At 41.9% G+C, this 72089-nt stretch overlaps 1 protein-coding gene across 3 annotated transcripts; it reads right to left on the bottom strand.

The window, feature by feature from the left end:
- Positions 1-35594: 35594 nt before the first annotated feature.
- LOC130040416 (E3 ubiquitin-protein ligase TRIM38-like) lies at positions 35595-70734 on the bottom strand. 3 transcript variants are annotated; one of them, XM_056132493.1, is made up of 8 exons: positions 70664-70734; positions 66482-66910; positions 47996-48419; positions 47275-47370; positions 46172-46402; positions 44846-44868; positions 44641-44753; positions 35595-37134 (listed from the first exon to the last, which is right to left on the bottom strand). In XM_056132493.1, exons 2-8 carry the CDS (start codon positions 66574-66576, stop codon positions 36632-36634), a joined length of 1485 nt encoding a protein of 494 aa, XP_055988468.1. In that variant the 5' UTR covers positions 66577-66910; positions 70664-70734; the 3' UTR covers positions 35595-36631. The 3 variants fall into 3 exon arrangements, with proteins under 3 accessions (XP_055988468.1, XP_055988470.1, XP_055988469.1); XM_056132495.1 differs by having other exon boundaries at positions 46172-46348; XM_056132494.1 differs by having other exon boundaries at positions 66482-66894; positions 70664-70718.
- Positions 70735-72089: the final 1355 nt, after the last annotated feature.

The raw sequence follows: 72089 nt of genomic DNA, 5'->3' as shown, positions 1-72089 counted from the left end.
TTAGAACAGACTGAAAGAAAACTAGTTTACCTACTCTTGTGAACCGACCCTCTCATTTCAATCCCTCATTTGTAATACATTCTTCGGAATTTTATATCCATTCATTCAAAGCAGTTTAATTCATTGTCTCCGTAAGTTCAGCAATAATAGCAGTGAGAAGAGACCAAATGTATGCCCTGACAGAATTTGAATTTTCTAACTAAACTGAAATAAAACAGATGGAATCACCTGGAAACTGCAAGTGTGTGTGAGTCTTCTGGAAATAGGATCATTCACCTCATCTCCATACAACATGCAAAGACACCAAATTGAACAAACTGCTCAGAAAATGTATTTTTTTTAACAATGTAATAAGGGTGGGCTGGAACGATAGCACAACGGGTAGGGTGGTTGCCTTGCATGAGGCCAACCCGGGTTCAATTCCTCTGCCCTTCTCAGAGAGTCTGGCAAACTACCTGTGACATTTGATATGCCAAAAACAGTAACAAGTCCTACAATTTGTTGTGAGAAGTTGCAGGTACTCGCTCAAGCAAATCAATGAACAATGGGAGGACAATGCTACAGTGCTACTAACTAAACTGAAGGAAGATATAAATGAGAACCTTTCCCAATACAAAAATAGTGTCTGGGGGGTCTCAGAGAAGGAGGCCTTTGGGAAGGTGCGTATATGGGAACCATTTTATATGTTGCAAAATTATATAAGTCCAGTAGCATAGTCCTGGAAAAAACCCACAAGCCAAGCTACTTCCATCACACAAAGTGGAGTGATGGGAGACCTAAGGGCATCATACTCATTCTGTTTGCACAGTCTGGTGGCCCATACCCAGACTCAGGATCCAGTGTCACTTCACTGTCCTTGTCACATTTTCCAGACAAACTTCTACATCCTACTCAGGTCCTGTTGGCATGGACACTTCAAAGTCATATCGCCCTGAAGTGAAGCTCTCTTGTTTCCCCTCCCCTTCCTTCCCTGCCTTACTCTGTTCCCAAAAGAAATACCTGTGTGCATACATCAACCAGTTCCTTCTTTCCTTCTCCCTAATTTCTGTTAAATTCAGCTAATGGGAGCCCTAGTAAAGATCATCTAACACAAAGCCACGGAGTTGGAGTAGTTACTGTGCATATATTTCCAAACATTGCTCTGATCAACAAGGCATTCATACCTCTCCTAGTGGCTTCCCTGTTCTACAGACTTCTGTCGATGTGCTTGAGGCACAAGCTGGAGAAGGGACCCTGATTATTCTAGATCTGGTAACTTCACTGTTCTTGTTCATCTCTCTAAGTCTCATCTTTCTTTAACGTTTTTAAAAATACCTTTCAATTAGTGCTTAAAATGATCTGATGAAAATATTTGTAGCTTCAAATTCTTTGAATAGTCAGTCAATCCCGATGGAAAAAGTAAGTATGTTTCAGGAGGTCTCAGAAGAAACATGCTTGAGCAGAATATATCAGTTGGAATTTTTAAAGTCCACGTGTATTTAAAACTCTTTTAATTAAAACAGAAAGGTTCAGTATCTTCAGGTGGATAATATCATTTAGCAATTGTGATAAGTGCTTGTGTAATAATGGCTTATAGACTCATGAGACAAAAAGTCTGAATACTGAAGATAGTAGTGCTGGCATTTAAAGAGAGTTCAGTCAATTATTTTATTCTCTAATCAACACCTTGGGCTGGAGTGATAGCACAGCTGTAGGGTGTTTGCCTTGCACGCAGCCAACGTGACCGACACAGGTTTGATTCCTCCACCCCTCTCGGAGAGCCTGTTAAGCTACAGAGAGTATCTAGCCCGCACGGTAGAGCCTGGCAGCTACCCATGCTGTATTCGATATGCCAAACACAGTAACAACAAAGTCTCCAATGGAGACGTTACTGGGCCCGCTCGAGCAAATCTATGAACAATCAACACCTAAATTTTTGGAAACACTGCCAAGAATTCTCATGTATTTGTGGACTTGCTTTGGGAATTGAATAGTATACAAACACAATCATTTTCCTGGACCCGGTTCTATACACATTAAACAAGTTGATGATTTCATTTCATTATGATTTCACTCAGGTTCAATATTGTAATTAATATTGATATTAAAATAGGTTAAATAGAGAGGTTATTTATCTTTGTGATAACAATAAGAAACTAGGTAGCAAACTTTTAAAGATTTCACATGCACAAAAATACTCTAAATCCTTGTAGACACTAGATTATTGAACAGGGAGAAAATGCAAATTATATTACAATGACTAAACATTCAGTCTGTGAGCCTGCCAATGTACACAAGTAAATTTTCTTGCCAAATATCATTTCCAACTTTATCATCTGGGGAAATCCTTTTTCCATTTTATTTCATTTTTAATGTTTATAAAGTTCTTTCTGATGATCTATTAAATTCTATATTCTAGCACACATCCCAAAATCTCAAGGCCGAACTAGGCTGCCAAAACCAAGAAGGACAAAACTGACTGTCTTTACTTTCAATGCACATATGTTGCCATCGAATGCATCCATTGAGGACTTGATGGTTAAGTCTGAAAGATCAAGTATGGCATCATTGGTCTAATCAAGATGAGAAGGCAACAATTACATCGTGCCATTTTTGACACTGGAGAAGAACTGTTCCTCGGAACTTGAGACAAAAAAGGTATCAGTGGTGTCGGTATCCTTGTCAATAAAAACTTGGCTATGAGCATTGACTCATTCAAATGCCTAATAACCTGAATCGGACGTTTATACTTGAGTAGATGTGGCTCACTTCCTGCAGTTTCTATCTTCGTTGCCTACACACCAACATCCAATTATGATAAAGGAGAAATTGAGAAGTTCTACATGGAGCTGGAGAAATTCTTTAAAGAAGATCACACCTTCTACAAGATCATTGTCGGTGATTTTAATGCCAAGATAGGGCCAAGAAGATCAGTCTAAGAACTCCACATCGGGACCCATGGCCTAGAATGGAACAAACGGGGTGACAGACTGTCTGAGTTCATTATGTCGACCAAGACCATCCATGGTAACTCACAGTTCCAGAAGGCCAAATCTAAACATTGGACATGGGAGTCTTCCAGTGGATGGCTCCACAATGAAATTGACCACATCATACTCAATCCACGGTTTTGCCTGGCCGATGTCACTGCTGTCACAAAATTTCAAATGGGATCAGACCACTGACCCTTTTGTGCAAAATTCTACTTCACGGAGCGGGGAGAAAGGGCCGCAAAGCTTAAGAAAGGAACTCCCAGAATGACCACAAACTGGGTGCTCTTTGGCCCCTTTGTGGCAACAGGGGAAAATGCTGTCATTGAAAACATTGACAAGGAATATGTTTGACTGGTTCTGCATCTCCATGATTGTGCAAGGAACGCAGAGAGAGAGAGAGAGAGAGAGAGAGAGAGAGAGAGAGAGAGAGAGAGCCACAAAAAGACACCTGTCTTCAAAAACTCTTGAGCTCATTCACCATGACTTGGCGTAAGCCTCAGGCAATCAAAAGCAAATGTCTGAGCTCCCAAAAAAGTGCAGAGAAGCAACCAAAGAAGACCTTAAAGACGGAAGAGCAGCAGAGCTGGCACATGAGGTAGAAGCCAGGAAAAGCATTAGCAATGCCTGCATGTCCTTCGCCAACTACAAGACCAAGATGACTGCCTCCAACATCCTGGTGGATCTATCACATCTTCTGGAAGGGCAGTGGAGAAGATTATCAATGACTTCTACTCGGATCTCTTTGATATCCATGTCCACCTGCACACATACCAAATTCTGCAGGATGGATATGTCATTCCCAACATTCTCCCTTCTGAAATCTGATACAGCATTTCATCGTTGAAGAAGTGAACAGCACCCGGCCCAAACAAGGTCAGACCCAAACACCTGAAGAACCTACCATCAGGACTCATCAATACATTGGCTTGGCTCTTCACACGTCTGAAAGCAAGGTTCTGTCCCACTGGAAAACCAGCAGGACTGTACTACTGTACAAGAAGGGAGACATCCATGACATTGGCAACTATTGCCTGATCTACCTGTTGTCTGTCATCTACAAGCTGTTCACTCAAGTCATCCTGAATAGGATTGGCAGAACATTAGATGAAGGACAAGCATGCTAGTAAGCCGGGTTCCAAAAAGGATTCATCATGATCGACCATATTCATATGGTAACCAAGATCATTGAGGTTTCTCGGGAGTTCAAGATGCCACTCTGTCCAATGTTCAGTGATTTAAACAAGGCCTTTGTTCCTGTTGAGACTGAAGCAGTCATCAAAGCCCTAGCCAAACAGGGCATTCAAACTCAATACATCATGATCCTCCATGAGCTGTATTACGGATTCACTACCAGGATCTCACCATTCTACAAGGAATAGATCATCCATGTCGGCAGGGTGATCCATTTCACCAAAACTCTTCACTGCCATGCTCGAGAACGTCATGCGATGACTGGAATAGGAAGGAATGGGAGTGAAGATAGATGAACAGCAACTACATCTCCTCCACTTCGCTGATGACATCATTCTAAGAACACAAAACATTAGCCAAGGGGCAGAAATGCTGGCCGACTTTGACCTTTGTGTGGAAAGGTTGAACTACAGCTGAATCTCACAAAGACAATGTGTATGAGAAACAGTCTTGTTCCTGACATTCATTCGCTTTCAATGGAACGAACATCTCCAAATGCAACAGTTATGTGTACCTAGGTCAAGAAGTCTACATGACAAATATCCTGGCACCTGAGTTGTGCAGGAGGAAGAGAGATGCTGGGAATGCCTTCAAGAGCGTCAAAGAAATAGATAAGAGGACAAAGAACCTCCAGCTCCTGGCACATCTCTTCAATTCCACTGTTCTTCCAGCATTAACATATGCCTCAGAGACCTGTGCCCTATGAAAACAGGATGAGAACACTATTCGGGTCTCCCAAAGTGGAATTGAAAGAGCTATGCTTGGAGTATCACATCTCACTCAAATGAGAGAAAGAATCGGAGTTCTGACCTCTGTCAATGATCAAGAATCAGGGATGCTATCTCGTTTGTCAAGGTGTAAAAAATCAGATGGGCCGGACACGTAATGAGATTTAGAGATGACCACTGGACTAGAGCCATTACCGACTGGATTCCCTGGGATGTCAAAAGATTGCATGGCTGCCCACCTACGAGATGGTCAGACTTCATCAAGACCCAAACGATCAGTTTGATGCTCTTCGTGTTCCTAGATTGAGCAGATGCCATTGGGATACACTAACATGCTACAGGGACGAATGGAGATGTTACTGTTGCTCACTCAACCAAATCGATGAATAACGGGATGTCAAGTTATGAAGTCATCCCAACTGCATTGAACCTTCCCACCACCATTATTTCTTATTTTCCCAATCACCACTTATCTGGTAAATTTTGATGTCACATATCTTGGTATCGTTCTACAATTATTTTAACTGTGAAAATAGAGCCCAGAAATACTGTTAATGATACCAATATTTTTCTAGAAAACCTTGGGCATATTGAATGCCATCGCCAACTTCCTGGAATAAGTGATTCCATGAGACTTTATTATTGGAAACTTCCATTACTCTTTATATACCCTGACTCCACTTCCCTCCTGAATTCATAGAGCACTTACATGTTCAAGGTGTCTGTCATATCCTACACAGAAAGAAACATAGGTGTTGCTATGGAACATAGCATTTATAACTCTATAAACAAGGCTCCCAAATAATAAATGCAACAACCTCAGACTCAAATAATGTTGACTTCTCAGGGAATGATCCTCAGTTCCCTAGGATACTAACGATATGAGTCTGTGCCACTAAAGTCAGAGTGCTTTTTTCCTAAAGAAGCTGAGCAGTTGTAGGAACAGCAATTACATTATTCTGTGAGCTTCTTGGGGAAATGGACAAGTAACTTGTCCAAGGGCACTCTGAAAGTTTTGAATCCAGCTACCTCTCTCTTGAGAGGATTCCATATTAGATATTGCTAACTGCAAAGATCCTCTTTGAGAATCTATGCCAAAGTCTCGAGACTAACTCACTGAAGTGGTGGCAGAGGTATAAGATAAAGGAATAAAATCATTTATACATTCTCAATCAGCAGTAGAACCTCCAGTGCACTTACAGAAATTAGATTACAGAGTGCAATGAAGGGGCCGCAGCCATAGCATAGAGGATAAAACATTTGGCTTGTTGTGGCCAACCTTGAGTTTGATCCCCAGCATCCCATATGACGATCCCCACATCAGTGCCAGGAAAATAACGGAGAACAGAGTGAGCATCACCAGGTATTACCCAAAAAGTCAAACAAAAAGAGTGCAAAGGTCATTTTTAAGGGACTAAACTCTTTTTTTTTTTTTGTTTCTGACTCATTTTTTATTTTATTTTTTTTCCCCTTTATTTTATTTTATTTTTTTTAAAGTTGTAGATTTACAATTTTTTGTGCTTTGGTTTCAATTATACAATGATCAGATACCCATCCCTCCACCAGTGCCCATTTTCCACCACCATGGATAATATCCCTCCCACCCCCATCCCCCCATCCCCCCTGTCTCTGTGGCAGGGCAATCCCCTGTGTTCTCTCTCTCCTTTTGGGTGTTGTGGTCTGCAAAAGAGGCATTGAGTGGCAAACATGTTCAGTCCATAGTCTACTTTCGACATGCATCTCCCCTCCTGGGAGGATCCTCCAAACATCCTTTATTTGGTGCTCCCTTATCTATCTGAACAGCCCTTTCCTCTAGGATACCCGGCTGGCCTCTAAGTTATGGAGTAATCCTCCTGGTGCTGATCTCAGCTATTCTTGGGTATTAATCTCATACTTTGTTACTTTATATCCCCCAGATGAATGCAATCTTTCTATGTCTATCCCTCTCTTTCTGACTCATTTCGCTTAGCATGATACTTTCCATATTGTACCACTTGTATGTAAATTTCATGACTTCTTCTTTTCTAACAGCTACATAGTACTCCATTGTGTAGATGTACCAAGGTTTCTTTAACCAGTCATCTGTTCTTGGGCATTCAGGTTTCTTCCAGTTTCTGGCTATTGTAAAGAGTGCTGCAATGAACAAACAAGTGCAGATGTCACTTCGACTATACATTTTTGCCTCTCTGGGATATATTCCCAGGAGTGGTATTGCTGGGTCAAATGGGAGCTCAATTTCTAATTTTTTGAGAATCGTCCATACTGTTTTCCAGAAGGGCTGAACCAGTGGACATTCCCACCAACAGTGAAGGAGTGTCCCTTTCTCGCCACATCCACGCCAGCATCGGTTGCTTTTGTTCTTTTGAATGTGGGCCAGTCTCTGAGGTGTGAGATGGTATCTCATTGTGGTTTTGATCTGCATCTCCCTGATGATTAATGATGTAGAGCATTTTCTCATGTGCTTTTTTGCCATTCGGATTTCTTCTTTGAGAAAGTTTCTGTTCATTTCATTGCCCCATTTTTGGATGGGGTTGGATGTTTTCTTCTTGTGGAGTTTAACCAGTATTTTGTATATCCTGGATATCAACCCCTTGTCAGATGTGTATTCAGTGAATATCCTTTCCCATTCTGTAGACTGTCTTTGTATTTTGGTCACTGTTTCTTTGGAGGTGCAGAAGCTTCTTAGTTTAAGATAGTCCCATTTATCTATCTCTGTTTTCACTTGCTCGGCCAGTGGCGTGGCATCTTTGAAGATACCATTAGCTTCAATGTCATGGAGGGTTTTGCCAACTTTATCTTCAATGTACCTTATGGTTTCTGGTCTGATGTTGAGGTCTTTAATCCATTTTGATCTTACTTTTGTACATGGTGTTAGGCAGAGTTCTGAGCCTATTTTTTTGCATGTAGCCGTCCAGTGATGCCAACACAATTTATTAAAGAGGCTTTCCTTACTCCACTTCACATTACTTGCACCTTTATCAAAGATTAGATGAGCATATGATTGAGGAGAGATGTCAGTGTATTCAACCCTGTTCCATTGGTCTGCAGTTCTGCCTTTGTTCCAGTACCATGCTGTTTTAATTATTACTGCTTTGTAGTACAGTTTGAAGTTCGGGAGGTTGATTCCTCCCATTTTCTTTTTCCCAAGAATTGCTTTAGCTATTCGTGGGGGCTTATTGTTCCATATAAATTTCAAGAGTGTTTGCTCCATTTCTTTGAAGAATGTCATGGGTATCCTTATAGGGATTGCATTGAATTTATACAATGCTTTCGGTAGTATTGCCATTTTGACAATGTTAAGTCTCCCAACCCATGAGCAGGGGATATCTTTCCATTTCCTCATGAAGGGACTAAACTCTTAATGTAGTTAAAAGAAGTCCTCCTACCTAACTTAGAAAAAGACATAATGAACAAATGGGAAGGTTATCAATCGTCTTGGCTGCCCAACTTTATCCACAAGTAGCCTTGTGAAATACATTTTCGAATAGAGGCTGACAGTTGGGGTCATGTGCAGGTGTCATATATGGTGCCGGGAATCAAACCTGAGTTGGTTGAGCAAGGTAAATGCCCTACATACTGTACTATCTCTCAAGTTCCAGAAGCATCACTTTAAATTCCCCACACTTATGTGCACTCTTCACCAAAAGCAGCAGTCACTAATGATCAGATCATATGCCTCACATTGTTCTTCTTACTAACTTAGGATCTGGCAAACATTCCTTTCCTCTACATTCAGAGCTTCACCTTCAGCAATTCATGTGCTGAGCCCTTCTGATTCCTCTCCAGCTCCAGGATGCACATCTTCAGTTCCTGGCTCTCCTCTTCTAGGGTGGCTTCTCTGTTCTCCAGGTCTGTCAAGATTTTCTCCTTTTCTCCCTCCAGTATCCATAGATAAGAATCTCCTCCTTGCACAGAAATGTATGGAGATTCTTAAAATAAGACTGGATCTTTTCTCTCCTATGCTCTATAACCCTCTAGAAATAAGAGATCATTTGATCACTTGACATCCCATTACTCATTGATTTGCTCGAGTAGGCACCAGTAACATCTCCATTCGTTCCTGTTTCATGCTAGTGTAGCCCAGTGGCATCTGCTCATTCTAGGAACATGAAGAGCCTCAAACAAATCGTTCAGAGTCTTGATGAAGAAGTCAGACCATAACTTCTTTCCAGGGAAACTCTGTACATGGAATAGCATAATCATCTAAAAGGAGATTTCAAATAATAATATTTTAAATCCCAATGACCAATACCATATTTTTACATATGTAGCAGTTTATATGTATTACCAATCAGAAAGTGTCGCTTGATAGCATTGACTTTAATAGAAAGTGGCAATAGAAGGACAGTCTGTGGTGTCTCGAAAGAAAGGGCTAAAAAAACTGATGCTTTTTGTGCAGAACTTGAACCATAGAACAAATTTGTTCCCCTAAGAAACATCTGATGTGGTGCTGGAACTGTGAACAGTGCCAGGTATAGCCTGGTGGCCTTTATGTTGAATCAAACCTCTGGATCTGTTATTGGCATTGTGATACGCAGACATGGCAGAATTCTGGGAAGACAACTCCAAGAAATGGAAGTGGTGGAGGACCATAGGTGCAATGTGTAAGGAATAATGTTATTGTGATTCGATTTTAAGTGTTTCAGTATCAAGCTGTTATAGTTTTCTTTATTGGTTTTGGGCCACACCTGGCTGCATTCAAGGTTTATCTTTAATGGATCTCAGAGGATTGTTTGAGTGTCAGTGATAGAAGCTGCTTTGGACATGTACTAGACAAGAATCTTCCTTGCTCTACTATCTCTTCAGCTTCACAGTAAAAGCCTTTACATAATTTTTCAAAAACTTTTCTCCCTTTATGAGGGATAATATTTTAAGGTGAACCCGTTGTCTCTTTTCACAATAGGGATCATTATCCTGCTATATATATCCAATATATTGTATATGCCTCTAGGAGTGTATAAGTATGCTCCTTAATCCTGCACTATTGTCAAAAAAGGGCTCTCTGAAACTTTCTCCAAAACAGTGTGTTGTTCTACTATAGGCCAAGCTCTTTACATAAACTAATGTCCTTAAAGATTACGACAACATCCTGGGTTGTTGTCATGTGGTTGCCATGAACCGCCACCGGTGTTTGGCGTTTCATGTGTTTGTGTGATGTGCTGCAATTCTTTTTTAATTCTACAAAATTTTATTTCATTTAATTTTTTTATTTTTTAATGAATCACAGTGAGGTACAGTTACAGACTTACCAACTTTTGTGCTTACGTTTCAACCACACAATGATAAAGTACTCATCACTCCATCAGTTCCCATTCTACACCACCAATGTTCCCAGTATCCCTCCCCCCATCCCAACCTCCGCCTCTGTGGCAGGCACAGTCCCTTTTACTCTCTCTCTCTCCTTTAGGGTGTTGTCATCTGTAATGCAGATATTAAGTGGCCATCATGTTTGGTCTATAGCCTACTTTCAGCAAGCATCTCCCATCCCTAGCAGACCCTCCAAGTATCCTTTACTTGATGGTCCCTTCACTGTCTGAGCTGCCTTTTCTCCCCAGCATGTGAGGCCGGGTGCCAACCCATGGATGAATCCTCCAGGTCCTTATCTCTACTAACCTTGGGTGTTAGTTTTCCATTCTCTTCCTTCACATTGCTCAAATGAGTGCAGTCCTATCTGTCTGTCCCTCTCTTTCTGACTCATTTCACTTAGCATGATACTCTCCATATTGACTCACTCATGTGCAAATTTCATGGCTTTGTCTTTTTAAAAAGCTTAATATATTCCATTGTATAGATGTAGCGAAGTTTCTTTAACCAGTCATCTGTTCTTGGGCAATCGTGTGTTTTCCAGATTCACACATAGGGATCAAGTACAGATTGTATGAAATCCCGGAAAAAGCAATATGTCACCCCCAAAAGAGTAAATTTTAAGTATGATATGACAGATTATGTCAGTGTTTCCGCAAAGTTCGGAGTATCTCTCCTGAGGACAGATCTACCCTGTAATTAATCAAGACTAACAGTCTGCGGTTCCAGGTATGTGTTCTTGAAATCTGTTCACCCTTAAGGGTCTCATGAGCCTGAGGGATATAAACCCATGGGACTATCCTGACTTTAGTGTGCACAAAGGTTAATTTACAAAAATGTAATTCTTAGGACAAATTCTAACTCTGAGAGTGGTGGTCTTAGGCTTCTAATAGAAATGTACTTTGAGATCATTAAAATTTGCAACCAGGTCAAGCATGACTGTAGGTAAGGAGGAGCCCTGTTCGCTCCAGCAGACAGAGGTATCAGGAACGCTACACAATAACTGCTGAACAGTGAAAGGAATCAGAGGAAAATTCTCTTAGATGTGGACAATAAGAAGCATAAAAAGAAATAATCTGTGATTCGCTTATTTCATCCAGTTTAATGATATTTAATACCATTTTGTTCCATGTAATTTAAATGATGTCCTCCCGTTGTTCATCAGTTTGCTCGAGCAGACCCAGTAACATCTCCATTTTGAGACTTGTTGTTACTGTGTTTGGCATATTGAATACGTCATGGGGAGCTTGCCAGGCTTTGCCTTGCAGGCGAGATACTCTTGGTAGCTTGCCGGGCTCTCCGAGAGCGGCGGAGGAATCGAACCTGGCTCGGCCAGGCTGGCTGTGTGCAAGGCAAACGTCCTACAGCTGTGCTATCAATTTAAATGATAAAAAAGAAATAATGAATTCCTATGTAGTAAGGAAAACATCATTATAATTTGCATGTTATTTCTATGTACCTAAGCTCTCTGATGAAACATATTTGAACAATAAAATCAAATTCTTAACTTTCATTTTAATTTGTCTCCTCTATGTACAATTTCAATGTCTTGTATTTGTCATTCACTTCCCTCAGTTTTGTCACAATTTCCTGAAACTTTCGTGAAGGAAAAATTGTTTGATTAGAGCCTATCAATTTGAAAATACTTATTATTATTTAAAAGACTACCCAAGTCCAGTAAAAAAAATAGACAAATATTTAATACATGTGGACTGCCTTCACCTTCAAAGTGCTCAAGCTGAAATCAAAATCTTTCTTTTTTTTTTTTGCTTTTTGGGTCACACCTGAAGATATACAGGAGTTACTCTGGTTCTGCACTCAGAAATCACCCCTGGCGGTGTTCAGGGGACCATATGGGATACTGCGAATCAAACCCAGGTCGGCCGCATGCAAGGCAAATACCCTACCCGCTGTGCTATTGCTCCAGCCCCTGAAATCAAAATCTTGATGTCCTAAATAAGTCTAAATATTTGGTAAGATTATTAACTTCATTATCTCCTTTAGCAACTGATGTTCATCTACTGACCATCACTGTATCACTGTATTGCTCTCATCCCGTTATTCCTCAATTTGCTCAAGTGGGCACCAGTAACGTATGCATTTGTCCTAGCCCAGAGATTTTATTTTATTTTATATTTTATTAGTGAAGCACCATGATGTACAGTTGTAGACTTACAAATTTTTGTGCTTGGGTTTCAGTTATACAATGATCAAATACCTATCCTTCCAACACCACTGATCCCAATATCCCTCCCACTCCCCAATCCCCCATCCCACCCTGCGTCTGTGGCAGGGCATTCCCTTTTGTTCTCTCTCTCTTTTTGGGTGCTGTGGCCTGAAAAAGAGGCATTGAGTGGCAATCATATTCGGGCTATAGTCTACTTTCAGCATGCATCTCCCATCCTGGGAGGAACCTCCCAACACCCTTTATTTGGTGATCCCTTCTAATCTGAGCTGCCTTTTCCCCTGCGTGTGCGGCTGGCCTCCAAGCCATGGAGTAAAACTTCTGGTACTTATCTAAGTTACTCTTGGGTGTTATTCTCCTATTTTGTTACTTTATGTTTCCCAAATGAATGCAATCTTTCTATGTCTGTCTCTCTCTTTCTGACTCATTTCGCTTAGCATGATACTTTCCATGTGGTACCACTTGTATGCAAATGTCATTACTTCAACTTTTCTAACAGCTACATAGTACTCCATTGTGTAGATGTACCAAAGTTTCTTTGACCAGTTATCTGTTGTCGGGCACTCAGGTTTTTTCAGATTCTAGCTATTGTAAAGAGTGCTGCAATGAACAAACAAGTGCAGATGTCACTTTGGCTATACTTTTTTGCCTCTCTGGGATATATTCCCAGGAATGGTATTGCTAGGTCACATGGAAGCTCAAATTCTAATTTTTTGAGAATCATCTATAATGTTTTCCAAAAGGGCTGAACCAGTCTGCGTTCCCACCAGCAGTGAAGGAGGGTCCCTTTCTCGCCATATCTGTGCCAACACCGGTTGCTTTTGTTCTTTTGGATGTGGGCCAGTCTCTGTGGTGTGAAATGATATCTCATTGTGGTTTTGATCTTCATCTCCCTGATGATTAATGATGTGGAGCATTTTCTCATGTGTTTTTAGCCATTCGGATTTCTTCTTTGAGAAAGTTTCTGTTCAATTTGTCCTCCCATTTATTGATGGGGTTGGGTGTTTTCTTCTTATGGAGTTCAACCAGTACTTTGTATATCCTTGGTATCAACCCCTTGTAGATGGGCATTGGGTGAATATTCTTTCCCATTCTGTAGGCTGTATTTGTATGTTGGTCACTGTTCCCTTTGAGGTACAGAAGCTTCTTAGTTTAAGATAGTCCCATTTGTCTATCTCTGTTTTCACTTGCTTGGCCAGTGGTGTGACATCTTTGAAGATACTATTAGCTTTAATGTCCTTGAGGGTTTTGCCTACTTTGTCTTCAATGTACCTTATGGATTCCAGGCTGATGTTGAGGTCTTTAATCCATTTTGATCTTACTTTTGTACATGGTGTTAGGCAGAGATCAGAGACCACTTTTTTGCATGTAACTGTCCAGTTTTGCCAGCACAATTTGTTAAAGAGGCTTTCCTTGCTCAACTTCACATTTCTTGCTCCCTTATCAAAGATTATGTGATGATATGTTTGGCGGGAGATGTCAGAATACTCAATCCTGTTCCATTGGTCTACAGCTCTGCCTTTGTTCCAGTAACATGCTGTTTTAATTATTACTGCTTTGTAGTAGAATTTGAATTTAGGGAGGTTGATTTCTCCCATTTTCTTTTTTCCAAGAATTTCTTTAGCTATTCGTGGAGGCTTATTGTTCCATATGAATTTTAGGAGTGTTTGCTTCATTTCTTTGAAGAATGTCATGGGTATCGTTATAGGGATCGAATTGAATTTGTACAATGCTTTGGGAAGTATTGCGATTTTGACAATGTTAATTCTCCCGATCCATGAGCAGGAGATATCTTTCCATTTTCTCATGTCCTCTTTTATTTCCTGAAGTAGTGCTTTGTAGTTTTCTTTGAAGAGGTACTTTACTTCTTTAATAAAGCTGATTTCTATGTAGTTGATTTTCTGTGGCACAATTGTAAACGGGATTGTTTTTTTCATGTCACTTTCTTCTCTCTCACTATTTGTGTATAGGAAAGCCATGGACTTTTGGGTATGGATTTTATAGCCTGCAACTTTACTGTACAAGTCTATTGTTTCTAGGAGTTTCTTGGTAGAGAATTTAGGATTCTCTAGATATAGTATCATGTCATCTGTGAATAGTGAGTTCTTGATTTCTTCCTTTCCTATATGGATGCCTTTAATGTCTTTTTCTTGAGTAATTGCTATTGCAAGTACTTCCAGTACTATATTGAACAACAGTGGAAAGAGAGTAGCTCTGAGGTTTTAGCAGCCTCTCCTTACTCGTCCTCCTAATGGTGCCGCATTGGAGGCTCTTTCAGGGTCAGGGGAATGAGACACATTTTTGCACGTTTTTGGCATATTGAATACAACATGGGAGCTTGCTAGGCTCTGCCATGCAGGCAGGATACTCTCGGTAGCTTGCCAGGTTCTCCAGGAAGAAGAACTAGACTATATTAAAGGTCGCATGGCCGCATATGTTTTATAGTCTCTGGTTCTTGGCCGTTGATGGGATTTCCTGGTATTGGTGGCAGTTTGTGAGTGTGACTGCCTAGCTACTGGAAAATGGGGGGTCTGTGTGGAGGAGGCCCAGTCCCCATCCGAGCAGGCTTGGAGATATCAGACCCGGAACCCATGCACCTGGGTTCCTCTTCCTGTTCCTTCATTTGCGAAGCTCATTCAAGTGTGTGGAGAGTGGCCTTGAGTATGGCTGTGGCTGGGTACCGGGGGTCTTCAGCTTCTGGGTCTCTGCTCAGGGTGGGGAGGGAAACTCAACTTGTCCCCTCTGAGGGGCCCCAGTGAAGACAGCCTAGTGTGCAAGCAAGAGACCTTCTCGTGGGGGGCCCAAATCTTATGACCATAGCCTCAGCTATTTACACCACTGGCTTCTTTCCAGAGAAACACTGTACATGGAACAAGATAATCATCTAATAGGATATTTCAAATAATATGTTAAATCTGAGCCCCCAATATGTCATAGGGCTACATGAGTACATGATAGGGACGAATGGAGACGTTACTGGGCCTGCTCGAGCAAATCAATGAACAAGGGGGTGATAGTGATAGTGAATATGTTAAATTCAATGACAAATGCCGTATTTTTTAAACATATGTAGCAGTTTTTTTTGTATTACTAATCAGCTAGTGTTGTTTAATACAATTAACTTTCATAAAAAATGGCAATAGAAAGCCAGTCCGTGGTATTTCAAAAGAAAGGACAGGAAAACTGATGGTTTTTGTGTAGACTCTGAACCACAAACAAAGTTATTCCCCTAAGAACCATCTTATGTAGTACTGAGACTGTGAACACTGCCAGGTATAGCTCTGGTAGATATTTCTGATGAATCAGACCTCCGGACCTGTTATTGGCAGAGTCACATGAAGACCATGGCAGAATTCTGGGAAGACAAGTCCAAAATATGGAAGTGGTGGAGGAGCATAAATGCAATGTGTAAGGAATAATGTTATTATGATTCAATTTTAATTGTTTCAATATCAAGCTGTGGTAGTATTCTTTTTTGGTTTTGGACCATACCTGGTTGCATTCAAGATTTTCCTCTCCTAGTTCTCAGAGGACTGTATCGGTGTCAGGAATAAAACCAGATTTGCACCTGTACTAGACAAGCACCTTCCTTGTTTTACTATCACTCCAGCCTCACAGTACAACCTTAAATTAATTTCTCATAAACATTTTCTCCCTTTATCATGGAGAATAATTTAAGGTGAACTGATTTTCCATTTTCTCAATAGGGATCATTATCCTGGTCTATAAACTCAATGTAATGTATATACTCCTCGATGAGTATATAAGTATGCTTTTTAGTTCTGCACTACTGTAAAAAAGTGCTCTCTGAAACTTTGTCCAAAGCATTGTGTTGTTTTACTATAGGCCAAGTGCTTTACATAAACTAATGTCCTTAAGAATTATGACAGCATTCTGGGTTGATGTCATGGGGTTGCCAGAACTTCCTCTGGTGTTTGGAATTTCATGTGTTTGTTTATATACTCTAATTCTTGAGCTTACCTTGAATTTATAACCCTAGGTACAAGAATTCATCATTTGTGTCCCGGGGCTCAGGAGTCCCCTCTTCACTCTAGGATCCAGCAGGAACATCTGTTATGCAAGGCAAGTGAGACATCTGCCCTTTTTGGAATGTGCAATTCCTTTCTTGTACTTTACAGGGTACCCTCAGCTCTCTCCTCTCTGAAAAACAAAACTTTGATTGAGAAAAATAAATGCTCTCTTGAATGCCTGTTTCTCTCCCCTACGCAATATCCTACCATTATGGGGAAGGTAAACGGAGAAATAGAGGGGCACCAGGACATCTAGTTCATTTAGCTGATTATTTTAAAACTTGCGAACACGAGGGGCAGACAAATACTGGAGATAGCTAAGGGGTAGAGATACAAAACATACAGAAGGGGTGCAGGAGAGGAACTTTCTCTTCTACTCTTCAGCTAGGCCTGACAAAGAGCAGGAAATGCACTCTACCTTCTTCCTTTAGGCAGCCCTAAAAAAAATCTAAAAAATATTCCAGTTTATTATTTTATGTCATGTGCAGAAGAGCTTTATATAAATTGACAGAGTAATCTGGGAAGAGACAAACAGGTGTCTGTCTTTGGTGGATCCCCTGCAATTCCTAGCATCTTGGCTGAGAAAAGGCTAAGTTTACACTTCCATATGAGACCAATAGCCTCAGCTATTTTCTCGGCCAATCACTGGGATCCTTGAGACCAAAACAACGTTGAGGATTGAAGAGACATTACTACAAGTCAGTGTGCTTCTCCTTAGGTTGACCAGCAGTTTGACTCCCACTTCCACATATGTGTGCCCAATCAATGACAGGTTGATCCCTGATGCAATCCAGGAACACAGATGCATTTGGGCCTACCCCTACCACCATACACCCCAACACCAAGAGAAAAAAATATTCTGCATCTGTATCTCTTTCTCTTATTAACTCATTCTATTTCTATAACTGTTGGGTTTTAACTCTGTGTTTTTGGCTTCATCAGTGATTTGCCATATTTCCTCCCCCAGAGAAGCTTGCAGTGCTCTTGTGAACAACCCTAATCCCCTGAGAATCTTTAAACGTTCCTTTGTCTTAGTGACTAAGTGAAAACTTCTGATGATTCTGGACTTTGTATGGGAAGTGAATCACTTGCTTTTCTGTTTCCCCTGTAACTTTTTATTTAATATAGAGTAATGTTCTTTGCTTAAACACAGGAAGTGTGTTAATGCCATGCTCATGAAGTAGGGGAGTTGAATGACTCAAATATCTACTCCTGGTCAGCTGTCATAATTAATTGACTCAGATGTTGGTTACTATAGTTCCTAACACCCCACAAAGGGAGGTCCCTCTAAGGAACTTGGATGAACCCAGGAAGAGCGTAAAGTTTTATTGACATTGAAATGGGACAGTCGAGAAAGCTTCAAGCACAGTCTTGGTGCTGGCCATTATGAATTAAGAACCAGGACCCTTAACAGGAAGGACAAGCTGAACTGGCCTGAATCTTGGATTTATGTAAAGCCCAGAGGGCTTGTTATCAGAGTTCAGAGAACTAAACTTTAAAAAATATATATATATATATAATATATCTTATGTTGCTTATCTAAATAGATGCAAGTATTAATAAGTAAATAAAATTATTTAATATGTATATTTAATATGTACAGGAAAAGGAAAAGGGAAAAGCAATATAGGTGTCTCTTGGAGACAGAGTGGCTTCTTGAGTTAATCCCCTCACCAAAAATTGCCTCACTGAAACACTTTTCATTTGTAAATGATAAATCAAACTTATGTGCTTTCCTATTTCTCAATCACCCTTCAGATGTTCTATTTGTATGCTAACAGCTCTGCATTAAACAGGCCATTTTGACCATCAGTCCATGGTCCCCTATCTCTTTGTTTCTCTTTGTTGGGAGCTCTGGGAGGAGGCTTTTGGCCACCAAAATAGTGAACTCACAGCTGTATTAACTGGAAATTGACTACATATAGTTCTTCTTTGTCTGTTTATGCTCCACTTTGACTCAGAGTGTGCACAGTTCCTTTGAACTTACTTACTGTCTTACTTAAGAACAATGCTTCTCATTCTCAGCATATATGTACACTTTGATTATTTTCTTTTTAACTGAATTACTTTAAGATAAACAGTTACAAAGTTGCTTATGATTGGGATTCAGTCATTCAATGTTCCAACACCCTTCCCTTCAGGAATGTACGTTTCTTACCTCCAGTGTCCCTGGTTTTCATCCTGCCATACCCCGCCACCCCCACCCCCAGTCAGCCTCTACAGAGGGCACTTTTTCCCCCCCTTTTCTTTGCTTTTTCGCACCTGGCGATGCACAGGGGTTACTCCTGGCTCTGCACTCAGGAATTACTTATGCATGTCAGTACTCAGGGGACCATATGGGATGCTGGGAACTGAACCCGGGTTGGCCATGTGCAAGGCAAACACCCTACCTGCTTTGCTATTGCTCCAGCCCCTACAGCAGGCACTTTTACTGTTCTCTCTCTCTCCTTCTCTCACTCTTACTCTCTCCCTCTATCACTCCCCCTCTCTCTCTCTCTCTCTCTTACGCTCTCTGTCCCTACCACACCCTCTGTCCCTCCCTTTCTCTTTCTCTCTCTCTCTCTCTCTCTCTCTCTCTCTCTCCCCTTTGCTTTTGGGCATTATGGTGTGCAATACAGATACTGAAAGGTTATTAGCACTTGTTTGTGTCCAGAGTGATCATCTCTAACTATCATCGTCACGGTGGTCTCCTCTCTGTTCTAACATCCCCCCACCCCCTACTCCCACACACACTTATGGAAAACTTTCAACATTAGATCAAGACTGATCTATTAAGGGTCTGCCTGGCCCTCTTTTACCCTGTCCTTGGGTTTTTAGTCTCATACTATGCTTTTGCTATATCCCACAAGTAACTGCAATCTGTACACTTTGTTTCTTAAGTAGATACTGTTCTCTAATAAAACTCTATATTCTTTATTTTTTGACCTGATTTTGTATTTACTCTTGGGGGACATATAAACCTCTCCTAGGTTTGGGATTAACTGCTTTAGTCCTGACTGTATTTTCCCATATTAGCACAAGACACTGCAAGGGAGATTGAATGGGGATTGTTTCAGCACTTTAATGCTCAAAGAAAAGGCTTTTATTAACCAAAAAAAAATCACTGGTGGGAATTTACCTAGGCTGAGTATTTATTTCATAAATATGTATCTACTGAAAAGAGAAAAAAAGGAGAGTGTATGGTCTTTGAAATGAAGGAAATGAAGTAACTTCCCTCTAAAGCATTTGTGCTTTACATGGAAGTATCATTTGTGCTACTTGTTTGGAGTTGTATAATCATTCATTTAATAACACTCTATTATGTATGCACTAAGCTTAGTATCTTTCTTGGTTATGGGAAACATTGAAGAACGCAACCAAAATTTCTAATGTCACAGAATTTGAATCTTATTCTTTTGAACTCTAAACAAGTGTAAGGACAATGTGCTCTTTTTCTTACAAGTTTCAAAAATTTTTTACAATATTTTTTTAATCTTGGTGATCATTGAAGATTCTGCACAGACCAGAATCTTCGCCAATATAGAAATACGGTCTGATAGGCTGAGAGAAAGAGTCCTTTGGAAAATTGAAGATGTGGGATCAAGTTTTCATGTCATAAAAAGGGACAAGCCAGGCCTCATAGTCCACAAAAACGTTAACATAGTCAACATTCTGCAAAGAAAGAGTTAGGGGGAGACATAAGAGCTACATAGTCATCAACTTTGCATTGTCTGATGGCCCAGAATCCAGACGAAAGGTCCTGTTTCATGTAATTGTCTCTTGACACATTTTTCAGACTAACTCCGACATCCCATGCAGATTCTTTTAAAAATATGTTATAAAGTGATGTTTTCCTGAGGTGATGACCTCACATCCCAGGACACAGGGTAAGTCTTTAAACCTAGTAGGACTGTCAGGCTTCACTTGGGGCAATCCATGAGTCACCCATTTATTTTTCTCATTCACAAGTTGATGGGCCATTGATGGGATTTGACTTGTGAATGAGGAAAATAAAAGGCCAAAAGCCAGAGACTATAAAACCCAATTCCCGGAAGAGAACAGCACAGAGTCTCCTGCCCCCGCACCTGGAGTTACTCAAGGGCTCCTTGGAGGGGGGCAGGTTGAGTTTCCTCCCTGCCCCAAGCAGAGCCCCGGCAGCCAAAGACCTCCAGAACCAGCCATAGCCATGCTGAGACTACTCTCCACACATTCAGACAAGCCTCACACACGAAGGAACTGGCAGAGGAATCCAGGCATGTGGGTCCCGGGACTGAGATCTCCAAGCCTGCTCAGATCAGGACTGGGCCTCGTCCACCCAGATCCACCATTTTCTAGTAGGTAGGTATCACACTCACCAACTGCCCCTGGCGCCAGGTAATCCCATTAATGGACAAGAGCCAGAGACTATAAAACCCAGCTCCCAGAAGCGACATTTTATTATCTCATTCTTATTTTGGAAACCCAGCAAGCTACCAAATGTATCCTGCCCGCACGGCAGAGTCTGGCAAACTGCCCGTGGCATACCCAATATGCCAAATACCAGTAACAGTGATGGGTCTCATTCTCCTAACCCTGAAAGAGCCTTGAATATGGCACTTTTTAAAATCTCAGGGCTAGGACAAAGGAGACGTTACTGGTGCCTGCTCGAGGCAATTGACAAACAAACAACAGGATGATTGTGATCGTGATCATGTGGAGTTGAAATATTGTATGCTTGCAATACTAATATTGACAGCAAAAAAATGACAATGAGTAAAATGAAACTTAAAAATAAGTAAAATGTACAGAACAAATGTGTGTGCATGATAATTGAAGTATTATATCAAATAAGTTACTTCAATACATTCTATATAAATATTTATACCAGGGATGAAGTGATAATATAATGGTCAGGATGCTTTTTGCAAATGGCTAACCTGGGTTTAATCCCCAGCCTCTCAAAAGTTTTCCTGAACTCCTCAAGGAGTGATCATTGAGTGCAGAGCAAGAAGTGAAAAAACTAACTTTTGTTTAGAAAATAAAAAGTTAAATATTAAAAACAAATGTTTTTAGTATGAAATATGCTGAAATGGTAATGAAAATGCTTGTTGGTTTCATTTCAGCTAGAGAAAGGGGGCAATATTGTTGTTGGAAAACTGATTGAACTCTGGTTATAGTAAAGGAGAAAAAGGATGTCTGCAGAGACACACTTAACAGGATACAACTCATTTTGTAAGTGAGGAGGTCTGAATTATAAGAAGCTTTTCCCTCACCTAAATAGCAACTGCATGCATCATCACCCCAGTTATGGCATAATGCTCCCACAGTATAGAAGCATTAAATTTTCTTGTGTGAAACATGTGCATCAAAGCATGTCTTTGAATTCAGAACTTTCTCTTCTCATAAATTCAAAGCAATGACTCTATCACTAAGCATGTGGACACAACCAGTGCTAAATAAGTGCTCATCTCAGTAGCACTCCTACTCTAAACTAAGGATTAAATATAGACAAAATACTGTCCAAATAGAACAATTTATTTTGGTCACTGAGGCTCCCAGACTAACAATGACTGTAATAATCCCCCCTCTGTTGACAACTTTGTATAAGTACTTTCAGGACCAGAGACAAATCATTTTATACTGGACTTAGACAATAAAAATAATGGGACTTCATGTCCATTATTATAGTTTATTGTGGCATGGTAAATAATGCCATCAGTTCTGTCAGAAGCCTTTCGGTTTCGAGATTTGTTTCTGAGTCTCTGGGATCATGGCCATTAAGCAGTTCAAACAGGAACCAGAGAGGCCATGCCTCCAATTATATAGCTGAGCCGGAGGTGGTTTGTTGGTGTGTCTCCCATACACCTAAATTTTGGCCGTTTACTTTCTTGGTAAACTTTGCCCCAAGTTTTTGGGGTCTGGCCAAATGCACAGCAGCAGTTTTGTGGTATCTGAAAGTCTGACGTTGCCATCAGGCTGCTGATGCACTCACCTCACAGGTATGTATAGATTGACCTGCTGGTGACACCATACTCCCATCAGTATTGATTTTTAGTTAACAAACAGATTGTCTTGTTTTTCTTCCAATATTTTATAATCTATGAAGTGCTATAGAACAAAGCACCTGGAAGAGAGTAACGCAGAATCTCCTGCCCCGAGTCAGGCTGTCTTCACCGGGGCCCCTCAGAGGAGGGCAGATTGAGTTTCCCTCCCCGCCCCAAGCAGAAACTGGCAGCTGAAAACCTCTAAAACCCATCCACAGCCATGCTCAAGACCACTCTCCACAGGAGTCAAACACATGAAGAAACCGGCAGAGGATCCCAGGTATGTGGGACCCGGACCTGAGATCTCCAAGCCTGCCTGGATCGGGACTGTGCCTCCTCCACCCAGATCCCCCATTTTCCAGTAGCTTGGCAGTCAAACCCATAAACTGCCCCCGGCGCCATGTAATCTCATCAATGGCCAAGACCAGAGGCAAAAGGACTTAATCCAGAGCCCAGAAACTTGTGGCATTAAACTACGGCACCATGCTTCCCCGGAAGGGAAAGGGTATTGCTCCCTTCCACCTCCCTCCACCCCCTCCCCGGCAGCAAGGTGACTGCCACCTCAGAACTTATTGGACACCAGGTGTGAGCTGGCAATGACAGGGAAACTGCAGTCTCATGGGAAGGAGAGCGGTACCGGCTCGTCCTTCCCGTCCTACCGAGGTCACAAATTGCCCCCCACAAGTGGCTCTCTGGCATGGTCATGGCTCCAGAGGCAAAAGGAACCCGGAAGCATGCAGCAAAAAAAGTGAATAGACCATGCATTAAACTAAGGCATCATGCCTCCCCAGGAGGGAAAGGGTGTTGCTCCCTTCTGCCTTTTTCCCTCCTGGCAGCAAGGTGGCCGCCACCTCAGAGCTTATAGGAAAGCCAGGTACAAGCCGGCAGTGACAGGGCAACTGCAGTTCATGGGAAGGAGGGCGGTACCGGCTTGTCCTTCAGACCCTACCGAGATCACGAGTTGCCCCCCACAAGCAGCTCTCTGGCATGGCCATGGCTCTAGAGGCAAAAGGACTTAATCCAGAACCCAGCAGCATGTGGCAGAAAAATGAATGGACCATGCGTTAAACTATGGCGCCATGCCTCCCTGGGAGGGAAAGGGTGTTGCTCCCTTCCACCGTTTTCCCCCCTGGCAGCAAGGTGGCCACCACTCAGAACTTATTGGAAAGCCAGGTGTGAACCGGCAGTGATGGGACAACTGCAGTCTCGTAGGAAGGGGACGGTACTGGCTCATCCTTCATGCCCTACCGAGGTCATGATTTGCCCCCCACAAGTGGCTCTCTGGCATGTCCATGGCTCCAGAGGCAAAAGGATTTAGTCCAGAGCCCAGCAGCTTGCTGCAGAAAAGTGAATGGACCATGCGTTAAACTACGGTGCCATGCCTCCCCGGGAGGGAAAGGGTGTTGCTCCCTTCCACCGTTTTCCCCCATGGCAGCAAGGTGGCTGCCCCCTCAGAGCTTATTGGAAAGCCAGGTATGAACCGGTGGTGATCGGGCAACAGCAGTCTCATGGGAAGGGGACGGTACCGGCTTGTCCTTCACGCCCTATCGAGGTCATGATTTGCCCCCCACAAGTGGCTCTCTGGCATGTCCATGGCTCCAGAGGCAAAAGGACTTAGTCCAGAGCCCAGCAGCTTGCAGCAGAAAAGTGAATGGACCATGCGTTAAACTACAGCGCCATGCCTCCCCAGGAGGGAAGGGGTGTTGCTCCCTTCCGCCTTTTCCCCCCCTGGCAGCAAGGTAGCCACCGCCTCAGAGCTTATAGGAAAGCCAGGTACAAGCCAGCATTGACGGGGCAACTGCAGTCTCATGGGAAGAGTGGCGGTACTGGCACATCCTTCATGCCCTACGGAGGTCACGAGTTACCCCAACACGAGCGGCTCTCTGCTATGGCCATAACACCAGACACACAGAAACCAATCTCGTAATTATCTGGCTCTTTGCAGAAATCCAAAATCGTGGCCACATGACATTATATGATTCTCATAACCAGCTATAGAAAACAAAATATTTCACAATGCCTTTTCAGCAATTCTGATTGTTTGGGGGGAAATTCTAAACAGTAATGCACATCTTTTGTCAAAATAATGAATGTAATCAATGTAGAGAAGAGTTAAGTGGAAATTATCTGCCTTACAGGCATTGGGAGGGGGAGGAGGAGGTATATTGGAGTACTTGGTGGGGAAAAATGAGTACTGGTGAAGGGAAAGGTGTTTGATCGTTGCATGACCTAGACTTGAACCTGAAGGCTTGGTAACTTTTACCACAGTGATTCAATAAATAAATATAAAAAGAAAAAAATTAAATAAAAAAAATTAAGGTGGAGTTCATGCCCAATTCAATCAGCTAATCAGTGGCTTAATAAATAGCAGTACTCCTACAAAAAAATCAATACTGAGGAATGGAAAAAAACACTAATTTCCTAACTGGTTATTAAAGATTAAGGATGTTATCAAAGTCTCAGACCATAGGCCGAGTGTCATGAATTTTAAGTTTAAACTCTTTGTTCCTTCATAATGCATCCTCATGCTAAATAAGGGTAATACTCTAAGAATCAGTAAGCAAGGAAAAGTAAGAAAAATCAGAAAGACAAAGATATGTTGAAGTTAATCATACTCACGGGTGCTCCTCCCCAACGAGAGTATAAAAAGAGTCTCCCAGAACCATGCCAATGGACTCCGCGCCAGGCTGTGGGTCGGGTGAGAGCCCTCCCCACCCCAAGGGACCCAGCCCCGGCAGCCTACCTTCACTGCCACACCACCGCCACACTCCAGGCCACTTTCTGGACATAATAAGACACTTCCTACCTATTTATGCCTCTTGGTGAACACGGCAAGCTACCAAGAGTATCCCGCTAGCACGGGCAGAGCCTAGCAAGCTCCCCGTGGCATATCTGGTATGCCAGATACAGTAACGACAATAGGTCTCATCCCCTGACCCTGAAAGAGCCACCAATCATTGGGAAAGGATGAGTAAGAAATGGTTGCTAAAATCTCAGGGCTGGGAGGAATAGAGATGTTACTGTCACCCGCTTGAGTAATTCTATGACCAACAGGATGACATTGATACAGTGATGCAGTGAATGCTTATATAATGAGACAGTGGGACCCAGGAAAATTACTTGTGAAGATACACTATTTAGCTAGAAGCTCTCTTGTTTCCCTCCCCATCCGTTCCTGCCTTACTCTATTCCCAGAAGAAAGACCTGTGTGGTTACAACAACCAGTTCCTTTCCCTCTACCTAACTTCTGTTTCTTTCAATCAAGGTAGACTCAGACAAGGTTACGGGAAAACAAAGAAACAGAGTTGGACAAGTTACTGTGCACATTTTTTCCCGACTAGAGCTGTGATCGAGAAGGTCTTCATTCCTCTCCTTCTGGTCATTCTCCTGTTCTAAAGAGTACTCTTCCTGTACTTCAGCCCCATGCTTATTAGGGTTCCCTCACTATCCTAGATCGGGTTACTTCACTGTTCTTGATCATCTCCCTAAATTTTATCTTTGTTTAACCTTTTTATTCAATCCCTTTCATTAATTCTTACAATGATCTGAAGGAAATATTTGTAGTTTCACATTCTTGAATAATCAATCAATTCTGTTTGAAAATGTTTAAAGCCTAATAAGAAACGTACTTGAAACAGGTATATCAGTTGGAATTTTTTAAATCCAAATGTATATAAAACTTCTTAAATAAAAACAGAAATGTTGAGTGTTTGCAGATGGATAATATAGTTTTGCAATTGTGAGTAGGTGATTGTGTAGTCATTGCTTTTCTCCTTCTCTTATGTCACATTGCATAGTTTATTTCAGAGTAATGTAATTTTGTATAGACACAGGAAGGCAGTTAATGCTATGCATTTGTAACTAGGAAGTTAATTGACTTGAATAATATTGACTCTTGGGCATCTGTTTTCTGAACTTAAGCCTCGGTTGCCCTTAGTTCTTAGCACCCTAAACACAGGGTCCTGAAGAGGGACTGGATGGATCCAGGGCAAGCTGTGAGCTACCCTGACATTGGCATGGACCAAGGCAAATACCATAAATCTTCATTCTAAGTTAAGAGCATGGTCATGGACAAGTTCTGTCCTGATCCAAAGTATAACCAGTGAATTAGGACCCTGCTTGGGTTAGGAAAGACTAAGCTGGCCTGAATACTGTAGTCTGGGATTTAAAGTGAAATGTCCCAAGGAGAGGCACCTACAGGCTTAATATATCTCTTAATGTGCCCACACAAATGATTAATATTATTAAGTAGAATTAAAAGATGAATGTTTAAATGGTTGTTGAACCAAGGAAAGGAGAAACACACCCCTAGATGGTATTTTCTCTTGAGCAAATCTCCTAGCTTCAGGAGATCTTTGTCTTATCAGAAGGAAGGCCTTGCAACTGTTGACTGTTCTCCCTTACCTAGGTATAGTTGCTACCCAAAATGCTTGGAGGTTGTGTGCGAGACTAAGGCTGTGAGAAGGAGCCCAGAGAGACAAGCATGGGGAACAGAAGGAAATGGGAATGAGCGGTGTTGAGAGACAGGAATGGGGCACTTAGACTGGAGCAGGTGCTCCAACTGATGACCAGCCAACCTGACCCTTGGTACCTCCTTTGTCCGCCTACTGCCATCAGCAGTCCAGCATGTGGGAAGTGGCCCCGAGACCACTGAACACAGGCGGTGATAGACCGACATGGTTTTGAATTTATGTTTTGAATACACAGTTGAATGACATGCAAACACAATCATTATGTCTTGGACTCTGTTCTATATACTTTAAACAAGTTGATGATTTCATTTCATGATCATTCCATTCACGTTCAAATTGTGAGATTTCAACTAATATTGATTGTAAAATGGCACAACTAAAGTGGTTATTTACCATCCAGATGATGGCAATAAACCAGAGAGTCCATTTAAAGAATTTGCATACAAAACAAATACTCCAGTTCCTATTTAGATACCAGACTTTCTAACTGGGAAAATATAAAAATTAATTAAAGTAACTAAACACTCTGCCTATGAGCCTTCCTACCACCACTAATTCCAGATTTTCAATCACTAGTCATCTGGGAGATTCTTGATGTTACATTCCTTGATATCTCTCTAAAATGTTCTTTCTATCAAAGTAGAGCTGAGAACATTGCACACAGTAACAATATTCTTTTATAAAGCCTTTGGAGTCTGAAATAAATAAAAGGTGACTAGAAAACTGTGCTAGTAGGTAAATATTAGATAACTGTGCTGATACCTAGCTGAGTCTATAAACAAAAGTCAGTAATAGCTTTTGAGCTTTAGGAGAAAATAGAACTCTCATAGGAGACAGTAAAATTTAACTTTAGTATTGATAGGATTCCTCCATATGTTACATAGAATATTTCTTCCCACTGTCCAAGGTGCCTGAGATAAGGGAAGAAGAGTTTCCTCTGTGAGTTCAAATTGAACATCCATATATAGAGATCCACACGCATGAAGGTACTGGCAGAGGAACAAAGGCATGCGGGTCCTGGGGCTGGGATCTTCAAGCCTGCTCGAATTGATGCTGAGCATCCTCCACCCAGATCCTCCACCTTCCAGTAGGCAGGGATCACACCCACCAACTGGTCCCCTGGCACCGTGTAATCCTATCAACGACCAAGACCCAGAGACTATAAAACCCAGCTCCCGGAAGCGCGTGGCCGCAACATCTTATTATCTCATTCTTACTTTGGACAAAATGGCAGGCTACCGAATGTAACCTGCCCACACGGCAGAGTCTGGCAAACTCCCCGTGGTGTACCCAACATGCCAAATACCAGTAACAATTATGGGTCTCATTCTCCTAACCCTGAGAGAGCCTTTAATATGGCACTTTAAAAAAATTATCTCAGGGCTAGGACAAAGGAGACAGTACTGGGGCCTGCTCGAGGCAATCAATCAACAAACAACAGGATGCTTGTGGTCATGGTCATATAGAGATCAGTATAGATTGGTTTTTGTTTTTGTTTTGCTTTTTTGGGTCACACCCGACTATACACAGGGGGTCCTGGCTCTGCACTCATGAATTACCCCTGGCACGGCTCAGGGGAGCATATGGGATGCTGGAAATTGAACCCAGGTCGGCTGCATGCAAGACAAATGCCCTACTCGTTGTGCTATTGCTCCAGCCCCAAGATCAGTACAGATTGGAAGAGAACCCTGGAAACGGGAATATGACCTCCCAAAATGGGTCAAATTTAAGTAAAATATGATAGATTATTTCCATGTTTCCAAAAAGGTCTAACTATATCCAAGTACAGGTCAGCACTGTAAATAGTTAAGACGGATAGTCTGTGGTTTCAGATACTTGTTCTTGCACAATTTCTGCTCACCTTTGTGAGTCCCATGATTCTGAGGGATATATATCTCTCTAGAGTGATCCTACCCTTAGTGGTAACAAAAGTTACTTTACAAAAATGGAAATTTGAGGACAAATTCTATTTTGGAGTAAATGGTTAGGAAGAACACTGTTTGGCTGTACCAGGCTGAGATATCAAGAATCCTAGACATTCACTGTTTAACTCTGAGAGGAATTGGAGGCAAATTCTCATAGATGTAGATAACCAGAATCCATACAACAAATGACCTATTTTTCATATAGGAGATCTTGTTTAATGATATTAAAAACCATTTTCTTCCATAAAATTTAATATTGAAAAAAGAAATGATGAATTCCTATGTGGCAAGGAAAACCATCTTTGTAATTCTAATGTTATTTTTATTTGCCTAAGCTCTACGATTGAATATATTCAAACAATAAAATCAAATTCTTACCTTCCATTTTATTTTTTGCTTTTCTATGTACAACTTCAAGGTCTTCATTATTCACTTTACTTAATTTTGTCACTAATTTCTGAATTTTTTCAAAAGAAAAAATTTTTGATTAAAGTCTATCATTTTGACAGAGAATGCAGTCCAGTACAATGAAAAAAATAAAATTATTTAATACTTCCTACAACTTCAGAGTACTCCAGCTGAAATCAAAATCTTTAGCTTCTAAACAAACCTGATTAAGTGGTAAAATTGGTAATTTCATTTCTATCCTTTAGAAACTGAGATTCACGTACTGACCATGGTCTAAACTATTTACACCACTATCTTTTTTCCAGGGAAATACTGTACATGGAGCAAATGGATGCTGTAAGCAGAATTTTCAGAAAATAATGTGTTAAATTCAGTGACCAATACCATATTTTTTTCCCCTTTATTTTATTTTATTTTTTTTACAGTTGTAGATTTACAATTTTTTGTGCTTTGGTTTCAATTATACAATGATCAGATACCCATCCCTCCACCATGCCCATTTTCCACCACCATGGATAATATCCCTCCCACCCCCATCCCCCCATCCCCCCTGTCTCTGTGGCAGGGCAATCCCCTGTGTTCTCTCTCTCCTTTTGGGTGTTGTGGTCTGCAAAAGAGGCATTGAGTGGCAAACATGTTCAGTCCATAGTCTACTTTCGACATGCATCTCCCCTCCTGGGAGGATCCTCCAAACATCCTTTATTTGGTGCTCCCTTCTCTATCTGAACTGCCCTTTCCTCTAGGATACCCGGCTGGCCTCTAAGTTATGGAGTAATCCTCCTGGTGCTGATCTCAGCTATTCTTGGGTATTAATCTCATACTTTGTTACTTTATATCCTCCAGATGAATGCAATCTTTCTATGTCTATCCCTCTCTTTCTGACTCATTTCGCTTAGCATGATACTTTCCATATTGTACCACTTGTATGTAAATTTTATGACTTCATCTTTTCTAAGAGCTACATAGTACTCCATTGTGTAGATGTACCAAAGTTTCTTTAACCAGTCATCTGTTCTTGGGTATTCAGGTTTCTTCCAGTTTCTGGCTATTGTAAAGAGTGCTGCAATGAACAAACAAGTGCAGATGTCACTTCGACTATACATTTTTGCCTCTCTGGGATATATTCCCAGGAGTGGCCAATACCATATTTTTGACATATGTGGCAGTTCGTATATACTACTGATCAGGAAGTGTTGTTTAAGACCATGAACTTTATTAGATAGTGTCAATAAATGACCAAGTGTGGTATCTCTAAAGAAAGGGCTAGAGCTAATGCTTTCAGTGCGAAGTCCCTACATTTGACCCACAGAACAAAATGGTTCCCCTAATCACCAACTGATGTTGTACTGGGGCTGTGATCATTGCCAGATAGCTCTGATGGGTCTTCCTGTTGAATCAGACTTCTGTGCCCATTATTGGCAGAGTGACACCCAGACCATGGCTGAATTCTGGGAAGACAACTCCAAGAAAAATGGAAGTGGTTGACGAACATAAATGGAATCACTTGATCACTTGACTTCCCGTTAAACTGAAACAGAGATTCAGTTTTGAATGTTTCAATATCATGCAGTATATTTTTTCTATTTGGTTTTGGGCCACACCTGACTACTCGAGGATCACATCAGTTGGTGCTCAGGGTACATTATGGGGTGTCAGGGATAGAATCTGGGTTGTACATGCACTAGACAACCATCTTCTTAGCTCTACTATCTCTCCAGGCTCACAGGAAAAGTCTTTATGTCACATTTCAAAATAAAATTTCTCCCTTCTTCATGAAGAATATTTTAAGGTGAACCAATTTCCTATTTTCTCAATAGAAATCAATTTTATCATGTTCTATAAACCCAATATAATGTATATGCTCCTGTGTGAGCATATAAATATGCTCTTTAATTCTTTAGTACTGGCAAAAAAAGGGCTCTGTGAAACTTTCTCCAAGGCATCGTGTTGTTCTACTATAGAGCAAATGCTTTACATAAATGAATGTTCTAAAGATTATGACAAAATCCTGGGTTCTAGTCATATGGTGTGCAGAACTGCCTCTGGTGTTTGGCATTTCATGTGTTTGTGTGATGTTCCCCAATAGTTGAGCTTACCTTGAATTTCTCAGCTAGGTACAAAAGTTCATCATTTGTATCCTAGTCCCCTCTTCACTCCAGGATTCAGTAGGAGCATCCACTAAGCAAAGGCAAGTGAGACGGCTGCCCTTCTTGGAATGTGCAATTCCTTTCTTTTACTTTACAGGTTCCTCTGAGTTCTCTCCCCTCTAGAGAAATCCAAGTCTTCTCTCGAATACCTGTTTCTCTCCCCTACTGAATATCCTACTGTTATGGGGAAGGTGGAGGGCGAAAAAGAGGGGCAATGGCACGTCTACTTCATTTAGGTAATAATTTTAAAACTTTCCAACACAAGGGGCAGACAAATAATAAAAATTGGGTAAGGGGTAGAGATAAAAACATTTAAAAGGGTTTCAGGATAGAACCTTTCTCTTTGATCCTTCAGCTAGGCCTGAAAATTCTACAATAATTCCAGTTTTTTCTTTTATATCAAGTGCAAAAGAGCTTTCTTTGAGTTGACAGAGTAAGCTAGGAAGAGATAAAGAAGGTCGGTATCCTTGATGGATTCCCAACATCTTGGCTGAGGAAAAAATGCTCAGATTACACTTCCATTTGAGACAGGAAGTTCTCCAGGTGAGCCAATGTGATTCTTGAGGCCAAAGCTCCATTGAGGGTTGAAGACCGGGTACAGCAGGTTAGCAGACTGCCATTTACTCAGTCCAGCAACATGTGGAGCACAGCCCCACCACATATGTGCACCCAATCAATGACAGGTTGATTCCTGAGGGAAAACCAGAAGCACAGCTGCTTGTGTGTCCAAGCCTACCCCAACCCGCACCAAAAGAAAACATATTCTGCATCCCTATACATGAACCTTATTAATTCACCCAATTTATATAACTGTTGGATTTTAACCCTCAGTGTTTTAGGCTTCATCAATGAATTGCCACATTTCCTCCTCCAGATAAGTAGACAGTGCTCTTATGACACCCCTAGTGCCTGAGTTCTTTTTAATATTTCCTTTGTGTTAATAACTAAGCACAAACTTGTGGTGATTCTGGACTTTGTATTGGAAGTGAATTACTTACTTTCCTTTTCTATTTTTTTTTTAATTTTGGATGTCAGCTCTTTATTTTTTACATATATATCTATTTATTGAATCACTTTGGGAAAAGTAACAAAGCTTTCAGGTTTAGGTCTCAGTCATGCAATGATCAAACACATTTTTCTTCACAAGTACTTATTTTTCACCACCAAGAACCCCAATATACCCCCCCTTCCAACCCTCCCTATGCCTGTGTTGCAGATGAACTCTACTTAATACTCAAATCTACTTTGATCACATTCATTACTTTGACAAAAGATGCACCATTATTGCTTAGAGTTTACACTCAACAATCAGAACTGATGAAAAGGCATTGTGAAAAAATCTGTTTTCTGCAGTTAGTTATGAGAACCATATGATGTTGCGTAGCTGCTATTGCAGCCACGCGATTTTGAATTTCTGATATTTTCTTTATTAAGCCTGGAGGTTCGAGACTACAAAAACCAGATCCCGGAGGGAGAACAGTGGAGTCTTCTGCCCCTGCGCCTGGCTATTCCTCACCGGGGCCCCTTGGAGGGAGCGGATTGAGCTTTCCTCCTCGCCCTGACCAGGGCTCCAGCAGCCGAAGACCTCCAGGACCAGCCACCACCATGCTGAGACCACTCTCCGCACACCTGAAGGTACCGGCAGAGGGACAAAGCCACGTGGGTTCCGGGGCCAAGATCTCCAAGCCTACTCGAATTGGAGTCAAGCATCCTCCACCCAGATCCTCCAAATTCCAGTAGGCGGGGGTCACACCCACCACCTGGCCCCCTGGCGCCATGTAATCCCATCAACGGCTAAGACTCAGAGACTATAAAATCCAGTCCCGGATGAAAACACTGCAGTCTGCCCCAGCACCTGGCTGTTCCTCACCGGGGCCTGTTGGAGGGGAGCGGGTTGAGCTTTCCTCCCCGCCCCGACCAGGGCTCCGGCAGCCGAAGACCTCCAGGACCAGACACCACCATGCTGAGACCACTCTTCACACACCTGAAAGTACCGGCAGAGGGACAAAGCCATGTGGGTTCCGGGGCCGAGATCTCCAAGCCTACTTGAATTGGAGTCAAGCATCCTCCACCCAGATCCTCCAAATTCCAGTAGGCGGGGGTCATACCCACCAACTGGCCCCCTGGCACCATGTAATCCCATCAGCAGCCAAGACTCAGAGACTATAAAAACCAGATCCCCGGACCGCGTGGCCGCATTTGCGGCCGCATGACATCTTATTATGACATCTCATTCCCACTTTGACAAACTGGCAGGCTACCGAATGTAACCTGCCCACACGGCAGAGTCTGGCAAACTCCCTGTGTCATACCCAATATACCAAATACCAGTAACAATGATGGGTCTCATTCTCCTAAAGAGCCTTGAATATAATCTCAGGGCTAGGATGAAGGAGACGTTACTGGGGCCTGCTCGAGGCAATCAACGAAGCCTGGAGGTATTTCTGGCAAGAGCCAGATAATTACAAGATTGCTTTCTGTGGCTCTGGAGCCATAGCTTTGCCAAAGACCCGCTATTGGGGGGCAACTCGTGACCTCGGTAGGGCATGAAGGATGAGCTGGGAATGCCCCCCCCCCTTCCCATGAGGTTTCAGCTGCCCCGTCACCGCTGGCTCATACCTGGCTTTACAAAAAGCTCCAAGGAGGCTGCCATCTTGCTGCCCAGGGGGAAGAAGGATTAAGGAGACGACACCCCTTCCCTCCCTGGCAGGCATGCTACTGTGGATTAATGCATAGTCCAGTCACTTTTCTGCCGCAAGTTGCCAGGCTCTGCATTAAGTCCTTGTGCTTCTGGAGCCATGGCTGTGCCAGAGAGCTACTCGTGGGGGGCAACTCGTGACCTCGGTAGGCTGTGAAGCGAATTACTTATTTTTCTATTTCCCCTATAAATTTTATTTTTTCTTTAGAGTATTATTCTTCCCTTTGACACAGAAATATGATTATGCTCTGCTCGTAGTATAGGGGAGTTGATTGACTCAAATATCTACTCCTATGTATCCATCATAATTACTTGACTCAGATTCGGTTACCATAGTACCTAACACCCCACAAATGGAAGTTCCTCTGAATTACGTGGAACAACTTAGGGGAAGCGAAAATTTGTCGTGACATTAAAATGGAACAATCTAGAAAACATAAGGGCACAGTCTTGATGAAAGCCATTATGACTTTAGAATCAAGACCCTCAAGGAGAAGGACAAGCTAAACCAGCACATGGACCTTGTTTGGGATTTATTGTTAAGCCCAGTGGACTTTCCCTCGGAGCCCAGAGGACTAGGTTTTTGAATCTATATCTCTCACTATGATTATCTAAATAACTATAAGTATTAAAATTAAATAAACTTAATTTTTAATATGAACAATGAAAGGGAAAAGCAATATAGATGCTCCTTGGAGACAGAGTGTCTTCTTGAGTTAATCCCCCCCCCCCAAAATTGCCTCACTGAAACGCTTTCTCTCTGTAATTGATCAATCACACCTACGTGCAATCCTTTACCTCAAGTTCCCTCAAATGTTCTATAAGTATGCTCACAGCTCTGCATTAAATGGGCCATTTTGAACATCAGTCTGTGGTCCCCTGTCTCTTTATTCTTTTCATTGCTCTGCTGTGGAGACCTAGGAGGTCACTCTTGGCACTGAGTCACCCACCCACATCTTGAATACATGGCTATATAAATTAGAAAACGACTACAAATAGTTCTCCTTTAATGTTCCACTTTGACGCAGAGTGTGTACAGTTACTTTGAGCAAGTTGTCTCATTTAGGAACAGTGATAGTCATCCTTAGTATACGTGTACACTTTGACTCATTTTTATTGAATTACCTTAAGATATATGGTTACAAAATTTTTCATGAATTAGTTTCAGTCAAACAATGTCCCAATGCCTGTCCCTTCATCAGTGTACATTTCTACCTTTAGTGTCCCCAGTTTTCTTACTGCCATACTGCCATCACCCCCTCCACACAGCTTGCCTCTAGCAAGCACTTTTCTTTTCTTCTTCTTCTTCTTCTTCTTCTTCTTCTTCTTCTTCTTCTTCTTCTTCTTCTTCTTCTTCTTCTTCTTCTTCTTCTTCTTCTTCTTCTTCTTCTTCTTCTTCTCCTCCTCCTCCTCCTCCTCCTCCTCCTCCTCCTCCTCCTCTTCTTCTCCTCCTCCTCCTCCACCTCCTCCTTCTTCTTCTCCTTCTCCCCCTGCTTCTCCCTCTCCCTCTTCCTCTCCCTCTCTCTCTCCCTCTCCCTCTCCTTCACCTTCTCCTTCTCCTTCTTTTCTTCTTCTTCTTCTTCCTCTTCCTATGTTCCTCCTCTTCCTCCTCCTCTTCCTTTTCTTTCTCCTCCTCTTCCTCTTCCTCTTCCTCCTCGTCTTTCTCCTCCTCCTCCTTCTCCTTCTCTCTGGCTTTCCCTCACTTTTCTTTTGGGTATTATGGTTTGCAATACAGATAGTGAAAGGTTATCGGAACTTTCTGGCATCCAGACTAATCATCTCCAACTATTATTGTCACAGTGGTCTCTTCTCTGTCCTACAATCCCCACTCATACCCACAATTCCCACAAACTTGTGACAAGCTTCCAATCATATATTAGTCTGCCTGATCCTCATTTCTCCTGTCTTGAGTATTAGTCGCCTACTACCTGATTTTTTGTATCCCAGAAATGTGTGCAATCTGTATACTTGGATCTTAAGTAAATACTGTTCTCTAAGAAACTCTATATTTTTTATTTTTTGACTTAAGTTTGTATTTACTCTTGTGGACATATACACCTCTCCTAGAATCTGGGATTAACTACTTTAGTCCTGACAATACTCTCCCAACATTTGCAAAAGACACTGCAAGGAACATTGAATGGGGATTGTTTCAGCACACTCACACTCGAAGGAAAGAATTTTATTAACTTAGAAGAAATCAGTGATGGGAACTTAGGTAGGCTATAGATTATTTTCATAAAAATATATTGACTGAAGATTGGTAAGCAGGACAGTGTATGGTCTTTGCAACTAAGTAACTTCCCTCTAAAGCATTTCTGATTTAGAGGAAATTATCACTTGCTTAGAGTCTTTATAATCACTCATTTAATGAAAATCTACTAGGTAAGTACTAAGCTTAGCATCTTTCTGGGTTATGGGAACAGTGAAGAAAACAACCAAGATTTCTACAGTCACAGAATTTGAATCATATTTCTTTAAACTGGATACAAGCATAAGGATATTGTGCTATTTTTCTTACAAATCTCAAAAATCTTTTTCTTACGATTTTTCTTCAACTTATGGTACTCATGTGCACAGAGTAGAATCTTTACCAATACTGAAATAAGGCCTGATAGGCTCAGAGAAAGAGGCCTTTGGGAAAGTGAAGATGTGGGATTTAGTTGGCACATCATAAAAGGAGACAAATCCGTCCTCATAGTCCACAAAAACCCCTATGTTAAAAACATCCACCAAAGAAAGAGGAGTTAGGGGATGTGTAAGAGCTACAAAGCTACCACCTTTGGTATGTCTGATGGCCCAGAATCCAGACTCAGGATCCCGTTTCATGTCATTGTCTCTTGACACATTTTCCCGACAAACTCCAACATCCCACTCAGGTCCTTCTACATCATATAGTACAAAGAATTTTTTTCCTGAGGTGATGGTCTCACATCCCAGGACACATGGTAAGTCTTTAAACCTAGCAGGAGTCTCATGCTTCACTTGAGGTGATCCACTAGTCACCTTGTTCTTTTTCTTGTTCACAAGTAGGTTATTGTGAGCTGTATCTGGATCAAGAGTTACTTTAACTGCAAAAAATAAATTAAAAAAAAAAACAGAAAAAAATGACATGGTCACTTCATACTTAGTACTCAGTATCTTCTAAATATTATCAGCCCATGGTCAAAAAGAAAAATTATTTCCGACAGCCTTTCTAGGCATTTTATCAAAATTCATTATAAAAAGTAAAATACAAATAATATCTGTCACAGGGAAAGGTGGGAGGATTGGAGAGTTAATATATGATTGATACTGGGCAGGGCTGTCATTATGTGGCATTGTGAAATATCCGGTAATAGCAGCAATATACTTCTAAGTAATAGACTTAGTAATATGCAAAGGGCTGGAGCGATAGCACAGTGGGAGGGCGTTTGCCTTGCATGCAGCCAACATGGCCAACCCGAGTTCGATTCCTCCGCCCCTCTCGGAGAGCCCGGCAAGCTACCAAGAGTATCTTGCCCGCACGGCAGAGCCTGGCAAGCTCCCCGTGACGTATTCGATATGCCAAACACAGTAACAACAAAGTCTCCTATGGAGACGTTACTGGGCCCGCTCGAGCAAATCGATGAACAACGGGAGGACTTTTACCTTTACCTTTAATATCCGAAGCAATATACTAAACAATATAGTAATATACTAAGCAATATACTTCTAAGTATGGGCTGGAGCAATAGTACAGTGGGTTGGGTGTTTGCCTTGCATGCAGCCGACCCAGGTTCGATTCCTCTGTTCCTCTTGAAGAGCCCGGCAAACTACCGAGAGTATCCCGCCTGCACGGCAAAGGCTGGCAAGCTCCCTCTGGCATATTCGATATGCTAAAAACAGTAACAACAAGTCTCACAATGGAGACACTACTGGTGCCTGCTCAAGCAAATTGATGAACAAAGGGACAACAGTGCTACAGTGCATGCTTCTAAGACTCTAAGTACTCTTCTGTTCTTAATCAATATTATTTCTATCTTTCCCACAGTAATATAGTGAAAGACCATATGAACGTATTTGGTATTTTTCCTTACTCTTTTCTCCTAAGCCCTCCCAATGTTTCCAAATGACACTGACACAGGACCAGAATGAGAAAAAAGTTAATTAAATACTTGGTTCTTGTCATACAGGATATTATTGGGGCCTTAGGACACATGGACACTCACCAACTTTAAGTATACACTCTTTGGTTTCTCATGAACCATAAGAATTAGTACAAGATGATGTACAAATATTCATTTCATTTCATTTCATCATCCTGTTAATCGTCAATTGCCTCGAGCAGGCCCCAGTAACGTCTCTTTCATCCTAGCCCTGAGATTATATTCACGGCTCTTTAGGAGAATGAGACCCATCATTGTTACTGGTATTTGGCATATTTGGTACGCCACGGGGAGTTTGCCAGACTCTGCCCTGTGGGCAGGCTACATTCGATAGCCTGCAAGTTTGTCCAAAGTAGGAATGAGATAATAAGATGTCATAAAGAAAAGTTCTGATAAGATGTCCAGGATCTGGAATTTATGGTCTCTGAGTCTTGGCTGCTGATGGGATTACACGGCGCCAGGGGGCCAGGTGGTGGGTGTGACCCCCGCCTACTGGAATTTGGAGGATCTGGGTGGAAGATGCTCGACTCCAATTCGAGTAGGCTCGGAGGTCTCGGCCCCGGAACCCGCGTGGCTTTGTCCCTCTGCCAGTACCTTCAAGGGTGCGGAGAGTGGTCTCAGCATGGTGGTGGCTGGTCCTGGAGGTCTTCGGCTGCCAGAGCCCTGGTTGGGGCGGGGAGGAAAGCTCGACCCGCTCCCCTCCAAGGGGTCCCGGCAAGGGACACCCAGGCGCGGGGGCAAAAGACTGCACAAAGCCACGCGGGTTCCGGGGCCGAGACCTCCAAGCCTACTCGAATTGGAGTCGAGCATCTTCCACCCAGATCCTCCAAATTCCAGTAGGCGGGGGTCACACCCACCACCTGGCCCCCTGGCGCCGTGTAATCCCATCAGCGGCCAAGACTCAGAGACCATAAAATCCAGATCCCGGACGAGAACAGTGCAGTCTTTTGCCCCCGCGCCTGGGTGTCCCTCGCCAGGACCCCTTGGAGGGGAGCGGGTCGAGCTTTCCTCCCCGCCCCGACCGGGGCTCCGGCAGCCGAAGACCTCCAGGACCAGCCACCACCATGTACAAATATACACAAGGACAAATATACACAAAAATGATGTGAGTAGAGTTAAGAGAGAAAACAATGGTCCTAATGGTATGAGGCTAAAGAAAATTAAAAAATAAAACATGATAACAGGTTGTAGCTGGTAATTTAATTACCTAGACAACAAATGTGACTAAACACCTTGATTAAACACCAAGCAGATGACCTGAAGCTAATGGGAAATAAAGAATGCAGAAACACTTCTTAGCTTTATTTTCACTTTTTTTTTTATCAAGACCAGTCCCATTATTTTAATACCTTGTCTTTCTGACCTGAAGACCTCTACGAAACCAACTTCCTTCTACCAGACTTCATTTTACTTAGCCAGTGAGAGTGCTGGGGATTACATGTAAAACTAAGAAGTGAAGTGGCAATCATTACTATGAAAGCTTCTCCCTGGTACCCCGAGAGTCTGCACTTCTCTCTCTCAGGTCACACTCTCTCCTTTTCTTCAGATCCCTCCACCTATATTTGAGCATTTGCATGGTGAGGACTCCCTGATTCTCTCTGCTCTGGTTGCTTCAGTGTTCCTTATTCATTGTCCAAATCTATTCAGCCACCACCATGCTGAGACCACTCTCCGCACACCTGAAGGTACCGGCAGAGCGACAAATCCACGTGGGTTCCAGGGCCGAGATCTCCAAGCCTATTCGGATTGGAGTCAAGCATCCTCCACCCAGATCCTCCAAATTCCAGTAGACGGGGGTCACACCCACCAACTGGCCCCCTGGCGCCGTGTAATCCCATCAGCGGCAAAGACTCAGAGACTATAAAAACCAGCTCCCGGACATCTTATTATGACATCTTATTCCTACTTTGACAAACTGGCAGGTTACCGAATGTAGCCTGCCCACACGGCAGAGTCTGGCAAACTCCCCGTGGCGTACCCAATATGCCAAATACCAGTAACAATGATGGGTCTCATTCTCCTAAAGAGACTTGAATATAATCTCAGGGCAAGGATGAAGGAGACGTTACTGGGGCCTGCTCGAGGCAATCAACGAATAACAGGATGATCTGTGATCTGATCTGTGATTCTTTGTTTTTGTTTGTTTGTTTGTTTTTGCTTTTGGGGTCACACTCAGGGATGCTCAGGGGTTTTTCCTGGCTCTGCACTCAGGAATTACTCCTAATGGTGCTTGGGGGACCATATGGGGTGCCGGGGATTGAACCCAGGTCGGCCGCGTGCAAGGCAAATGCCCTACCCGCTGTGCTATCCCTCCGGCCCCTGTTCTTTGTTTAACTCGCTTATTAAACTCTCCTCAGTGAGTTCTTAACAGGAGGTGATGAAATACATTTGGGATTTTATTTATATATTTTGAATAGCTAAATGGCTGGAGAGATAGCACAGTGGGTAAGGCGTTTGCCTTGCACGCGGCCAATATGGCCAACCCAAGTTCGATTCCTCCACCCCTCTCGGAAAGCCCGGCAAGCTACCAAGAGTACCTCGCCCACAGGGCAAAGCCTGGCAAGCTCCCTGTGACATATTCAATATGCCAAACACAGTAACAACAAGTCTCAGGATGGAGATGTTACTGGGACCTACGAGCAAATTGATGAATAACAGGAAGACTGTGACTGTGACCGTGAATAGTTAAAAAAAAAAAAAGACCTTATTTGAAAACAAACACTGTTCTCCAGTTGTTCATCGATTTGCTCAAGCGGGCCCAGTAACGTCTCCATTTTGAGACTTGTTACTGTGTTTGGCATATTGAATACGTCACAAGTAGCTTGCCAGGCTTCGCTGTGTGGACGAGATACTCTTGGAAGCTTGCCAGGCTCTCTGAGAGTGGTGGAGGAATCAAACCCGGCTCGCCAGAATGGCTGCACGCAAGGCAAAAGCCCTACTGGAAAATCCATTAAAATTTGGCAATGAAAAGAAAACCTAAAAGGGGGGGGGGGAATAGACGTACAGATTCGTTGTCAAAGAAGACATGCAGATGATCAATAAGGATATCCAAAATTTACTAGCAGGAAAATTCATATCAAAATTGTAATGAGATATCATCTCATACCAGTTAGAAAAATACACCATTATTGGGCAGATGTTGGAAAAGGAAGCTTCAATCATTGTGGCTGGGCAGTATGCTTGGTTCAACCTTTTTAGAAAATGGAGAAATATCAAAAAATAAGAATTGACTTCCAAATTAAAAAGCCTTTACATTTCTGGGCATCTATGCCAAAGACAAAAATTTCTATTGAAAAATATATTTGCACTTTTATGTTCATCACAGCACTGAACAGTATGTTTCAGTAGTGAACATCTGTCAGCAACCCATTTCCAAGATCAGATGTCTGAAAAAGCATTGTATATATCAACAAGTGAATTATACTCAGCTATAATATTTAATTGTGCGTTTTCATAGACTGGAGCAATAGCACAGCGGTAGTGCGTTTGCCTTACACGCAGCCGACATGGCTGACCCAAGTTCGATTCCTCCGCCCCTCTCGGAGAGCACGGCAAGCTACCGAGAGTATCTCGCCCGCACAGCAGAGCCTGGCAAGCTCCCCGTGACATATTCAATATGCCAAAGACAGTAACAACAAAGTCTCCAATGGAGACGTTACTGGGCCCACTCGAGCAAATCGATGATCAACGGGAGGGCCTTTACTTTACTTACTTTACTTTCATAGACTGAAGACAGCCAGAAGGTGCAAGAAGGACACAGAATAATTCCTTTCATATATGGAATAAAAAAGAAACTTTTTAAGGGAATACTATCAAATGGGCACAAACAACAGAATCTGTAAACCATGCTTACCATGGTGGGAATATGGATAGGTGGGGTTTGAGGACAGTACCTTTGTAAAGCAGGGGATGGATGAGGAAATGGATATTTTGGTGAGGTGTGTGCTGAAATGTTGTATGCTTGCAATCCTATAATTGACAGGATTCAAAATGACAATGAGTAACATAGAATCTTAAAAATAAGTAAAATTCACAGAACAAATATGTATGCATGATAATTGTAGTACATCAAATATATTACTTATATATATATATTATAACTGTCACTGTCACTGTTCTCCCTTTGTTCATCAATTTGCTCAAGCGGGACCCAGTATCATCTCCATTGTGACACTTGTTACTGTGTTGGGCATATTGAATACATCATGGGTAGCTTGCTAGGCTTTGGTGTGAGAGCGAGATACTCTTGGTAGCTTGCCGGGCTCTCTGAGAGGGGCAAAGGAATCAAACCTTGATCGGCCGGTTCGGCCAGGTCGGCTACATGCAAGGCAAACGCCCTACCCACTGTGCTATCACTTCAGCCCAATATACATATATATGTAATATTATATATGTATTTATAAACAACGGAGCTGAAATGATAGTACAGTGGGTAGGGTGTTTGCAGGTGGCTGACCTGGGTTTAATCCCTGGTATCTCAAAAGGTTTCCTGAACTCCTCTGGGAGTGATCCCTGAGCTCACAGCTGGAAGTGAAAAAGCTAAATATTTTTAGAAAAGAAAATTAAATATTAAAAAAGTTAATATACAATGAAAATACTGTAATGGTTTTATCTCAGTTAGAGAAAGGGTGCAATATTGTCATCAACAGATCTGGTTGAACACTGATTAGAGTAATGTAGAAAAACAGTATTTGCAGAGATACCCTTAACAGGATTCAACTCACTTTGTAAGTCAAGAGTTCTGAATTATGAGAGCTTTTCCCTCACTTAAATAGCAATTGCTTACATCCTCACCCCAGTTATTGCATAATGCTCTTAGAGTACAGAAATATGAAATTTTCGTGTGTGAAACATGTCTTTAAATTCAGAACATTTTTCTTCTCTTAAATGCAAAGCAATGTCTCTATACTCTAAGCATGTGGACACACACAGTGCTAAGTCAGTGCCCATCTCATCAGCGCTCCTACAACTAAACCAAGTGGAATAAATAAAGACAAAATACTGTCCACAGAGTAATTCCGTTTAGGTCACTGAGTCTGTCAGACCAGCAATGACTGTAATAATGTCCCTCTGTTGGCAACTTTGTAGAACAATTTTCAGGACCAGAAACTTAGCATGTACAAGTTACAGTGAATTTATACAGCAAAAATAATGGGTTTTGGGACTGCAGCGATAGCACAGCGGGTAGGGCATTTGCCTTGCACTCAGTCAACCCGGGTTCGATTTCCAGCATCCCATATGGTCCCCTAGCGCTGCCAGGAGTAATACCTGAATGCACTAGCTAAGGGTTTCATGTCTATTATAATTGTTTATTATGGCGGTATTAATAATGCCATCAGGTGTGCCCTCTAGAGATTCTTGCTTCATGATCTCCTTTTGAAGAAACAACTGGCCATGTAGGGAGACTTATACACAAGCATTTGAGAGTTTTCTTTAGGAAACACAAGGAGGCTTCCAGACTGCAACCAGCAAAAAGCTAGTGTCTGAGGTCCTACATGTATCAAGATGTGAATTCTGCTTACAGTCACAATGTGTTTGGAAGTGGATGGTGTTAGTTTCCAGATGAGAGCACAGCCAAGAAATCATGTTTTTTGAAGCTTTATTAGACTCAGGTTCAAGGATTCCCAAGTGGGTATTTTACTGAAATATGTGAAGCATTGTGTTCTTCTTATTTGGGGCAGGGGGTAGGGAGAGGGGGTTGATGTCACACTTGGCTGTGCTCAGGACTTACTCCTAACTCTGCACTTAGTGACCAATTCTGGCAGAACTCAGGAACCATATAAGATGCCAGGGATCAACACCAGGTTGGCTGAATACAAGGCAAACACTCAACTTGTGATAATATGCTCAGGACTGCCACTGCATAATTTGTAAATGTTAGACTTTCATTAAATTAAAAATAAAACTTCCCATAGTGGTTGCTATTTTATAGCCCAACAAATGATAAAAATATCTTTGTTTTCAGAATCTTTTAAGAAATTATAATTGTAGGTTACTATGGAAAGAATGAAAAAACAAACAGCACGTTTTGACTAAGTGGCACTTGGTTTTCAAATGCTTCAAACACTTATTGTGTTACCTGGTCTAGTCCTAAAACCTCTGACAGCACAATCACTCTTCACCTACCTTTCTACAATTACTCTGGGAATTGAAGGACATCAACATAATCATTAATATCCCAAATGCTTTTCTCTATGTTTTGTGTAATTAATAATTTTTTAAAAATTTGTCACAGTACATGAGTGTGAAGTGTTATTATTTTGGTTTTTTTCATATGGGACAGATATAAAGGTTATTTACCTGGGAGTCATCACTAGTTAACAGGAGAGAAAGAGCTCAAGAGTCATCAAGTAAAACAATACCTAGATTCTTCCCAGGGAAGAGCAATAAAATGTGTTGCTCATTATTCCTCCCACCTGTATTATTTAGGGAATTTTGGATATCACATACCATAAGCAATCTCGAACATTTTTATGAATGTATGGAAATGGCTTCTATATTTAGTCCCAGGATAAATATCCAATGAGATACCCTCTTGTGCATTTAACTTCAGAGCAGAAATCCTAGAGAAAAGTCGAGAAAATTCATCAGAGCAATATCCCATTGGACTCCATAGAGCTACTCTCCTGCCCTCCTGAATTCAAAGAGCACTCACCTCTCCAAAGTGTCTGTCACATCCTATAGAGAAAAAAAGATAGAAGTTGCTATGGAAATATTAGCATTATATAAAACTTGGATGGGTGAATATTTCTCGATAATTATGTCACTAGTAAGTTCAATTGTTCCACTCCTATGTATTAATGAATTCCCAGGGTATGAATCTGATCCCAGTTACTAGTACAGCATTGTTCAGCCATTTCACCTGTGGTCCAACACCTGTCTGCATATCATTCCAGAATAGCAGTTTTAAGCACTGTGATAGACCATTGATATTTAACCTCTCTACCCTTGTTTACCTTCACCAGTGCATGCACAAAGTTTGAGAGAAACACTGGCCCAGTATAATACCATGAACGTATCTGACCAACCACAGAGAATGTTTTCTTTCTTTGGAAACATGGGGAGTTAATATGTCTACAACCACATGGCCTGTGAGCTGTTTGGAGGAAGATCAGGAATTGTCTCAAACTTGCTCACTAAGCACATTTTGCAGTCAGTGACCTCATTTCTTCTTAAGAGGTCACAAAGGTCCTAACAGATAAATTCACATAGAGCCCTGGAGAACTGACTCACATAGGTGGGGGCAGCGGGTTTCCACTGAGATGGAAGATCTTGCTGTGCCACCTTCATCCTTTGTGAAACCAGAATAAGAAGCTCCAGGAATTTATCACAGTGTGCAGTATCCTTACTATAGTTAAAATCGCGTTCAGGGTGGTATGGCCATAGACCTCATAGTATCTATTTGAGCAAAGTCCGGGAACAAATCAAGAGGAAAATTTATCAATCATTTTGGTGACTGGTTCCAGCCTCCCAAAAGTGGACAGGACGTTTGACACCAGAAATCTCTGCAAATTACATGGGGGCTAGCAGATGCCTGCCAAAGTTCTCCTGAAGTTCCCCAAGGAATGTCCTATCTACCCAAGGGGCCTCTTTTGTGATTTACAGTAAGAAACTATAGATTAGCGAAGGATACTTGTATATAGGCATGTGCATCTAAAAGTAAACATTCATTGAAGTTCTCCAACCTTGTGTGTATTTTTTTTTTCCTTTTTGGTCATACCCAGTGATGTTCATGGGTTACTCCTGGCTATGCACTAGGGAATTACTCCTGGAGGTGCCCAAGGGAGCCTATGGGATACCTGGGATTGAACTCGGGTCGGCAGCGTGCAAGGCAAACGCCATAGCTGCTGTACTCTAGCTCCGGCCCTGTCTGCATTTTTGAGAAAGAAAGCTTCAGGCCGTTTCTCCAAATTCTTCACCATTTCCTCTGAAAGCCCAGGAACTGACACCTTCATCCATTCCTCCTTGTGCACAGTCTCACCTGTAGTAACTGCTGGGCTGAGCCCTGACATTTCCTCTCCAGTTCCAGGATGTGTTTGTTCAGTTCCTGGCTTTGCTTCTCCAGCTTGGCTTCACTGTCCTGCAGATTCTTCAGAAATTCCTCTTTTCTATTCTCCAGTCTCCGTAGATAAGATTTCTCCTCCATGTATAGTATCATCTGCAATATCTTAAAGTCATACTCTATAGAACTTTCTTCATCCAGAGTTTCAGACTAAAATGAAGAAAGTGTATTTCAAACACAGGGGAATGTTTATTTTTAGAAGAATAAACAATCAAAATGTAGCAGTTTCCTTCATGTAGAATCGAATAGAAATTATAGGAGAGAGAAAGTTCATCTCTTTCCAGATTGGGGTTTCTTTACATGTTAGTTGGAGTTTTTTCTTGTACACTACCCATGACTGTTAAATTGAGGGAAGAAGAAATACTGTCTGTCAGAAAAAATTCAACATCCACACAAACAGACGAGGGCAGAGATTTGAAAAGACACCTCTAAAAGCCCACTGACCTACTAAATTTGAGTCTAGACTTTTGGATTAAATCAATGTTACCAGAAAAGCTCAGAGCTTCTATTATGAGCACTCTGGTCGGTGCAGAAATGTACCTAAGTTTGCAACTTTAGATGTTGTTCACCATTTTCTGCTCATCTTCAGGAATTTTTCAAATATGAATTCCACTTGCAGACATCCTGTTCCTCATTATGATTATTTTCTGATCATGGAAATTGACAGTCCAGACACTGCATTGTTGTGAATTCTGAGTGGGAGGTCTACACCTCAAGAAGGAAAGTACTTTGAGCTATTTAAGGCTTGTAAACCTGTGAAGTTGAGTTTAAGGAAGGAGACAACTAATTCTGCTTTTCCTAACTGATATTTAGACCCCTCAACTATTACTGTGGAAAGGTCAATAAAGAGGAGTTCAATTCTCATAGCTGTGACCAACTAGGAGTATTAAAAGGTATAATTTGGAGTTTATCTATTTTGTGTATATGAATGAGATTAAAACATCCTTTTGTTTTGTCTAATCCATTTATATGTCTAATCTTTAGAGCTAACATATTTGAGGTCAATGAACTCAAATTCTTACCTTAACTTTTGTAATTTTTTCTCTGATTTTCTGTTGCCATTCCTTGTTTTTAACTTCTTGCTCCCTCAGGTTTGTCAAAATTTCCCCGAATGTTTCCTGAAGGAAAAATTGTTTGTTTTAAGTTTATTAAAATGTATGCGATAGCACAGCGGGTAGGGCGTCTGCCTTGCACGCAGCCAACATGGCCGACCCGAGTTCGATTCCTCCGCCCCTCTCGGAGAGCCTGGCAAGCTACCGAGAGTATTCAATATGCCAGACACAGTAACAACAAAGTCTCCAATGGAGACGTTACTGGGCCCGCTCAAGCAAAATGTATATATATAATCATATATATATATATATATATAATCAGGGGAGATCACAGAGTTTAAAAATTGTATAGTCCTTAAACTTTCAAGGATACATACTGAGGGACTTGGATGAAGAGAATAATTCATTTCCTGAGAGAAGAATATCTGCCATAGAGGCAAACTATGGATGGGGTGGAAGGGTAGAAAGGCAGTAAGAGGGAAGCAGGTGAATTCGTGGCAGGAAATGTACACAAACAAAAGTGATGACGTTTGAAACATTGTATGGCTGAAACCCAATCATGAAGAATTTTGAAAGTGTGTATCTCATAGCGTTTCAAAAAAAACCCCACAGAATTATTAGACTAAATTATTTCTAATCTATGATGCAAAAGAGGAATGGGTTCTGGTGATGCAATCTGGGCACTACTCACCTTGTATCCTTGACAGGCCTCTTCAGCAAGGACTGTGGTGTGCCCTTTGTGGTGTGCTGACCGCTCACAGCACCAGCAGAGGAGCTGACCATCATCTTTACAGAACAGGAAGAGTTTCTCTCCATGTTCTTCACACAAAAGTTCATGCTCCATCATCTTAATTGTATCAATGAGGTTTCCTAGCTGCTTACTGGGACGGATACTCTCTCTCTGAAACTGTGCCCGACATACAGGACACTCAAAGATTCCCAGTGATGGTGACTTCTGTTGCTGTTTCTCAACATTTTCTAATATGCAAGAATGGCAGTAGATGTGTCCACAGTCTATGATCACTGGCTCAGTCATCAAATCCAGGCAGATGGGGCAGGTGGCTTCCTCTTTCATTTTCTTAGCTCTGCCTGAGGCCATGTTTTTTCCTGGAAATCTTTAATATTGAAAATAAAGGTAGAGATCAAGCAGATGGGATTTTTCTCTAAGTGATGGAAAGTCCTGAGCCTGAGCCTTATGAAACTGACACTTTCAGAGCATGAATTGGGTGTGGAATACAGTAGTACATACTATCACAAGTGTTTTAGATTAGATTAAATTTTAAATATTTAAATTTAGTGTCTCATTTTAATGGCATTCATTTCATTTGTTATTTACTGTCAGTGCTGGTCTAACTGGGAGTTCAGAAAGAGAACAGACCATAACTACAGAAATTTTTCCTGGATCAAATCTGAGAGCGAGAAGGCAGATGTTATAACTCACGCTAATTACAAATAAACAGACAGTATATTAGGAAGTTTTTAAAATAATTTACCAATGACTTAACCATCACAAACACTTTGTTTCCAGTTAATTTCTTGTAACTAAGAAGCAACACTTAGGAATTAGGGCCAAAAGTGAAGAAGATTCAATGGATTCATATTTGACTAATGAAAATCTCTCTCTGTATTAAATTTACCCCACCTCCAAAGAACAATAACATCAATTCAATGAAGTCAGGGAGATCCTTCTAGGGTGACAATGTAATATAATAGCTACCTTATAGGTTCATTCTATTATCCCCCCTGATCTGAGGGAAGGATAATTAATCTAAGGGGAAAAGAAGGGTATGTCCTAGGTCAGAGCTTCTGAAGACTCAGGAAAAATTAATCTGCAATGCAAGACTCCCTAAGAAGAGCTCATAATCAAATGCCTTGACCAGTTATGAATAAAATGGATGAAAGAAGACTGCCCCTCTGGGAGTGAACCCTGATTTTAGAGCCAGAAATATGCCATAGTCCAAAGCCAAAAATCATGACCAAAAATGCAATACCAATGTAATGAAACCACCAGAGGTTCAAAATTCTTCCCTTATGACAAATCTGACAATGCTTCCTTGGGCATAGAACTTCAAGCAAGTCATTGTGGAGAATATCCACAGATGACCCCTTCCCAAAGTCATTCAGAGGTCTTTATCTTCTGGAGAAGCTCACAGTCTCTTCTAAACATGCTATCCCTTCTTTTCCCTTAAATTAAATTATTTCATGCTAAACCAAACAATAATATCTTGATAACATCCTCTAACCATGTGTCAAGAAAGTCATTATTATTACCAAGTCGGTCTCATCTCTGAGACAAGGATGTTTGATATACCTAAATCATAAATGTAATGTACCACTTCACTAAAGAGGTTTAAAAAATGAGCAAAATATCTGTATAAATGCTTCTCAAAGACATAAGACTAAACAGTTTTTGAAAATGGGCAAAATATCTGCATAAATACTTCTCAAACACAATCCCCTGTACATGTGAAAATATCAACATATTTATTATTAGAGAAGTGAAAACTCAAATAATAATATATGACATGTCCTAGAAAGGGCACAGGGCTGGAGCAACAGCACAGTGGTAGGGCATTTGCCTTGCAGTGGCCGGCCCGCCCAACCCGGGTTCAGATCCTCTGCCCTCTTGGAAAGCCCGGAAAGCTACCGAGAGTGTCTCACCCTTAAGGCAAAGCCTGGCAAGTTACCCGTGACATATTTGATATGCCAAAAAAAGTAAAAAGAAGTCTCACAATGGAGACTTTACTGGGCCCACTGAAGCAAATCGACAAACAATGGGAGGATGTTGTTACAGTGCTACAGTGCCCTAGAGAAAGAAGTCCTTAATCGTTTTTTTCAATTTTCAAAGAGTTGTTCATAGTAATTGATTACATTCAATATTTCAACATCAATCCCACCACCATTACACTTTCCCACCATCTTTATTTTGAGTTTTGCCACCAAAACCAATGTCTGCCCCAAAGACAAATGATAGTTTATTTTGTATTGTCTATTATGAATCACTGTCACTGTCACTGTCCTCTCGTTGTTCATCGATTTGCTCGAGCAGGCCCAGTAACGTCTCCATTGGAGACTTTGTTGTTACTGTGTTTGGCATATCGAATACATCACGGGTAGCTTGCCAGGCTCTGCCATGCAGGCAAGATACTCTCGGTAGCTTGCCGGGCTCTCTGAGAGGGGTGAAGGAATCGAACTCGGGTCGGCCATGTTGGCTGCATGCAAGGCAAACGCCCTACTGCTGTGCTATCGCTCCAGCCCGTATAATGAATAGGTAAAGGTAAAGGTAAAGGCCCTCCCGTTGATCGTCGATTTGCTCGAGCGGGCCCAGTAACGTCTCCATTGGAGACTTTGTTGTTACTGTGTCTGGCATATCGAATACTCTCGGTAGCTTGCCGGGCTCTCCGAGAGGGGCGGAGGAATCGAACTCGGGTCGGCCATGTTGGCCGCTTGTAAGGCGAACGCCCTACCGCTGTGCTATCGCTCCAGCCCGCAGTAGGCAGCGCGTCAGTCTCATAATCTGAAGGTCCTGAGTGTATAATGAATAATTAACTAAAAATTACACAAAATGTTTCCTTGTAAAAAAGTTGTTTTTAAAAATTTTTGTATCTCATCTTGGAGCCATTAAGCCCCTGAATTAGAGATCATTGAATTGTTGGTAGATGCTCAGGTCAAATGTCACTCATGAGTGTAACTCTTTTTGGACCTCGAGACAGCATTTGCAGCCATGTGACACTCCATAGGAAACACCTTAACCATACTCCAGGATTACCACACCACCTCTGATGGGATTCAAAGCAGAAGGCAAACAAACTTAGAGGGATATAGTATGTTATTTCTGTTCTGCTTTGGAACAGGGTTTGGGGTTCCAGATGGAAACTTGCAAAATAGGGTGGTGGGAAGGTTTATGGTACTGGAATTGGTGGTTGAATATTAAATGTGATAAAATATTGTGAACTATTTTATAAAATGAAAAATTTAAATGTTGATAGAGTTTGAGTCTTGTGTGCTTATATATATAATATAAATAATATATATTTTTTAATCTAGATTGTTTTCCTTCTAATTATACGCACCAATGTGGGTGTTACTCTTGGTATATCAGTGAAGGTCTTCTTTTTATGGATAATTTAAGGGTAGACAATGACAATTATATACAGACTCTAAGTTTCTCTTAACATATCTATCCACACAATAGCATCAAAAGCAGCTTTCCTAAAATGCTAGATTACAGTGTAGGGGTGGGGAAGTGATAATGTAGATTGTTTATTTCAAAAATTATTTTCAAAAATATGTTCACATCCCAGACAACTATCAAGGTAAGAGGCTGTGCCTTTTTTGGTGTTAGATGGAGGGATGCCAAGAAGGACTTAGAGTGAATCATGCAGTCTAGTGGGTCTATATTTCTGTCTCTGTCTGCCTTTGTCTGTCTTTCTCTCCCCCCTCAACCACACACACAAACACATACTCATTCACACACACACACACACACACACACACACACACACCCTAGCATTAGGTCACTGAGCAAACATTGCTCCTATCACTTTTGCTCCCCAAAACTCACATTTTTGTTGTCAGTGTTCTCAGTAGCTTCTATTTACCGTGGACACCACAAGGACGTTCACTCGAACAGGATTAAATTCTCAAGTGAAACTGCTGTGCAGTTCAAAGTCCTGTTTGCCACATGTTTAAGTTCACCTTCTTCTGACTAGGTGAGCACTCCATAGGAGCAACGCCTTTACTCCCCAGCAATCAATAAAACCAAGTGATGGGGCTGGAGCCATAGTGCAGCTTATAGGGTGTTTGCCTTACAACCGGCCGACCCAGTTTGAACCTTGGCATCTTTTACGGTTTCCCAGAGCTTCCAGGAGTGAGTCCTTAGTGTAGAGCCAGAAATAAGCCCTAAGTGTTGCCAGGTATGGCACCAAAACCAACCACACCAGTTACCAAACCCCCCAAACAAAATAACAAATTAAAAACCTAGGAAGCTGATCCATGAGCCAGGGAAACTGCAAAGAGTCAGTGTTCTAACTTTCACTTCAGATCTCTCTATATTTGCTCCTGAGTCTCCTAGGAGTTATGAGACTTCCTGGTCCCTGTGGATTTTTCTACACTGTGATTTATTTTAAGCACATCTTAAATAAGATGAAAAGTAAGGTATGAGAGAAAGCAGGGCACACAATGACCAGAAACCCAGCTTCCCTGTGTGTTCTGTGTCTCGGGATGCTTCTCAGTCTTACTCTGCAGATCCCAATGCTGTAGCAGCAGCAGCAGCAGCTTCCGAAACTGCACGGGAGCCACTAAAGCCTCATCAGTGAATGTTCTCATTGGAGTCACAGCACCCCTGGCTATCAGTGCTCACAGAGTGTCAGTGTGGGGAAGTTCTGTATCCCTGTCTGTGTCCTGAGGAATAAATAGGTTGGACTCAAGGACAGCAGTGAGTAATGAAAGTTTTCTAGAGCAAAGAACTTCTCTGGATAGGGGAGGCTAAAGTAATGCACAGCTGCTGTGGAGGTCTCTTACAGGACAGGGGTACCCGATATTACTAAACAGTACTGAATTGTTGTGGCAATTCTTGGCTTCTTTCTACCCAGCTCCCACAGATGTTTGCTTAAGATTTTCAAAAAAATTTCCATATACACCCATCCTCTTACTGCTTTCTGATTCTTAGATCCTGTGACCCCATCCAGGGCAGAGTTCATCTATTGATATTTTAAGGAAACTGAAGAACCTGCAGGTTAAAAGAAAATTTAAGATGAAAAAATATTGTCAGTCTCTCCTGGCATTAGGCAAGGAAGGAGAAACCTGAGGGTTTCACTGTCATTAGCCTAGAGCTCTGATCGAGAAGGTCTTCATTCCTCTCCTTCTGGTGACTCTCCTGTTCTACAGAGTTCTCTCTGTACCTGAGCTCTATGCTCTTTAAGGGTCTCTGACTATCCTAGATGTGGTTAATTCACTGTCCTTGATCAACTCTATAAATTTTACCTTTGTTTAACCTGTTATTCAGTCCTTTTCATTAAATCTGACAATGATCTGTTGGAAATATTTGCAGTTTCGTATTCATTGAATAATAAGTCAATCCTGGTTGAAAATGTTTGAAGCCCTTTAAGAAACTTACTTGATGCAGATTATATCAGTTGGAGTTTTTAAGTACACTTGATCACTTGACTTCCCATTAATCGTCGATTTGCTCGAGTGGGCACCAGTAACATCTCCATTTGTCCCTGTCATGTGCTAGTGTAGCCCAATGGCGTCTGTTCGTTCTAGGAACACGAAGAGCCTCAAACTTATTGTTTATGGTCTTGATGAAGAAGTCTGACGATCTGATAGGTGGGCAGCCACGCGGTCTTTTGACATCCCATGGAATCTAGTCGGTAACAGCTCTAGTCCAGCAGTCATCTTTAAATCTCATTACGTGACCAGCCCATCTGATTTTTGATGCCTTGGCAAAGGAGACAGCGTCCCTGATTCTTGATCGTCCATGGAGGTCAGAACTCCGGATTCTTTCTCTCATTTGAGTGAAACGTGATATTCCAAGCATAGCTCTTTCAATTCCTCTTTGGGAGACCTGAATAGAGTTCTCATCCTGTTTGCGCAGGGCCCAGGTCTATGACGCATATGTTAATGCAGGAAGAACAGTGGAATCAAAGAGATGTGCCCAGAGCCGGAGGTTCTTCTTCCTCTTAGCTCTTTCTTTGACGCTCTTGAAGGCGTTCCAAGCCGCTCATTTCCTCCTGTGCAGCTTGGGTGCAAGGTCATGTGTCATGTTGGCTTCTCGACCTAGGTACACATAACTGTTGCATTCAGAGATGGTCGTTCCATTGAGAGCAAATGGAGCGCCAGGAACAAGGCTGTTTCTCATAAACATTGTCTTCGTAAGATTCAGCTGTAGACTGGCCTTTCCACACTCACGGTACAAGTCGGCCAGCATTTTTGGTGCTTGGCTAATGTTTTGTGTTATTACAACAATGTTATCAGCAAAGCGGAGGTGGTGTAGTTGCCGACCATCTATCTTCACTGCCATTCCTTCCCATTCCAGTGGTTGCATGATGTTCTCGAGGGTGGCACTGAAGCGTTTCAGTGAAATGGTATCACCCTGCTGAACACCTCTGTTGACATGGATGATTACTTCTTTGTAGAATGGTGAGATCCTGGTAGTGAATCCGTAATACAGCTCATGGAGGATCCTGATGTATTGAGTTTGAATGCCCTGTTTGGCTAGGGTTTCAATGACCGCTTCCATTTCAACAGAATCAAAGGCCTTCTTTAAATCAATGAACATTAGACAGAGCGGCATCTTGAACTCCCGAGAAACCTCAATAAGCTTGGTTATCGTGTGGATATGGTCGATGGTGCTGAATCCTTTGTGGAACCCAGCTTGCTCGCATGGTTGTCCTTCATCTAGTGCTCTGCTAATGCTATTCAGGATGACTCAAGTGAACAACTTGTAAATGACAGACAATAGGCAGATCAGGCTATAGTTGCCAATGTCATGGATATCTCCCTACTTGAACAGTAGTACAGTCCTGCTGGTTTTCCATCGGGACTGAACCTTGCATGCAGACAGGTAGCATGTGAAGAGCCAAGTCAGCTTATTGATGAGTACTAACGGCAGGTTCTTCAGGTGTTCAGGTCTGACCTCGTCTGGGCTGGGTGTCGTTCGTTTCTTTACTGACGAGATGGCATGTTGGGTTTCGGAAGGGAGAACATTGGGAACAACATATCCATCCTGTGGAATTTGGTATGTCAGCAGGTGGACAAGGCTATTGAAGAGATTTGAGTAGAAGTCCTGGATAATCTTCTTCATGGCTCTTCTGGAAGATGTGATAGGTCCATCAGGATATCAGAGGGCAGTCATCTTGGTCTTGTAGTTGGTGAAGGACAGGCGGGCATTACGAATACTTTTCCCAGCTTCTGCCGCATCTACAAGCACTTCTGCTTTTCTCTCTTTGAGGTCTTCCTTGATCGAATATCTGCACTGCTTTGCAAGCTCAGACGTTTGCTTACGGTTGCCTAAGGCATGCGCCAAACCAAGTTGGTGAATAAGCTCAAGAGTTTTCTAAGACAGGCATTTTTTTTGTGGCTATCTCTCTCTTGGCGTTCCTCACACAATCCTGGAGGTGCTGAACCGGTCAATCATATTCCTCGTCAATGTTGTCAACCTCCACTAACTCCACTATCCAGGGGCCGCCTCGCTCCAGGACACTTTCCGGACCCTCGGGCCGAGATTCCCGCACTACTGAAGCCCCACAGAACAGGATAAACGGAACTCTGAGACCTTGAACTCTAGGGTCATCTCCAGGAACAGAAATTCTCTGCTTGCTAGCATCAACCACAGGTGACAAAGGTATTGAAATCAGGAGCCCCTCCCTACCCTGCCCTGTCTGCTTCCACCAGCCACCAGAGCCCCAGGGATTGGATTGCACACAGAGACCCACCCTACCCCTACCGGTATCAGATAAATACTTCACTAGCAGACCTCCACTACCTCCACCACCTCCACTACCCAGCTGCTGCCACACTCCAGGACGCTTTCCGGATGCTCCGGCCAAGACACATTATAAGACACTAAATACCCATCTTCCAGAATTACCGTACCATATTTGATAGTGTTCAAATACGGTTTGAACCATGGTAACACCTACAAGGGTGATTAGAGGCCTCCCCAAAAGCCTCTATTTCTCTCGGAGAGCCTGGCAAGCTACTGAGAGTATTCCACCCATGCGGCAGAGCCTGGCAAGCTATTCGTTGTGTATTCGATATGCCAAAACCAGTAATTACAATGGGTCTCATTCACCTGACCCTGAAGGCTTCACCAACATGGCAGCATTGAGAGGGATGAGAAAGGAGAGGCCGATAAAATCTCAAGGCTGAACTAGGTTGTCACAACGAAGGAAGACAAAAAAAAAATCGTCCGTACTTTCAATGCACGTATGCTATCATCAGATGCATCCGTCGAGGACCTGATGGTACAAGGGTGAAAGATCAAGTACAACATCATTGGTCTGACCGAGACAAGAAGGCACCAATCTCATCACGTCGTTTTCGACACTGGAGAAGAATTGATCCTTGGAACATGCGATAAAAGAGGTCTCAGAGGCATCGGTGTCCTTGTCAACACGAACTTGACCATAAGCATTGATTCATTCGAATGCCTAACAACCTGAATTGGACGTTTTAAAATACAAATTATATAAAACTTTTTTAATAAAAACATAAATGTTGAGTCTTTGCAGATGGATAATATAGCTTTTTATGATTGTGGGTAACTGACTGTATAGTCATGGCTGTTAGAATCATGACACAGAAAGCCTGAGTGCTGAAGGTGGTAGTGCTAGCATTTCCAAAGAGTTCAGGCATTTATTGTATTCTCTAAAAATGCCTAAAATAATTGGAAGCACTGCCTTCTAATCTTCCATTTCAACACTGCTTTGGGAGTTGGATTTAGGATAAAAGTAGTTTGTTGTTTCTCCCTGGCCACAGGGAATTGGGTTATGCCATTCAAAGTTCTCCAGAGGCACCCCCATTCCTCTCTGTTTATCTCTTCTTGGTGCTCTGCTTCTGCAATAGTCAATCACCTTTCTCCCCAAATCAGATTCTGTTGACTTGTAAAGTCAGATCCTTCTAAGGAGTCTAGGTTTGTATTTGTCAGTGAAATATTGCTTTTCTCCTACCCTTATGTCATTTACCTGTAGTAAGCGTAGTTTACTTCAGAGCAGTGTCCTTTTTGTATAGACACAGAAAAACAGTTAATACTATTTTTTTGTAACTGAGGAGTTAGTTGACTTCGAATAATATTCACTTCTGGACATCTGTTTTCTAAACTTTAGCCTCAGTTGCCCTTAGTGCTTATTGTCCCAAAAGCATATTCCTGATAAGGGACTGGATGGATCCAGGGCAAGCTGTGAGCTACCCTGCCATCGGCAATTGCCAGGTCAAGCACCATAATACTTACCTCTAAGTTAAGAGAGAGTCATGGACAAGTTCTCTCATGATTCAAAGAATAACCACTGGATTAGGATCCTGCTAGGGTTAGGAAAGACTATGCTGGCCCAAGCACTGTAGTCTGGGATCTAAATTGAGATGTTCCCAGGAAAGTTACCCTACAAGCTTAAAGTATCTTTTAATGTGTCCATACAAAATGACTACTATTATTAAGAAGTAGAATTAAGATGAATGTTGAAATGGTTGTTGGACCAAGGAAAGGAGAAGCACACCCCTAGATGGTATTTCCCCTTGAGCAGATCTCTTAGCTGCAGGAGATCTTTGTCTTATCAGTAGGAAGGGCTTTCATACATTGATTGCGCTATTGATTGTGCTTTCATATGTTGATTGTGCTATGTAGGTGTATTTGGTGTATTTGCTACCCCAAATGCTTGAAGGTTTGTCAGGAGACCAAGACTATGAAAAGCATCCTGCAGAGACTAGCATGGGGGATGGGAATGAGGGACAGTGTGACCCTGGAATGGGGCACTTAGTGAGACTGGAACATGTTCATGTGGAAAATGAAATAAAGTGCAACTGATCACTAACCACCCTGACTCTCTTTTCCTCCTTCATTCATATATTGCCACTGGCAGTCCAGTGTGTGAAAAGTGACCCGAGACCACTGAATGCAGGCAGCAATAGAACAAAGAACTTTTGAATTTATTTTTTGAACATACAGTTGAATGACATGCAAACACAATCATTATATTGGACCCTGTTCTCTACACTTTAAACAGGTTGATGATTTTGTTTCACAATGATTCCATTTATGTTCAATATGTGACATTTTAAGTAAAATTGATAGTAATTTGGGACACCTAAAGAGGTTATTAACCTTTCAGATAATGGCAATAAAACAGAGAGCAGGCTTATAAAGTATTTGCATTGTATGTAACACTCTACTATTTATCTAGACACTGGATTTTCTACCAGAAAAATTATAAAAATCACAGTTAAATAAATAAACATTCTGTCTATGAACCTGTCTAGGATACCTTCCCAGCACCAATATTTCCAATTTACCCAACCATCAATCATCTGGGATATACTTGATGTTACATTCCTCGATATCACTCTAAAATTTTCTTACTATCAAAATATAGCTCAGAAACATTGCACACAGTAACAATACTCTTCCAGCAAGCCTTTGGAGTATAGAATGCCATGACTTATCACTTAATCACTTAATCACTTAACTTCCCGTTAGTCGTTGATTTGCTCGAGCAGGCGCCAGTAACGTCTCCATTCGTCCCTGTCTCGTGCCAGTGTAACCCAATGGCATCTGTTCACTCTGGGAATATGAAGAGCCTCAAACTGATCGTTCATGATCTTGATGAAGAAGTCTGACCATCTGGTAGGTGGGCAGCCACACGGTCTTTTGACATCCCGTGGAATCCAGTCGGTAACAGCTCTAGTCCAGCGGTCGTCTTTAAATCTCATTATGTTACCAGCCCATCTGATTTTTGACACCTTGGCAAACGAGACAGCGTCCCTGATTCTTGATCATTGACAGATGTTGCAACTCCGGATTTGAGTGAAACGTGATATTCCAAGCATAGCTCTTTCAATTCCTCTTTGGGAGACCTGAATAGCATTCTCATCCTGTTTATGTAGGGCCCAGGTCTCTGAGGCATATGTTAATGCAGGAAGAACAGTAGAATAAAAGAGATGTACCCAGAGCCGGAGGTTCTTCGTCCTCTTAGCTATTTGTTCAACATTCTTGAAGGTGTTCCAAGCCGCTCTCTTCCTCCTGTGCAGCTCGGGTGCCAGGTCATTTGTCATGTTGACTTCTCGACCTAGGTACACATAGCTGTTGCATTCGGAGATGGTTGTTCCGTTGAGAGCAAATGGGGCGTCAGATAGGAGGCTGTTTCTCATAAACATTGTCTTCGTAAGATTCAGCTGTAGTCCTACCTTTCCACACTCACGGTCAAAGTTGGTCAGCATTTGTGCCGCTTGGCTGATGTTTGGTGTTATTAAAACAATGTCATCAGCGAAGGGGAGGTGGTGTAGTTGCCTACCATCTATCTTCACTCCCATTCCTTCCCATTCCAATCGTCGCATGTTGTTCTCGAGGGTGGCACTGAAGAGTTTCGGTGAAATGGTATCACCCTGCTGAACCACTCTCTTGACATGGATGATCACTTCTTTGTAGAATGGTGAGATCCTGGTAGTGAATCTGTAATACAGCTCACGGAGGATCCTGATGTATTGAGTTTGAATGCCCTGGTTGGCTAGGGCTTCAATGGCCGATTCCATCTCATCAGAATCAAAGGCCTTCTTTAACTCAATGGACATTAGACAGAGTGGTATCTTGAACTCCCGAGAAACCTCAATGAGCGTGGTTATCATGTGGATATGGTCGATGGTGCTGAATCCTTTGCGGAACCTGGCTTGCTTGCATGGTTGTCCTTCATCTAGTGTTCTGCCAATCCGATTCAGGATGACTCTAGTGAACAGCTTGTAGATGACAGACAATAGGCAGATCGGACGATAGTTGCCAATGTTGTGGATGTCTTCCATCTTGTACAGTAGTACAGTTCTGCTGGTTTTCCACTGGGACAGAACCTTGCATTCAGACAGGTGGTGTGTGAAAAGCTGAGCCAGTGCTGACTGCAGGTTCTTCAGGTGTTCAGGTCTGACTTTGTCTGGGCCAGGTGCTGTTCATTTCTTTACTGATGAAATGGCGTGTTGGATTTCAGAAGGGAGAACATTGGGGATGACATATCTATCCTGTGGAAATTGGCATGTTTGCATTTTTCACATGGCTATCGAAGAGATCTGAGTAGAAGTCATGGATAATCTTCTCCATTGCCTTTCTGGAAGATGTTATAGATCCATCAGGACGTCAGAGGGCAATCATCTTGGTCTTGTCGTTGGCAAAGGACAGACAGGCGTTATGAATACTTTTCCCGGCTTCTGCCGCATCTACCAGCACGTCTGCTCTTCTCTCTTTGAGGTTTTCCTTGATCGCATCTCTGCACTACTTTGCAAGCTCTGACGTTTGCTTGCGGTTGCCTGAGGCATGCGCCAAACTATGTTGGCAAATAAGCTGAAGAGTTTTCTAAGACAGGCATTTTTTTGTGGCTATCTCTCTCTTGGCTTTCCTCGCACAATCAAGGAGGTGATGAATCTGTCGATTGTATTCCTCATCAATGTTTTCAACAATGGCATCTTCAGGTGTTCAGGTCTGACCTTGTCTGAGCCAGGTGCTGTTCGATTCTTTACCGAAACATTAGCTAATATAATCCAACAACTCATCAAAAAGATCATACTCTAGAACCACGTGGGATTCATCCCAGGGATGCAAGGATGGTTTAACATTCAGAAATCAATCAATATAATCTATCATATCAACAAAGCAGAGTCTCCTACTCCGTGCCTGACTGTCCTCACCAGGGCTCAACAGCTGAAGACCCAGCCAAAGTCATGCTGAGACCACTCTCCACATGCTTGGATGAACCTCATGCATAAAGGAAGCAGTAGAGGAACCCAGGTGTGCAGGACCTGGGGAGAGATCTCCAAGCCTGCACGATTTGGGACTGAACCTTCCAATAGCTAGACAGTTAAATCCACCAACTGCCGTGTAACCCCAACAATGGCCAGGATCCAGAGATTATCACACCAAGCTCCCAGAAGAGAACAAAGTAGAGTCTCCTACTCTGTGCCTGACTGTCCTCACCAGGGCCAGGCAGCCAAAGACCTCCATAACCAGCCACAACCATGCTGAGACCACTCTCCACATGCATGAAGGTACCGGCAGAGGAACAAAGGCATGCGGGTCCCGGGGCTGAGATCTCCAAGCCTGCTCGGATCGGGGCTGAGCATCCTTCACCCAGATCCTTCATCTTCCAGTAGGCGGGGGTCACACCCACCAACTGCCACCCAGCGCTGTGTAATCCCATCAACGGCCAAGACTCAGAGACTATAAAATCCAGCTCCTGGAAGCGCGCGACCGCGAATGCCTTATTATCTCATTCTTGTTTTTACAATCTGGTAGGCCACCGAATGTAACCTGCCCATACAATAGAGTCTGGCAAACTCCTCGTGACGTACCCAATATGCCAAATACCAGTAACAATGATGGGTCTCATTCTCCTAACCCTGAAAGAGTCTTGAATGTGGCACTTTTTAAGAGTCTCAGGGCTAGGACAAAGGAGACGTTACTGGTGCCTTCTCAAGGCAATCGACGAACAACAGGATGATCGTGATCAACAAAAGTGAAGATAAAAATTATATGATCATATCAATAGACTCAGAGAAAGCTTGTGACAAGATCTAGCACTCATTTATGATGAACACTCTCACCAAAAATCTGGAAACAGATTTGGACAACCACATTTTAAAAAAGGGGGGTTTAGACCTTGACCTAACACCATGAACAAAAGTCAAATCAAAATGGACTAAAGTTCTCAACATCAGGCCAAAATCCAGAAGGTAGGCTCAGTCATCAGGTACCTATCCGGCGGCAGAACCCCTTCCTGGGGTTGCACCTCTAACTAAACCCCCATGAGAACGGCCGGTTTACATCCTTGGTCTGCAGGGGATGGAAATTGAGACACACTGTGTGACACAAAAGCTGAACCATTCCGGGCACCCTCTGCTCGCTCATCCAGGTATCCGCCCTGGAAACCTCACGCATAAAGGAACCTCACGCAGCAGGGCCCCTTCCAGGAGCCACGGCCGCTAACACAGCTCAGAGTTATTCTCCCCCCTACATATTCTATAGGAACCATAAGTTATCCTCGTAGATGGAACTTTCACTAGGTGAGCTTAATCACCAGAAACACTTTAGCCAATCATTCATTCACCCCATCTCAATTCATACTACATCATAAGCAGGAAAGTAACAGTGTGCGTGAAGGTCTAAACCACACAGGTCACAATGGTAAAGCAATGCAGGAGCCCACCAAGCTTACTTATTGAAGAGGCTAGCCCAGACGACTCCAACATTAATAAAGTGCTAGACAACCTCTCTGACAAGGAGTGTAGAAGGGTGCTACTGAGGATGCTTAGGGAACTAAAAGAAACAATGGAAAGCAATGCGGATAAAAGACAAGAGGATTTGAAGGTAGAAATGAGGAAAATGTAAATAAAGTCAGACCTGAAAAATTTAGAAGGCGAATTGAAAAACTCAGTGGAAGGCCTCAGCAGCAGAGTACAGCTGCTGAGGACAGAATCAGTGAGCTAGAAGATAAAGTTGCTCAGAAAAGAGCAGAAAATGGAAAAGAGACTCACAATCCGTGAACATATGGCCAGAGAAGATCGTGATGAAGCCAAGAGGAGAAACATAAGAATTATTGGAGTCTCAGAGGGACAGGAAGAAAACCCTGATGAAGAGAAACTGTCAAAGACATCATTGCTATGACATTTAAAGAGCTGAAGAAAACATGCGACCACATTCAGGAGGCCCGAAGAGTTCCAGCTAGAAAAAATCCTAATAAAAATACCCCGACACATTCAGATCAAAATGACTAAAACCTTAGATAGAGATAAAAGTCTGAAAGCAACAAGATCAAAGAAAGAAATTTCCTATAAAGGAGCATCCTTAAATTTCACAGCTGATTTGTCTGATGAAACCTTCATGGCCCGAAAACAGTGGTGGGATATAGTGAAAAAAACTCAATAAAATAAATGCCTCACCAAAAATACTTTAATCATCAAGATTTTCATTCATAATAGAAGGAACAACACACAGTTTCACAGACAAACAAGAGCTCAAGAACTTTATAGACTCAAAACCATGGTTACAAGAGGAACGAAATGTGACAATAAGGCCCCTCACATACACCAAAGTCGAACAGAAAAATGGGACAAACCCCCATAACAATAATCCTTCTCAATGTCAATGGGCTAAACACACCAATTAAAAGACACAGAGTGGCAGGATGGATTAAAAAATTGAACCCAACGTTCTGCTGCTTGCAAACACAGGTTCAAAGTCAAAGGCTGGAAAACAGTCCTACAGGAAAACAACTCCCATAAAAAAGCTGGGGTAGCCATCCTAGTGTCAGACCACATTGATTTCAGACCGAAGAAGGTCACAAGAGATATTGAAGCCCATTTCTTATTTATCAAGGGATCTGTAAAACAGGAAGAACTTACAATACTAAATGTATATGTACCTAATGAGGACCAGCAAAGTACTTAAAACAACTACTCATATACTTGGAGAAAGGCATCGATGGCAACACAATATAGTGGGAGTCTTCAAAACCGCTTTATCACCTCTTGATAGATCAACCAGATTCAAGCTTAGGAAGGACATACTTCATCTGAGGGAAAAAATGGAAGAAAGGGACTTAGTAGATAGATACAGGACACTTCATCCTCAAAATGCTGAATAAACATTCTTCTCAAATGTGCATGGAACATTCTCCAAGATAGACCACATGCTGAGCCACAAAACATACCTCCATAAAATTAAGAAGATATTGTATAAACAATCTTCTCAGACCACAATGTGCAGAAATTAGAAGTAAATCACACACACAAACAGAAAACTACATCAAACACCTGGAAATTAAACAGCTCACTATTGGACAACAAGTGGCTTAGAAAGGAAATCAAAGAGGAAATCAAAAGATTCCTGGAAACAATGAAAATGAGGACACAAGTTACCAAAACTAATGGGACACAGCAAAAGCTGTGTTAAGAGGAACTTTTTTTTCTTTTCTCTTTAATTTTATTGAATTACCATGAGATAGTTACAAGCTTTCATGTTTGTGTAACAATCACACAGTGATCAAACACCCATCCTTCCACCAGTGCACATTTCCCACCACCAATATCTCCAGTATACCCCCTTTCCCACCACCCCCTTTCCCACCATCCCTCTGCCTCCATGGCAGACATGATTCCCCATAATCTCTCTCTACTTTTGGTCATTATGGTTTGCAATAAAGACCTTGAGAGGTTATAGTGTTTGGTCCTTTATCTACTTTCTGCACACATCTTCCATCCAGATTGATTCCTCCAGCCATCTTTTTCTTAGTGATCCTTTCTCCATTTCAACTGCCTTCTCCCCTTTGCTCATGAGGAAAGCTTCCAGCTATGGAGCAATCTACCTGTCCTGTGTATCTACTATCTTTAGGTGTCAGCCTCATGTTATGTTGTTTTATACTTCACAAATGAGTGCAGTCCTTCTCTGTCTGTCCCTCTCTTTCTGACTCATTTCACTTAGCATGATACTCTCCATGTCTATACATTTATAAGCAAAGTTCATGACTTCATCTCTCCTGAGAGCTGCATAGTATTTCATTGTGTAGATGTACCAAAGTCTCTTTAACCAGTCATCTGTTCTAGGGCACTTGGGTTGTTTCCAGATTTTGGTTTCCAGTTATGCTAGCACCATTTGTTGAAGAGGCTTTCCTTGTTCCACTTCCCATTTCTTGTTCCCTCATGAAAGATTAGATGTTCATCCATTTGGGATTGTGTGTACGGATATTCCACCCTTTTCTATTGGTCTGCTTTTCTATTTTAGAAACAGGTTCTTCTGATAACCCATGTCCTAACGTATACAATGCTACATTCACCTAGTGAACACTGTACAAAGTACAAGAAAATAATAGCACTGTAGCACTGTCTTCCCATTGTGCATAGATTTGCTTGAGCAGGCTCCAGTACCGTCTCCATTGTGAAACTTCTTGTTACTGTTTTTGGCATATCGAATATGACTCAGGGAGCTTGTCAGGCTCTGCTGTGCGAAGTGGTATACTCTCAGTAGCTTGCAGGGCTCTCTGAGAGGGACAGAGGACTTGAACCCTGATCGGCTGCGTGCAAAGCCAACGCCCTACCCACTGTGCTATCGCTCTGGCCCAAGAAAATAATAATGTATAATAATATTTTTAATAATAGCACTGTAGCACTCTTCTCCCATTGTTCATCAATTTGCTTGAGTGGGCACCAGTAATGTCTCCATTGTGAGCCTTGTTGTTACTGGTTTTTTTTTTTTTTGAATATTGAATACACCACGGGGAGGTTGCCAGGCACTGCCATACAGGCAGGATACTCTTGGTAGCTTGCCAGGCTCTCCAAGAGGGATGGAGGAATTGAACCTGGGTCGGTCACATGCAAAGCAAACGCCTTACCTGCTGTGCTATCGCTCCACCCGACATTTTTTTTTTATAATAATGTGTTAAACACAAAACCAATAGCAGTTTATTGACATCTGGTGAGTTTTTATAGATTATTATGTTTAAGTAAGAATAGACGAACTACCACTAAAGTTTTTCAAAAGAGTTCAGGGACATCTTAAGAGATAATACAGGTATTATGGTGCTTGCCTTGCTACAGCATACTGTTCCAATGCTGCCTATCATTCCCCAAGCACAGCCAAAAATGAACCCTGAGCATTGAGCCTGGGGTCAGCCCCGAGCACATCTGTGTGTGGTCTCTAAATCCTAACCTCAATGGAAGGGTCAGCAGGACAAATGAATGTCAATGAGACTGTGCACATGTTTGATGGGGATTCTCAGTTTGTTCCCCAGAACTGTATTTTCTCTGAGCGCTAACTGATAGGATACTGATATTCCTAAACATGATCAGATATGGACCCAGTGCCCCACAGCACTACAGGGCCCTAGCACTGAACAGTCAGGCTTCTGGGTCCTCACCATGCAGTGTCCCCTGGATCAGAGAACAGAGCTAGGAAAACACTCAAGAAAAAAAAAAATGAGGAACAGGGAGGAGCTGTAATAGTTAATCAAAAAATGTAATTATGCAAGCAATTTTAAATTATGTAGTACAATATCAACTTTTAAGTTTTCAGATTACTTTCATTTCAGGAGCACACCTTTAGGTTAACCAACTTTGTACCTTAAAAGTAATAATCAATTTTCTTCTTGTTCTATAAATCAGTAGTTACTTTGAATATATAGGTATACCTATCTGTTGTTGAGTGTAATCAAGGGATTTATGAATGTTTTTCATAGAACACTTTTGTTTTGCCAGGGGCCAAGTGTTTTACAGATATTGATGTCCATGGAGAGTACACAACACTCTATGTATATGCATTAATAGGCCTTTTAATATATATGTGTATATCAGATGGGGAGCCTATATAAAGTTTATCTAAAGATTAAGGAGATGAAAGCTTAATCATAATACTGGACTTCAGACTAACTTATTTCAGCTCCATGGATGCAAAAGAGGAAGGGGTACTTGGTGAAGCACTCTGGGCAGTACTCACCCTGTAGCCTTGACAGGCATCTGTAGCAAGGATGGTGGTTTGCCCTTTGTGCTGTTTTGTCCGCTCACAACACCAGCAGATGAGCTGACCATCATCTTCACAGAACAGGCTGAGCTTCTCTCTGTGATCCTCACACAGATGTTCCTGCTCCGCCATCTTAATTGTGTCAGTGCGGTTTCCTAGCTGCTTACTGGGCCAGATGCTCTCCCTTTGAAACTGTGCCCTACATACAGGACACTGGAAGTTTCCCCAGAAAGGTGACTTCATTTTCTGGTTCTCAAGATTTTCTAATAAGCCTGAATGGCAGTAGATGTGTCAACAGTTTTTCACTGGCTCAGTCATCAGCTCTAGGCAGATCAGTCAGGTGGCTTCCTCTCTCATGGTCTTAACTTTGCCCGAGGCCATGGTTTTTCCTGGAAACCATTAATACTGAAAATAGAATTAGAGATCAAGCAGATGGGATTTCTCTCTAACTGATGGAAATCTGAGTGACATGCTGAGTCTGACTGGACTGACACTTTCAGAGAATGAATGTGTGTGTGGAATACAGTAGTACTATCCCAAGTGTTTTAGATTAGATGAAGTGATAGCACAGCGGTAGGGCTTTCGCCTTACAAGCGGCCAACATGGCCGACCCGAGTTCGATTCCTCCGCCCCTCTCGGAGAGCCCGGCAAGCTACCGAGAGTATTCGATATGCCAGACACAGTAACAACAAAGTCTCCAATGGAGACGTTACTGGGCCCGCTCGAGCAAATCGACGATCAACGGGAGGGCCTTTACCTTACCTTTACCTTTATATATTTAAATTTAGTGTCTCATTGTAATGAGAGCATTTTATTTGTTACATGCTGTGGGTGTTGGTCTAACTAGCAGTTCAGAAAAAGAAAAGACCATAACCACAGAAATGTTTTCTGGAAAAAATCTGAGAGAAGTCAGATGTTATTCATCACACAAGTTACATATGAACAGAAAGAATATTAGGGATTTTAAAAAATAAGTTACCAATAACCTTGTTAGGTACTCAGACCTAGAGCAAGACTGCAGCCATGACAGGCTGCAGCTGACATTATGTTTTGACTAGATGTAAGTTTCTGTTTCCCAGAAACTTGAGCTTGCAATTTCTGTTAAACTCCCTGTTGAGTAACTTGCCCAAAGAAGGAACTGCTAGACCATCTGACTGGTCATGAAGGGTCACGTGTCCATTTTTTTTTTAAACAGAAACTGTTATCAAATGCTGACTGATCGCTAACAACTGTTGCTTGATCACTGCTATCATAGTGCCTTCTCAGCCTTGGAACCTGTATAAACTGCCTGCACTTGGTGGTCGGGGTTGCTATCAAGAGACCACTTTGTGGGTGAGACTGTTGACCCTAGTAAACTGAAATAAAATTCCTTCGCACTTGCATTACTATATCTTTGACTCTGTCCATTATTGCTATGACCTGAAAACCAGGGAACAACAAATATAACCATCACAAATACTTTGTTTCTGATTAATTGCTTGTAACTATAGAAGCAACATTTAGGAATTAGGGCTGAAAATGAAGAAGATTCAGTGGATTCATATTTAACAAATGAAAATCCCCCTCTGTATTCTATCAACTCCTCTCTCCAAAGAACAGTAATATCAGTTCAATGAAGCCAGGGAGATCCCTCTAGGGTGACTATGTAAGATAATAGCTAACTTAAATGTCCATTCTGTCATCCTCCTGATCTGAGGGAAGAATAATTGATCTTAGGAGAGAAGAAGAGTAGGTCCTAGATCAGAGCTTCTGTAGACTCACAGAAAATTAACCTGCAAGTGCAAGACTTCCTAAGAAGAGCTCAGAATCAAATTACTTTACCAGTTATGAATAAAATGAACGAAAGAAATTTGCCCCACTAGGATTCATTACTGAGTGCAGAGCCAGAAATAAACCCTAGTCCCAAAGCCAAAAACCATGAAAAAAAGGCAATGGTAATGTAACTTCAAGTCAAAGTAGTGTGGAGAATATCCACATATGACCCTTTCTCAAAGTCATTCAGAGCCCTTGCTCCTCTTGTGAAGCTCATAGTCTTTTTGGAACAATTTTTCCTTTCTTTCCTTTCCCTTATAATGAAATTATTTTATGTTAAACCAAAAAACTATATCTTGATAATAGTCTCTAACCATGTGTCAAGAAAGTCCTTCATTATTATCAAGTGGGTCTCGTCTTTTAGACAAGGATGTTTGATATACTCAGATCATAAATGCAATATACCACTTCACTAAAGAGCTTTTAAAAATGAGCAAAATGCCCTTCACGCCCTACCGAGGCTATGAGTGTCTGTCTCTTTTGCCTCTCCCTCCCCCCAAACCCCCCCACCGCCTACCAGCAGCGTATGTGGCCACAACCTCAGAGCTTATTGGACAGCCAGGTGTGAGCCGTTGGTGATGGGGTAACTGCAGCCTCATGGGATAGGGGGCAGAACCAGCATGTCCTTCACGCCCTACCGAGGCCATGAGTTGTCCCCACAAGCGGCTCTCCAGCACGAGCAGGCCATGGCACCGGAGGCACACAAACCAATCTCGTAATTATCCAGTTCTTGGCAGAAATCCCTCCAGACTTAATTAGTAAAATATCAGAAATCCAAAATCGCAATAGCGGCCACGTGACATTATACAGTTTTTATAATCAGCAATAAAAAACTAATTATTTCACAATGCCTTTTCAGCAGTTCTGATTGTTGGGGGAAATTCCAAACAATAATGGTGCATCTTTTGTTGAAATAATGAATGTAATCAAAGTAGAGATAGAGTTAAGTAGAAATCATCTGCCTCACAGGCATCAGGAGGGGTTGGAGGGGGTTATATTGGGCTTCTTGGTGGTGAAAAATAATTAATGGTGAAGGGCTGGGTGTTCGATCATTGTATGACTGAGACTTAAACCTGAAAGCTTTGTAACTTTTCTCATGGTGATTCAATAAATAAAAAATAAATAAATAGCAAAATGTCCGTGTAAGTGTTTCCTAAAGACATAAGGCTAAACAGTTTTTAAAAATGGGCAAAATGTCTATGTAAATACTTCTCAAACACAATTCCCCATACATGTGAAACAAAAACATCATTTATTATTAGAGAAGTGAAATCTCAAATAATAATATATGATATGCCCCAGAGAAAAAGGCCTTAATCTTTTTTAATACTTTCAAGGAGCTGTTCACAGCAACTGATTACATTCAATATTTCAACACCAATGCCACCAACATTACACTTTCTCAACAACTTTATTATGATTTCTACCACCAACACCCATGCATGTCCCAAAGGCAGATGCTAAATAATTTATTTTGTATTACTTGTTATGAATAATTGACTACAAATGAACCAATAGGTTTCCTTAAAAAGAAGTGTGTAAAAATTGTTGTATCTCATCTTGGAGCCATTAAGCCCCTGGATTAGAGATCATTAAAATATTGGTAGGCGTTGAGTCTTGTGTACTATATATAATATATATGTACACATGTACGTACATATAAATTTTTTATCAACATTGTATTCCTTCTAATTACACCACTCCAAATATGTTGTACTACTCTTGGTATATCAGTGAAGGCCTTATTTTTATGGATAAATTAAGGATTGACAATGAAAATTACATATAGACACTAAGTTATTCTTAACATATTTATCCACACAGTAGCATCAAAAGCAGATTTTTAAAAAGGTAGATTATAGCCTAGGGATAGAGAAGTTATAATATAGATTATATCACTTGATCATTTGACATCCCATTACTCATAGATTTGCTCGAGCGGGTACCACTAACATCTCCATTTGTCCCTGTTGTATGCTTGTGTAGCATAGATTATATATTTCAAAAAATATTTTCAAAAATATGTTCACATCCCAGAATATTATCAAGATAAGAGGCTGTGCCTTCTTGGTGTTAGATGGAGGGATACCAAGAAGGAACTAGAGTAAATCATGCCTTCTAGTGAGTCTATTTTTTTTCTCTATCTCTATCTGTCTCTCTGTATGTCTGCATGCCTTTCTCTCTGTCTCTGTCTCTCTGTCTCTCCCTATGTCTCTTTCTCTGTCTCTCTCTCTCTTACACACACACACACACACACACACACACACACACACACACACGTACAATCCTTAGGTCACATAGCAAACCTTGACCTTTTATTTTCACTTTCTAGTCCCCAAAACTCACATTTTTTGTTGCCAGTCACTGTTGTAGCTTCTAGTGACCCTGGACCCCCTTTCACCCAAACTGGATTAAACTGGAAAGTGAAACTGTTGTGGGGTTCAAAGTCCTGATTTCCAAAGGTTTCAATTCGCCCTTGTTGGGGCCGGACTGATCCATCAGAATGAGCCCAGGTAGACTGTGCCACACATGGGCAGGAACAAGGGCCTTTGTCTTCCCAGGTTCTTCCCCTAACTTTTTTGTTGATGACCTCATTGTATTGAGCCCTATAGACTAGAGGTATGAACAATGGGATAGTAATAAAAGGAGATTTCAGGGCTCTCTACCTTGTCACAGAGTCTGACCGAACCTGGACCATCCATGAAATATTTCCTTGTGTCAGCATCTCCCATTGAACGGAATATTTATGCAACACATCTTCTGACTGGTGGGGAGCAATGCCTTTACTCCCCAGCAATCAATAATACTAAGTGATAGGGCTGGAGCCATACTACAGCTTGTAAGGCATAAATTGTTTGCCTTGCAACTAGCCAACCCAGGTTTGATTCCTGGCATCTTATTTGGTCCCTGAGGACAGCCAGGAAGGAATCATTAGTGCAAAGCCAAAAATACACCCTTAGTATTGCCAGGTGTGGCCCCAAAACCAGCCAAACAAAGCAACAAAACACCCAAGCCAAGTGATACAGTTAAAAGAGGAAGCTGTTCTCTGAGCCCAGGAAACCACCAAGAGCCAGTGTTCTGACTTTCACTTCAGATCTTTCTACATTTGCTCCCGAGACTCCTAGGAGTTAGGAGCTTTCCTGGTTCATGTTAATTTTTCCCAATCGTTAACTTGTGATTTATTTTCAGCATGTATGTGTTATTTATCTTCAACAGAGAAAAGAAAGAGATGACTGCCTGAAAATAAAGCTTTTCTATATTGCAAACCCCTGTTGAAAGATACATTATAAAAGTACACATGCAAGTTTCCATAATAAACAAGAGCAGTGACCCGTGGGGCTGTTAGGGAGACTGAGGAATGGGTAGAAGTCAAGTCTGTATTCTAGAGTTGCCTGACTCCCATGGGAGCTCCTGTTGGTAGTTGCTACTTTGAGGGCTATGGGGGCCTGTCCTGGGCGTAAGACCTGCACAGTAGTTGGGAATCAACACAAAAATTCCTGCAGGTAGAGAAGCTCATCGAGAACCAAAATTGTAAAAATATAAACTATACCAAGCAAAATTTCAAAGAATATCTTTTTTTGAAAACCTGCTTTGACTCTCCTTTTAGATTGTCTCATTTTGTGAGACCATACCTGCAGATGGGGACTGTGAGACTAATTTGGCAGCAATCACTGTTCATATGCAAATATACATATGAACAGTGTCCACCATCAACAGTCTTAAGGAAAACTCAAAATAAACACAAAAATAGATGCTATTACACATCCAATGG

The sequence above is a fragment of the Sorex fumeus genome, unplaced genomic scaffold, assembly GCF_029834395.1.
Source record: "Sorex fumeus unplaced genomic scaffold, SorFum_2.1 ptg000094l, whole genome shotgun sequence".
NCBI lineage: Eukaryota > Metazoa > Chordata > Mammalia > Eulipotyphla > Soricidae > Sorex > Sorex fumeus.
Note: the sequence above shows the minus strand (reverse complement) of the source record. Positions and strands in the feature narration are given on the sequence as shown.

Bases quoted from the DNA above. Each gene is read 5' to 3' on its own strand.
- LOC130040416 (XM_056132493.1), bottom strand. From the start codon at position 66,576: ATGATGGTCAGCTCATCTGCTGGTGTTGTGAGCGGACAAAACAGCACA. The intron at 46,403-47,274 runs GTAAGAATTTGA...TCTTCATTTTAG, and splicing joins AAAAAATTACAAAAGTTAAG to TCTGAAACTCTGGATGAAGA. The intron at 44,754-44,845 runs GTGAGTGCTCTT...ACTTTTCTCTAG, and splicing joins GTGACAGACACTTTGGAGAG to GATTTCTGCTCTGAAGTTAA.